This window comes from Bactrocera neohumeralis, chromosome 4 (genome assembly GCF_024586455.1).
Source record: "Bactrocera neohumeralis isolate Rockhampton chromosome 4, APGP_CSIRO_Bneo_wtdbg2-racon-allhic-juicebox.fasta_v2, whole genome shotgun sequence".
Lineage (NCBI taxonomy): Eukaryota > Metazoa > Arthropoda > Insecta > Diptera > Tephritidae > Bactrocera > Bactrocera neohumeralis.
The window spans coordinates 20508824-20567594 of NC_065921.1; the positions used below are offsets into that span (position 1 = coordinate 20508824).

The 58771-nt window shown below is 34.8% G+C and overlaps 2 protein-coding genes across 2 annotated transcripts in view; both read left to right on the forward strand.

Moving 5' to 3' along the window:
- Positions 1-6268: 6268 nt before the first annotated feature.
- Positions 6269-39624, forward strand: LOC126755446 (serine proteinase stubble). Its single transcript, XM_050468023.1, has 9 exons — positions 6269-6433; positions 6479-6713; positions 20218-20375; positions 22779-24327; positions 25100-25603; positions 37023-37200; positions 37277-37429; positions 39096-39367; positions 39461-39624. Exons 1-9 carry the CDS (start codon positions 6269-6271, stop codon positions 39622-39624), a joined length of 3378 nt encoding a protein of 1125 aa, XP_050323980.1.
- A 16815-nt stretch (positions 39625-56439) lies between these two features.
- The window catches only part of LOC126754434 (uncharacterized), a 7374-nt gene continuing 5042 nt past the window's right edge, over positions 56440-58771 (forward strand). The window contains exon 1 of the mRNA XM_050466385.1: positions 56440-56474. Coding sequence (XP_050322342.1) covers positions 56440-56474 — 35 coding nt within the window. The remainder of the gene's footprint in view (positions 56475-58771) is intronic.

The following is a 58771-nucleotide window of genomic DNA, read 5'->3' on the forward strand; positions in this document are numbered from 1 at the left end:
AAACCTTTTGAAAACCCGTATTCGAAATCATCGAATTTCATCAAAATAAGGCCAAAAAACTCATCGACTTAGTGAGTCAAAATATCCAGAAATAATACCAGAAATCGAGTGGATAGCATGCATTGACGTCTGGGGACAATAATTGCAACAAAATGTAGGCCAAAAACCGCTTAAACTATTGTAATTACTTTTGATATGAATTATGCGCATTTCAAGCTTCAGCATTCATTTTTTTTATTTGCGAAAAAAAATGTTTTGATATGCTATATTTAATGTTAAATATACATATTTTGAAATGGTTAGAAAAAAACACAAAATTTATTCATTATTCAACAAATAAACGTGTCGTAATGTAATAGAACTAGGTAGGTGTATGTAAACTTTATGGATTCACTGTATAACTGCTTTCTATTCCAACTAGATTTGGTTATTTAAGTACGTTTGAATTAAGCCAGCTGTTTTTCGATCTGACACTTTTCAAGATTAAGGGATAATTTTAATTTTTTTTTTTTTGCATTTTCTGTTCCCTTATACCCTTAGAATTAATATAGAAACCCACTTTACCATTGGAAGGTTTCGAAAAAAGCCCAAAAATAATAATACCGCTCGACGTTCGGAGCGCTCGTAGTGCACACCTCAAACTTTAAACGCGTTTTTCTCAAACACACACTTTTTTAAACTGGCGGACATGATTCCGGTCGAACTACTCAACCGATTTGCTTAATTTTTTTTTAAATGTTCACAAAACGCCTAGCTATCGTACCAGATTCATAACTTTTTTATAATTTATTGACAATGTTATGACAAAATTTATGTAAAAAAAACATGGAAAAAAAATTAAAAAAAAAAACGTTAATTACTTTTTTTACTTATCAACATTTTTTCATGATTCTGGTAGGGACGATAAATGTACAAATTGATACAGATAATGAAAAAAGCATACTTAGAAGAATGTATCACTTACCAATTTCCATATTCTGCAGCATGGCTCTTAGAATTCGCTCTTTTCCTACACTTTGCACATTGACACTTTTTTAAATATTTTTTTTGCACTTAACACATTCACAATTTCACTTATTTTTCACATTTCTCTATGACACTGCACATACAAATCTGAAAGAGAAAAAATTTGAGAATATATTATGGCAATCGATATGGTCAAACATAGTATAACAACAACATATAAGTCTAATTAATTATGATTTCTTCTGAAGAAATTTCTAAAGAACTCAGAAATTCTTTATATACAAGGTTCAGTAAATAAAATCTACCAATTTTGCATTAAATTGAAGATTTTATTTAGTATAGGTAGAATTATACGATCTAGTTAAAATATGTAATACGAGTATATACAACAAACACCCCACAAGGACTCTGATTTTTGCCTATACGACGAAAATTGGACTTTTATGGATGCCTGCTTATTTCAGACATTCCAATTGTTTCCATCTCGGTCTTCCAGAGCATGTTGCCTCTTTGACATTAATATTAGCGCAGCAACTCAAAGTAGTAGTTAGAAAAGCGAATGATTAGCTGTTACAGTATGAGAACCTTACTGACCTGACAAAAAAACAAAATTAATATTTTCTATCTTCTTTTTCATCATCTTTTAATTGACTTTTAGCCATATTCACCATTTAATTTGTTGTGACCCAAAAATGCGCCTTTGAAAATATTAGCCAAGACCACACTAACACATAAAAAGAACGGTTAACGAACAATTATATAACAATCGGCATTAAAACGCCGCCCAAAAATGTATAAAACCAACAAAAATCGAAATCAACCAAACAAAAATCAATTTCCATTTACACGCTAAAAGCTATGCGGCGCTAAAACCGATCATAAATAACAGACGAAATATTCAAAACAGCACAAAAACTTTCTTTTACACAGCCAAATAGGGTGACACATTTTTGCCAAATGCATAAACAATGGCCCTGTAGCAGCGCATGACACACTTGCATGTGGTATTCCAAAAACAACAAATATTGTATGCTGAATAAACTAAAATGAGAGAAAAAAGAAAACGAGCGATTCGAAAGGTGACGGAAGGTGTGTTGACCAGACTAGGCAAATAGCCAAGCAGGCAGAAGAAAGGTGGTATGTTTGTGCGTATATCTCAGTGTAACTTTGTACCTGTGTGCGTGTGTATGTGTTAGCTGATGACTCAAGTGGTAGCTGCTGCAAGGTGGCGGTCAGCGCGAGTGTTAAAGCACTTTTGATTTTCGATTTTTGAAGTGTGAAATTCCCGATGCGTCAGGGATTGTAATAAGCACAAGCAAACAAGCATATACATTATGCATATTAGCATTAGCATGCCTATATTTACAAAAAAAAAAAACAGGTTGAAGATAATGTAGTCCATTGTGACTAATGGCATTAAATATGCTTATAAACAATTAAATATGTTTGCTGCCAATTTCCCTCTTTAAAAAATCATCAAACTCATAAGCAAACAAATACATACACATATGTATGTATGTAAAACTCGTACACCAATATTTCATTTACTTAGCATTCCTTCCATAAATACCTGCCAAACTGCACTCAAATGGCTGCAAATTCCTTTTTCATGAGCAAACAAATTTACAGAATTTCTATGGCAAACCAAACAACAACGACAACAACAGCGAAAACAATGCAAAAATTTGCCCGGCAATGCTTCCGTGATTTCGCCACAAAACATGCCGCCGATTCGCATTAACGCCAATAACTTTCACCTATTCGCCGCTAACTCTAAGGCAGCAACAGTTGCGTATGTCTGTTGGTGTATGTGTGTTGTTTCTTAAGCACATATTAATGCTATAAATATATTTTTGTGCATGTGTAATATTGCTACGCCTGAATGCGTCAATTTGCGGTGATTTTGCGAAGCTCTGGCAAGAATTTTGCTAAAAAGGAAAAAATGTTCCAAAACCAATAATTGAAATTTCTCTGGTGTCAAGTCGCACAGTGGCTCGGGTGGGCGTTAATTTACAAACTAACAAACATAGCTTGCAAAGCGAAAGTAATGAATGCATTCTTGAGAGATTAGGTACAGTAAGCCAAAAGTGTTGGTCTAACTTTTAAAAACATAGCACAGCATAGCTTCGAGAGTTGCTAACTCTAAATGTTTGTGAATGTCCTTTTATGAGCTAAATTTTAATTTTAGAGAAAGTAAATTTAAATTTTAGCACCGTGGGTTATTTATTACTGGTATAATAGAAGTAGCGTGCGCTTAGTGAATTGCAATTGCAAAAATATTTAAATAATTCTTTAATGAAAGCCGCTAATATAACTAAGTTCTAAGCCACAAACTAGAGTTTAATTACTAATTGGGTGTTTAAGAAAAAAAAAAACGATTTTTCGGCGTTAATTTCGATAATTTCATTAATTAAATAATTATTCTTAAACTCGAGTTTAGCTAAATGTATAGTGTTTAACATTAAACACTGCTTAAAAATAACTTAGAAGCATGCCTTTCGGTGTTTTTTTAGATAAAAAAAATTTTCTTAAACTCGAGTTTAACATTAAACACTAAAACGAGTTTAGCATTAAATACTACTCACAACTTAGGTACAAAATATATAAAAAAAATTATTAAAGTCTATTTTTCGGTGCTTATTTATATAAGTTTATATTTTTCCTTAAACTCGAGTTTAGTTACAACTTTAGGTGTTTAATATTAAACACTACTTAAAATTTAAATTCAAAATTGAAACAAAATTCACTACAAAGCATATTTGAGAGTGTTTGTTTAAATAAATTTATATTGCACCTTAAACTCGAGTTTAATTGTGGTGTTTAACTTTAAACACTACTTAAAATTGAAATTAAAAATTCACAAAAGTTCAAATCATACTTTTGGATGTTTCATTAAAAAAATTATATTGTACCTTAAACTCGAGTTTAATTGAGGTGTTTAACATTAAACACTACTTAAAATGGAAATTCAAACAAAATTCACTTCGGAGCATAATTTTACGTGTTTGATTAAACAAATTTATATTTTATCTTAAAATCGTATTTAATTACAGTTTCGGTAGTTTTTTAAATTTATAATACAAAATCGTAAAAAAATAATTATAATCTCTTTAAACACTACTTTTTGGTATTAATTTAGTTAAGCTCTTATTGTTACTTAAACTAGAGTTTATTTACGATTTCGGTATTTAGCATTAAACACTAATTAAAGCCTTAAAGTAGACAACAGGTGTACTTTCGCCTTGAACTCTACTTTTTTGGCGCTTGTTTTGAAAAGTCCACTAAGTGTCTTAAACACGAGTTTAATTATAATTTTTGAGTTTAATTAAAAACTACTAAACATAAAATTCACAATTAAAAAGAAATGCTTCAAATCGCTTTATTTATATTAAAGTCACACTAACTCTAAACTCGAGTTTAATAGTGATTGGTGTGTTTGTGTAAAACTATGATTCTGGTGACCAGATAACTCGATTTAGAAGGCAGACAACTGAATATCAATTTTGTATTCGTTTTTATTTATAAAATCAATCAATTGGTTTACGGGGCATACTCGTAATCTGCCAAGCAGATCTTATCTTCCCCCATCTACGGCAAGTAAACAAATTATGCCACTGCAGATTACCGGTGCTGCTAGTGTTGTTGTTCTTGTTAACGTGCTGTTGTCGTTCCCACTCTCAGTGCCAGTCAGCGGTGACTGCCATAATGAGGCCAACGCTTGCCGACTGACACCAGCTGTAGTGCGAGCACGACCTATGACGGCAGTCAGCTACAAACAGCGCCAGTCACAGCAAGTCGGCGAGCAAATGTTTTGCATTTATTTCTCATTTATACAAGTTTATTTATATATATTTGATGTATTTATTTTGAGACAATATTAGGTCAGAATGAAAGTTTTTGCATTTCGCGAGTCACTTTGTTGCTTATTAGCATTTTATTGTTGCTTTTTTATTAATTTTTTTTTTCACTCAGTTGAAGTGTGGCTTTTTTAATGTCATTAGCAACTTTCGCTTTTCGCACGGGAACAAAACATCGGCGAACTATTGGCGCGTGTATTTAAGGCGTGTTCCATTCTTGGAGATTTTTGTTTACGGATTCTGCTTTCCATTTCTGTTACTTTCTCTTGTTTTTTAGTTTTTGTTTTTTTGGTTGTGATGTATGAAAGAGGAATTTATTTTTTGGATTATATAAAATAAATTTCAATTTTATGTGGAGTTCTTTTCGAAAGGTTTGGAATGGAAAATCAATTTGAAAATGAAAATTTGAAATTTGTGTAATTTTTTCTCTAGAAATATCGGAAAAAATAATATTAATATTTTAAATGAGAATACACGCAAAACATAATAATGGTGAGTTAATTATGCAATTATGGCTACAATTCCAGTGACACAAACATCTTTAAAAATTACAAAAAAAATTTTTTTTTTTGCAAATTTTAGATGTGACAGTGTAATATTTGACATTGAAATACCTAAAATTCCCAAAATTAATTTTTTGTGTTTTAATTCAAAGATGTTAATTGAAAATTCAAAATAAATTGTTTGGAATTTTTTCTTAGAATTTTTTTAGGCCAATGAAAATATTAAAAAAAAAAGAATATTTTTGGGAATTTTAGGTATGACAATGTGTAAAAAAAATATATTTTTGGAAATCTTATGTATAAGAGTGTTAAATTTTTTTGAAATTTTAGGTATTTTTCTTTAATTTTTTCATTTTCAAAAAAATATGTCCGAAAAAGTTTTTAGAGTTTTTTTATTTCACAAAAATTTCCAAAAAAAAATTTTAACTTTTTCATTTTTTACGAAAGTCTAATATCTAAAATTTCCAAATTTTTTATTTAACTTTTTCATTGGCCTAAAAAAATTTCCAAAAAAGTTTTTAGAATTTTTTTATGGCACAAAAACTTTCAAAAAAAAAAATTTAACTTTTTCATTGGCTTAAAAAATTTCCAAAAATTAGTTTTGTTTAAGTAATATCATTTTCTAAAGAAATATACAAAAACAGCAGAAAAGTGATTGCGGTCAATTTGACCCGGCTTGATGCACAACGGGTTAATTAATTACAACTAATATTATAATCAAACTAAAGGCAATCATTCCGAGCAGTTTTCAACATTTTTTGTAATAGTTTTTTAGTACCCAAACTTCTATGAAACTGAACAGGAACACCTCCAAAAAATTTTAGAAATAAAAAAAATTTTAAATCTTGACCTTTGCAAAGTCTCCTCATTTCTATTTTATTGAATACCTAAAAAATCAACAATCATTTAAATCACACTTCCTCTTCTACACAACTCTTTCAGATGGGCACAATACGTCAAATAAAACCGGCCGCTTTTCCACCGCCTGCCTGTCACACAACTGCGCATGCCACAGCAGCCACCGCTACGTCGAGCGCGACAAACAGGAATTCAACTTCAAGCATGTCAAGTAAATATAGTGCAAATAATGCAAACAAAATAGTATCAGCAGCAAAAACACCATCTTGCGACACAAAAACAACAAGAGAAAAGATGAAAGCAGCAGCGAATTCATCGAGCGACGCAACGCAGCCAAAACAGCAAGCGCAACACCTGCATCCCAACAAAAGCAACAACAACAATACAAACCTATGGCAAACATTAAAAGCTGTTGCCGCAACGCTGCTGCCACTGCTGCCGCTGCTGGCGTTTCTGCTGCTGCTCAGCGACAGCGCAACGCCAGCACAGGCGACGCCCGTCTTCGTCGACAATCCGAGTTTAGCACAGTGTGAGTAGCAGCATAGCACACATAGTTGCATTTATATATGTACATATATATTATTATATAGCTATTGTGATTACATGAAAAAGTTTTACTAAACTGAAAACTGGGTGAACAAACCTTTCGAGTTCCTAAAATGTTTACTTTAGTCCAGATAAGACGCAACAAAATTCAAATGACATACATACATATATACATATACATATATACATACCCAATCACACACATCCATACATATGCATATGTGTACATATTTATACATTCTACTTAAATTATTTAAATTCTGTTAGCTTAGCTTTACTTAGCTTATCTGGGAAAAAGTGGAAAGAGAGTTAGACAAAAAACTCGTTTTCTATGCGTGTAATTAAAAAGCTCTACCATCTAGCGGGTTGCTTGCATCTCTCCAGTGTTTTAGATGCCAATGAACCGCCTCTTCCGTGGCTAAAGGCATACTTAGTTAAATAGATAAGGCAGCTTACCCAACTAAATAAATGCAATAATTATATTTAAGCAATGAAAGTCAGTCAGCCAACCGGCTACAGCTTCACTGCTTTCTTAGTTAGAAAAACAAAACGACGTCTACGTTACTCATGCTGTGACATTTATTGCTCGCAGCGGATTTCCTGCGCTCAAGTAATTAGAACTAGTTTCTAGCAGCGCTTTTATGCATCCATATCTTAGAGAAGAATTCTTAATTGCATGGAACATGGTTATATAAGTGTTCACTTATAGAAAAATAATAATTATGGAAATAAAAATAATTTGAATAGAAGTTATGCATTTGATATAGAAAACTGGTTGCTTTATAAGAATTTTAAATTTTTCGTTTGAATTTAAATAAAAATGCATATTTGATAAATAAAACGCAAAATATTTAATTTGTTGCCTTCAAAGTAATCCCCACCAGATGTAATACACTTAAGCCAAGGGGTTTTCCAGTACTCAAAACACTTTTCATAAGCACTTTTTGAGATGGCCTGCTGCTCCTTCAGCGAATTTTGTTTTATCTCTTCGATCGACTGACACGGGAACGTATTTCATACCCAAAATGTCCACCAAAATCATTCGAACGGACTCGCTGGAGATGCTGTGCTCTCTTGCCATCACTCTAACACTTGCCTGATGATTTTCAAGCACCATATCATTCACTTTTTTAAATATTTGCATCGATTGAATAGGTTGAAGGTCGTCTAGAATGAGCCATGTCTTCAACGATCTTTCCACCATCTTGGAAGGCTTTGTAGACTTGTGCTTTAAAACTGAATCGCCGCAAGCCTTTTTCAACACTCGCAACGATTCCGTACACGAAATTTGGTTAGAAATACAAAATTTGAGACAAATTCTTTGTCTTGATATTTTATCCATTGTAAAAATCGCAACGCATAAACACACTGGTTGACAGATGCCGCTCATATTTGGCATAGTAATTAAGGACAATCCTACTAACTCAAAAAATAATTTTTTTTAAGTATCAGTAAGCAAGTTAATTACAGTTTCAGGTTGCTTTTTTGTCACAATGTAATAAGTAGGATAGTTTGTTAAAAGAGTAGATTTTGTTTTTTTCTTTCCTTATGTAATGAAAGCTATCTGCGATTTCTGATCTTCGTTTTCACAGTAGAACTTTCTGGCAAGCAAGAGAACAAATAAAAAATAGTAACTGGAAATCCATTAACAATTATAACTAAGTAATAATAAATGGGCTTATTCAAAAACCAATACTCCACATGACAGTAAGCTTCGGTTTCTCACCACATTGCTTTTAAAATTTGGCAGAAATCAAACATCGGTTTAAACTTTGCCATTACCTCACAACCGTCGTTCCAAAGGCAATGGATATTCCTTTGAATAATGAAAATGGCGAAAATAATATGATTACTACTTTCCAACGATTCCATTTCAATTTCTATAACATAAAGTCTAGGAACGAAAATTCACTTATTTTTGCTTTAAGTTTAGTGATTTATTTAGCATAGTTAGAATGATTCGACTTGAATGAAATATACAAAATTTTGTTTGATAAATTTATGCATATTGAAACTATTTTGGTAAGTCCGGACTATAAGGACGCATAAGAATGTTCCAGCCAGGCTTCCAGAGCTGCTGTTGAGTCATTATTGCTGTATTATTATTGCCTGGCGGTGTACTGATGACACACAATTCCTATCCTTTCGGCCAATAGTGACCATTTCTGTGCGTTAACTACCCCAACAATTCCTTCCAACACATTACAAAACCCCTCTAAACCGCCAATTATGGCTGGTGTACCATTTGCACAGTCTCAACGTTTGCACCACGCCAATTCTTTGACTGAGAGAAGGTCAAAATTAAAATACTAGTAAGTTTGCTTGTTTTTACATATGATAGGGTGTCTTCGTTTCCTTAAAATATAGTATTGAATGTTAATGAAACGAGACGTGGTTGTGTATTTTCGTTTATTCATTTGCCAGTGATTGCGAGACTCATATTTGACTTCATAGAAGGCTTTTCCGTTTTCTTGTTACTTTTATATTGTCTGATCGGCTGTGTCAGTAGTTGTCTAATTATCCATGTGATTGCTAAGATCATTTTAACTCGCTTTTGCTCGCTCTAAATAGCCTCACAGTTAGCACATCAACCGTTTTGGTATATCGGTAGAAACAATATAAAATTCATTGAGACTGAGCTCTACCAAAATGAAGATTAGCTAATATATGTGAGCTCTAGTTAATCGCATAATAATTCTCCCACTTTTACCTCGGCTATAATCGCATAAACGCAGTTAAGCAAGTAAAGAAGAAAAATTCTCCCAACATTGCATCATTTGTTAACTGTCTCAGTGTCATAAAAGTATCTCAGCGGATGACAAATGTCTTCAAATCATCGAATTTGCTTCATTTGTGTACTGAAGTTCCAAATCCTTCATGACGCTATGCTAAAAGCTGAATAAATCAATAGCAAAGCCATTTTCGGCAATTCGAATAGTTGACAGCTGAGCCCACTAATATATAAATACTATCAAATATAAAAGTTGCTTTTTTTTGCTTTCCGAAGTAGTTAAGGTGTTACATGTAGATTTTAGTTTGGATGTCATAAGCGAGTATGCAAATATTGTAGCCAATTATTTCTATTTTTAATAAAATTAAACACATTTAATAGTCATTAAGAATTGTACAATGAAAATTGCCCCAAAATATTGATTATCGCGGCAAAGCATACTGAGTTTGGAAATTTATAAAATTAAGGGCATAATTCTTAATAAAATTAAAGGTCAAATACATGTGCACAATTCACAGTTATTTATTATTTACCAGATGTCATATATAATATTCAATAGGTTAGGTAAATAGGCGGATATTTTCTGAGGCCATTTTTCAGGGTTCCTACATTACTCAATAGGGAGACGCGAAAATTTGTATGCGGAGTTGATTAAATTGGCAAATATGAATCAATTTTCCAACATTTCGAGTCATTTACTATTTAGCAATTAATTTTAGAATTCAGTTGTCAAATGAAAAGGAAATTTCATTTTGATTTCCTATTAAAATGATACTTTCACTTTGGTTGATTGTTTATGAAGACTTTAGGAATCGTTTTTTACTCTCACCAAACACAAACGTGCGTATTTATAAGCATATATAGCTGTCCATACAAATTCATATCTACAGTCGCATCCGGCTACACCCGCATTTCCCAGAAGCAATTTACACACCAAGAGCTCAGCTGACCAGCAGCTGAAGTAAATTTCTTTGTAATCACGATGTGCCAGAAGAAACGCTTTCATTCCACCGCCACAACACAGTAAAAGTGGGTAAAACAAGTATTTTTGGTTTTTCTTTTTTAAAACAACGGTTTCGACAAATTTTGTAGTTAAAACCCAGACAAAAACCACAACAAAAACAACTTCAAACTCATTAAATGCTTATTTAAGTTCTTTGTTGTTGCTGTCTGCGGATTTTGAAGCTTTTAAATTTGTTATTGTTGTTGGCAAAAGCATTGTCAGCGATTATCTTAATGAGGTAGTTGACATCAGCGTTAGCAAATGAGCTATGTGTGATGAGTGATAAGCATTAAGAGAGGGTGTGTGTGTGGGTTTAGTAATATATAAGCAGCTACTTGTGAGTAAGTAGTAAACTATTTGGAGTGTATGTGACACTACTAAATGCTTATACAGCTGAAGATTTGCTTATTTGTAGTCATAGAATTTGGTTCACTTTCTCTCACGTACAAACTTGGTGAGTCTCTTGTGTAAGCTGGTTGCACGTGTCGGTGATTTGTATGAGAAATGGGCAATAATTTGTTGTAGATAGTGGGCGTAGCTGGAAATTTTGTGAGATAAATTTTGATTATATTTTAAAATTTTTTTAAATTTTTTAAAAATATTTTTCTAAATTTTTTCTGAATTAAAATTGTTTATCTTAGAGTCATTTAGTTTTATATTTTTTTTAGCATAGCTGACTGCTAATAGTGGGCGCAGTTAGAAATTTTGTCATATAAATTTTTATTTTTTTCTTCATTAAAATTATTTATCTTTGAGTCATTTAGTTAAATATTTTTTGTAACAAAAACTGTCTACTGACCCACATTATCGTTTGTTTATTAAATTAATAGTGCTCTTAATAGATATTTTCCCCATAACCACACAAAAAATGCTCCAGAATAAGCGTCATTTGTCAAATGATTGCTGTTGGGTTTTAGCAGACAGCGCTGAAAAGTCTCACACCTATTTGTTGTTGTTGTAGGAAACAATAAAAATTCATGTCGGAAACTGTGACAGGAAACATTTCTTATATACGCCACATTTTCTAAATTGTATGCAAAACTTTCATTTTGTTCTGCGGGCATCAATCAGCAACCGCACAAAAGACTTAAGCGACGAACTCGAACAAGAAAGCAAGTATAGTAAGTTGTTGGAAATGTCGAAAAAGTGTTGGCTAGTCTAAATGAAAGTGATGAAAAGGATGCAGAAATGCTGGTTAGAGACAGACACACGCACAAACATACATACATTTATAAATATATATACATACACATATAAGCGCCCACATACAGCAAACCAAGCTGACAAGTGAAGACACGAATTCGTGCAATGACAGAGCAAATTAATAGCAATTTTTACGAGACTCAGCCAGCGGATGCGTGCGCATAGAATCTACACTGAATATAGGTCAAGAAGCGCATAAAAAAGTGATTAATTTGCATGCAATTAACACTTCCTTCAAGTCGGTTGCCGGTCGCTGGCCGCTGGTCGCTGATTGCCGGTGTGAGTTTTATGCTCATTATAAATTATTTATTTTGATTCATATAATTTGGCGGCACGGCGGTGGCATAAATAAATACAGACTTTAGATGCGTAAAGCGGAAGGCAGTGAAATTGATGAGAGACAGCACACAGCAACGGAATATGCATGAAGCGCTGGATGATAAATTAGAAAGACAGTAGCGAGTGAAAATTAATAAAATACACAAATATATACACACACAAACACAGAAGTGTATGCTTGGCTGAAAATTTCAAGAATCACATAAATCAAAAAGCTAAAGAAAATACACACCAAACAACTTGTGGTGTCCAAGCGCGTTGTTGGTGAAACCCACCAGCCACCACAAGGAGGAAATGGCAAATACTTTCTTATTAGGCGATCAAAAGCAATTGAGGTCAGCAGCAACAGGCAACAAGCAGCATTAGCAACAACAACAACAAATGGAGAGAATGTCGCTATAAAAATGGGCAATATCACAAGCAACTAACAGCCACCAACAACCATAGCGATGCAGGCAACTTGCGCTTGTCCATAAACAACAGCCGTGCAGCAAGCAAACGCACAAGCACAGCGCGCTATGTGTGAGGCCGCGTGTTCTTTTACAGCTTTTCTTCACAACAAAAGCTTGGCGCGCGACCTCGTTGCCAGCCACGGCGGCTAACTCAAATCACGACTGTCCACACACAAGCAATACGGGAAAAGTAAAGGAAATTCAAAATCAAGCAACGCAGAACTGAGGGGAAAAAATACATCAAAAGGAAATCAAGTTGATGAAAAATCTTTCATGAAAGTGATCAGATAATTGCATTCAAGTAATTGACTCGAGCGCCGACAGTCGCGGCAAGTGAGAATATCTCTATAGTATACCCACATATCTATCAATATATTATTTTTTTTTTGTTTTTTGTTTTTTTTTTTTTATTTTGGTGCATAGAAATCGGGCGCGTTGATTTGACCACCGCAACGAGTTCAATTTAAGGTGGTGAATGGTGGTGGCCACCGCATGTACCACTTTTGTGGCAGGAATGAGTAATTGGCTTTCAAGCAACAACAATAACCACGACAACCAAGTGAAAGGGAAATATTTTGTGTCTGATTCTTTTTGGATTTCGTAGCTTAATTGCTTGATAGAGGCCTACATTTTGACCAAAATACGAAAAAGAAAAGCTTATTGCAGGATAGTTACGGTAATACACTGATTAATGCGATGGCAATAAAAATGAATGAATGCTGAATGATTTTTATTGGACTTTTATAGAACAGTTTTGATTAAAGTTTAGAAAATCAGATGGCGGTCTTTTTTTTTTTGATTGAGCAATTTCAATAGTTCTCAATACTTAGAAAACTTCATTCAGCGAGCAATAAAATAACTGTTTTGTTTTTTATTTTTGTAGTTGTTAGTTTGTCAGTTTCTGGAAGTTAATATTTTTTTTTTCAATAGAAGTATACATTGTGACAAAAAAGTTGTAAATAAAATGCAGAGTTTATAATTATTCATAAATATTTATTCTGTCGCCTTCAAAGTAATAAGCACCAGTTGTAATCATGCTATGCAAACAATTTTTGCAGTCCCTGAAACACTTTTCATAAGCACTTTTTGGGATGGGCTTCAGCTTCTTCAACGAATTTTATTTTGTCTCTTCGATTCAATGAAAAAAGATTCTACGGAACGACAATTTCATCTCGGGGCACAAGAAAAAAATCACACGGAGCTAAATCTGGTGGATACAGTGGTTGATCGATGGTATTCATTGCGATTTTGGCTTTGAATTCAGTCACTATCGTACACTTTTTGAAAAAAATTCTGTTTTATCGAGACGAGTCAAGCAAGAACGCGTTTTACACCCAAAAAATATCAATCAAAATTAGTCGTACGGACTCGCGAGAGGTGTCGAGCTCTCTTGTCGCTTTCTCTCCAACATATGCCCTTTAAGTAAAAACACTAAATACAACTCGACCAAATTGTTTTTGTACATAGTACCTTCTAGAAATTCTTCGAATTAAATTTTCATTGAAATATGAAGGGTGTGTTTTGCAAGAATTATATAACGCATATAATTTAATGTTATAACCAAAAATATAACTTATTATTAAAATAAAGACTTGTTATTTTGCTATTTCGAACTAGCTGCTTCTCAAATTTGAGACTGAAACTTTATTTTCTACCACTTTTAACAGCTATTGGGGTCGCATGACGCTCACTAAAGTTTCCTTCAATAAATTTGTTATTTGTTGGCTGCATGGCGTGTTGGAGCTAAAAGGTCGTCTAAGTCAACATCCTCCAATTCAGGAACGAAAAAGTTATTGATCATGCCTATATAGCTCTTCTCTTTGACTGTAACATTATGGCAGGCTTCATTTTTTAAGAAATATGGACCAATGATTCCCTCTGCCCATAAAGCACACGATACGAATACAGTGACTTTATGAGAATATAACGTCTTCTCAACAATGTCTTGTGTATTATCATCACTCCAGAAGCGACATTAACGTACGCATTCAATCAAAAGTGTGCTTCATCGCTGAACAAAAGTTTCTTGTGCTAATTGGCATCGGTGGCCAACTCGTTTTGGAACCATTCAGAAAAATATGACACGCTTTGTGGTCATTCGGATTCAATTCTTGCACGAATTGGATTTATAAGTCCGGAAACCAAGATTCTTCCACAAAAACTTTCATAAACTCGATGGGTACAGCTCTAGAGTAACAATAGCATCTTCGTAACTGTGTGGCAGCCCTAAGAGTGCGCATTATACATTAGAGTAAACGTGGTGCGAAACCGATCCGAGAATGATGGAACTACTGACTCTGCTAGGCGAATAGGTTGCCAGAATATTGGACGCGTTGGTTGTTCCGGACTAAGTTTGTTCATTTGAATTGGCAAACCAAAGTGAATGCAAATCAAGTAACAGCTGTCAAAAATACCAACTCCGAAAACAGTATTGCCACATTGAAAACTACACTTCCAAAAAACAGCCGTTATAAGCTACAAAATACTTAAAAGTATTAGCAGGGTTGCAAATAGGTTAAGTCAACAATTTTTGTGAAAAAATCGCTATTGAAATAAAGTGCAAAAAAATATAAAAAAAAATTAAAAATTCCAAGAACTGTATACGCAGTAAGAGTACCGTAACTTCTGAACATATGATTAATGTAAAATATTGAGTTTTTCCAAATATTTTCTCAAAGGCAAGCAATAAGCGCAGTGATGCGCAGTCGTTGACTTTAAGCTGCTTGTAATCCACAGCTGAGCTGCCAGCAACGCCAGTGACCACGAAACCACGTACGGCTTAACCTACATTTCGTGAAGAGCATTAGAACAAATGCTGTTATGTCATGTTATGGCCTTTTGGTTGCTCTGTTACACAGTGTACGTAACACTATTGTCTGAATTGCTTGTTTCACTAAACAAGAAAAAGCTTTTAAGGAATTAGAAGAAAAGGAAATTGTAGACAGAACTTTTTAAAGCAACTGTTGATAAGCGATTGAGTAATGTAGTAATGATAACATTGTTTAGATTTCTTATATTAATACATATTGAAAGTATTTTTTTTTCATAACTCGACAATGTTATTCTAACCATATCCCAGCTATATTCATATTGAAATTCCTATTAAATCGAAGAAATTTCTTAATAATATTTCCATTTTTACTGTCTGCTTAACCATTTTAAAATAATTTCCCCAAAGTAATCAAAAAAGCATTAGCAAACAATTTCTATTATCTGCGCATTCTCTTCGCATGAATTCTCAATTCTTACTCAGTTTATCAATCATTTTAATTTAGCATCTTGCCACGTTCATTTCCTTATTGGGCAGCAATAAATCTAATTTGCCAACAATTAAGTTTGCGTTGTGGTTTTGGCATTAGCGGAATCTTACTGACCCAATTATCATTCCACGGCCGCATTTTGCTGATGATATGCGCATATGTATGTAAGTGTTTAATTGCATATATCATGCTACATGAGGCAGATCAACATTAATGCGGCGATTGTGCAAAGAAAGCCTTTCAGAATGTGCATATTGCATTTAGCTAAGCGAAACAAATGTGGAAACAAAAATGTTGCAAGACTGAAGATATTCCAACTGCAAATATGCTAAATGCACAGTTGGCTTGGTCACGGTACTAAAATGATATGTTGGAATGGATTTGAGCAATTAAGCCAACTGAAATGTGGAGAAAGAAATTGTGAAGCATTTGTTTGGCAATTATAGTTTAATAGGTCAGTTGAGTCAAATTATAGGAGTTTTAGCATATTTTCTAAGTGAATGCGCAGCGTACATACATACATATGTATGTATGTTTTCCTGTAGTATGAATTGTATAACTGTAAAGTGTGTTTATGTTATTATGTAATTGTAAATATAATTGGGAACAATGTTCGTATGCGCAATTCTGATGAAATTAAGCAGTTCTTTTTGAGTCAATTAAAGACAATTTTGTCTAAAACTTATTTTTGCGACAAGAAGCCGATGAGGCCGGTGAACTTAGCACTTACTTTACTGTTATGTCACTAGTTGTAAATATTTGTTGCTTTGGCATAATATTGTACTTTGTATTTCTTTACCATATTGTAAAAAAATTAGAAATTTTCGCGGAACAATCATATAAAAATTGATAAAATTTGGCTAGGTCTCCACTTCTGTTAATGAGGAAACAACGTAAAAGTTAAACAAACAGAGATTGGAGTTCGTCTTATTGGTATCAGAGAAATAGCAGAGGAACTCAACACATTTTGGTTAACGTTTTAGGTGAGAAGCGTGTCAAATCTAGCCTCATTTATCATCTCCTTTCGGTTAATGTTTTGGGTATTAATTGTGTAATGCCTGTGTAATGGTAACCAAACGACTTAAATCTTTTGCAAAAATGACGTGAAGTAGAGGTGATAAAAGATATGTTTGAAATCAAAGCTGAGAAAGAACATTCTCAGTCCGGGTCAAATTTGATCAGATGGTAAATGTATGGGTTTAAGTAAATAAAAAAAAATTTTAGTTTTAATTTTGAGATTTTATTTACTTAAAATTTCCCAGAAAGGAAAAATTGTTCAAATTATCAGCCGACACAATTAAGGCAGCCGAAATGCGAGATTAATATTAAATTAAAGAGAAGCAAAGGAAGAACTAGAAAACCTGGTAATCTTATTTCTGTCCAAGCCTATCTAAAAATTTATAAAAAACTTCCCCTCCTAGTTAAAAGTGCAGAATTGTTGATATGTATCCAGATTCAAAAAAAAAAAAAAAAATCGAAACAGCGTGGCATCTCCAAAAAAAAATTTACTAAAGATTGTGAAAATGCTTTGTCTTGAGAATCTCTATATCAATAATAAATTTTAATTATTATAAGAAATGGAGGAAAAGTGCAAATCAAGGGCTCATCTCTATAATTTTTTATTTAATTTAATTTTTAATTTTTTTATTTTTCTTTAATTTTTAAGTTGGTCTAAAAATGACAAAAGCTCATTGACATAGCTTCCCTTTCTTTTGCCGACATTTTGTATTAAACTTAATGTTGATAAGTATCATGATTCACAAAAAACAAAAAAAAACCAAACAAGGTGGCATCTCCAAAAAAATTTATTAAAGCTTTTAAAAATGCTTTGCCATGAGGACCTTAATATCCAAAGTAAATTTTAGTTATTTTTATAAAAAATGTAGGTGGCATCTCTATATAATTTTTTACGGATTACTGTTAAAATACTTTGCTTAAGCATAGCTTGTGTTATTTTTGCCTGTTCGTAATTTAGTTTATTTTTTTAAATTAATTTTATGTGGCAACTTTGTATAAAATTTTCAAGTTTTCTTTTCAGAAACCAAAAATTGCCCTATAAATAACAAAAGCGCGTTGACTTGGTTTCACTTTTTTCGCCAACATTTAGTATTTACAGAAATATTGACAAGTATCATGATTAAAAATAAAAATTTAAATAAGGTGGCATCTATGTAAATAAAAAATTATTCTAAATGTTGTAAAAATTCTTTACCTTGAGGATCTCTATTCCCATAGTAAAATTTATTTCTTATTAAAAAAATATAAATCAAGGTGGCATCTCCATAAAATATTTTTCTAGAGATTGTTAAAAACTCTGCTTAAGCATGATTTGTGTTATTTTTTCTGTTCGTAATTTAATTTTATTTTTTTAATTCATTTTATGTGGCAACCTTGTATTAGATTTTTAGGTTTTCTTTTCAGAAATCATAAGTTGCCCTAAAAATTACTAAGTCTCACTATCTTTCGCCGGCATTTAGTATTAATCTGCACATAACTGTTGATAACTACTTAAAGTATATATAAAATCCTGACAAAATTCTTAAGTCAAACACATAACTAATAGAAATTAAATCAAACTTGCGAAATTTTTAAAAACAATAAAAATAATATAAATTCGCACTCAATACCAATTTTTAGTCATTGATTCCACAACTTCATGTTAAAAAATATAGTTTCAAATTTTATATTAAGTGAGTTCATAAATAAAAACTTAAGGAAAGTTAGTCATCTAATTAAAAATTAAAATTTTAGAGCATTAAACTACGAAAGCAAAACTACTTTTCTTGCTACAAATTGTAAAAAAAATATTACGCAACATAAACTATTTTTCCAACTTTACTTTGAAATTATGTGTGTGAAAAGAAGATTATATGCGACATAATGTCTTTCGAATTGCGCTCTCATAACTTAAAAACAGTTTCATAATATTGAGCAGTACTTTCTTCCACATATCAACAATCACAACAAGTTCGTTGCTTAAGTCTTTTCTCTTTGCTGAAAAAATACCCATTTACCTACCAGCATTAATGTACTAGTGTATATGTTGGAACATGAAAGAATTGCTGAAAATTACATCACAAGCACACAATGCGCTTTATTATTATCGATATTTCTTCAAATTACACAGAATTATTACACACATACATACGCAGTTAAATATGTGTGTAACCGCCTCACAAGCGCTTATCGAAAGCCAAGAGGCAGTCAATCAGTTTACCGTTCGAATGCCGACCAAATGAAAAGAAGACGAAAAAAGTTCTTACTCATCGAGTCGCGCTGGAGAACAACTCAATTTATTGCTAATTGCGAGCAACAATAATTGGAAGTCAACGCCAATAAGTTGCATGACGCGCTGACTCTTCCTCTTTTTTGTTCTTCTTGCCGCAGTATGTCACGATATTTTCATGTTTTGCGTGACTATAGCGAATTATGTAAACATGTGTGCTATAAATATGGTATATATGTATTTGTGAGGCACTTGCAACACACACAGACACAGAAGAGTTCTTTTCAAAACAGTTACAACAAATAATTAAAAAGTAGCGAAACGAAAGAAATGAAATACATTTACACCTTAATGTCATAATTATAGCGCTTGAAAGCATAGAAAGACACAGAAAAGCGCCATACACACATACACACACATCTATATATACAGCAGAATTCACGCAAGCGCACGATTTACACACACTTATAAGCAACACCAATAAGAACGCCAATGAATTTATACACACAACAATCAATAAAATATATTTTTGGCAACAACAACAACAATCACACACATTGCTATGTGTTTCTTGTACTGCCCAATATGACATTCGATCGCTGATGGCTTCTTTCGCCAGGCTTTTATGGCCGTCATTGTCGACTTAACTTGCCAACTGTTGATTGTTTGGTGAATCTTTTAGCTGTTTTTGCGTTCCGTCTTTGATCACTTCGTTCATTTTCACTTATGCTAACGGTTAACAGCTTAGACACACAGCTAACGGTTTATGAGCGTCGCTCAAATTGGCGTTGAAATTGAAGGCGTCGGAGCTGTAGCGCGAAGCAACGGAAATTGTGTAGTCGCAAAACAGAAAGCAGCAACAAAAAGTATGGAAAATGTAAATATGAGAATACTACAATTATAACAACAACAACAAGTGTTAGGCTAATGTATGCGTCAATTTGCATGGACTTTTGTATTTGTTTAGAATAAAGTGGGTTATGTTTGGATTTAGACACAAAAAGAAATAACAACAACAACAAAAAATGTAAATCAGCGATCAAAACGTTTCACCGTTAAAAAATGTGTGTTAAAAATTCACTACTGAATATTTCTATTTTTTATTGCTTTTTAATTTTTTCTATTTAAAAGTTTACTATTTTTACTTTTTTGAATTAATTTTTTTTTTTTTAATTTTTATTTAAGCTAATTTTTATTTTAAATAATTTTCTGTCAATGAATTTTTTTAAATAAAAAAATATTTTAATAAATATTTTACTTTGTTCATTTACAGTTCAATCTGGTCGTAATATACGACATTTACCCTGCATTGTGCGAAAGTCTGGTCGCTCGGGTGTTTGTATGTTCGCCATCGATTGTATTAAACAGAATGGCACACATTTAGGCACGTGCATTGATCGTTTCTATTTTGGTTCATGTTGTCAGCTGAAGGTGAGTGTAATAGTATATGCTAAGTATGTGTAAATATCGGTAAAAGCATATTTCTAAGCAAATATTTACAGAAGGATTAATAAAAATTAATATATTGTAATAATGGCCTAATCTTGCGCAGTCCAAGCAATTTTAAAGTCAGACTTAAGAAAATACTTAAGAACTTAACCAAATACTTCAGAACTTAATAAACTTCATTGACAAAAAAACTAAAACTTTTAATAAAATATCTTAATGAAATACTTAAGAACTTAACAAAATACTTTAGAACTTTTAATAAAATAACTTGATGAAAAAACATAAAAACTTAACCAAACACTTAAAACCTTAAGTTTTTAACAAGATAACTCAATTAAATATTTAAGACCTTAGCAAAATACTTTAGTTTAACAAAGAACTTAAGCAAATTTAAAGTCAGACTAAAGAAAATACTTAAAAACTTGACAAAATACTTCAGAACTTAATGAAATTCTTTGACAAACAACTAAAACTTTTAATAAAATATCTTAATGAAATACTTAAAAACTTAACAAAATACTTTAGAACATTAAATAAAATAAATTGATGAAATACTTACATAAAAACTTAACCAAGTACTTAAAACTTAAGTTTTTATTAAAATAACTTAATGAAATACTTAAGAACTTAGCAAAAAACTTTAGAACTTAATAAAATTCTTTAACAAAGAACTTAAACAAATTTAAAGTCAGACTTAAGAAAATATGTACTTAAGTACTTAACAAAATACTTTAGAACTTTTAATAAAATAACTTGATGAAATACTTAAGAACTTAACCAAATACTTAAAAACTTAAGTTTTTAACAAAATAACTTAATGAAATACTTAACGAAATAATTCAAACTTCAATAAACACTTAAATACTTAATTACAGTTTGAGTACAGTTAATTAATTTTTATTTGCAATTAACAAAACAAGAAAAAATGTTAACTTCGGTTACATGGATGCTGCCATATAATACCCTTCTCGAATAAAATAATTTTTCATGCGTTAACTTTATTTTGATCTGATATAGGGGGTTCCGACAAGCAGCCAGTAGCTACTTAAATTGTAATTAAGTAGGGTGTGTGCGAAATTTTCTGTCGATATCTCAAGAACCGAGCGACTATTTCGTGTACATAGAATTTGCAGGGATATCAAATTCAGAAGTGCAGTCGAAGTTGGCTTTAAAAGCGATGAAAGGGTGCTGTGTATCGATCTATTTTTCTAGAATGTTATCGAAGATTTAGCGCAAGGTGAATATCTGGGCTATAGAGGATTTACAAGGCCTAAAACCACAATGACAAGGTCCAATCACTTCCATGACAACGATAATTGGCGCAGACTGGAGGTTCCCGTTTGCACTTGTTATGGCTAGGGCAGAGCACACTTAGATTCCTATCGTAGCGTGTGCTTACGTCCTACCCTATTCTGTAAAAAAGCTGATGCATGCACCTTGCCAATTCTTCGCCACCGTATTTGAATAGCTCGGCCGCTATGACATATGCTCTTCATACTTTTAATGTATTGGAATTTCTATTCCATCATAAGCAGTTGGGGTTTCGGGTCCACCAACTCCGAATTTCGCACTTTTACTGCCATTTAGGAGGTGGAAGAGGTGTTCCCTCCATAAACTTAGTGTGCTTTGAGCTTCGATAACCAGATTACCTTCTTGTTTCTTAAATTAATATGCTGCGGTCTTGAAACCTTCTTTAAGTCCCCACATCTTGTGGTAGAATTTTCCGAGTCCGAGTTGAAATTTGGTCCACTACATTTACGCACGTCTAGTGCACTGTATACATGCCTTCTGTCTATTACAACGTGGTTCCGTCCAAAAAGACCTGTTTAGGGTACTCTTTTTTCAAAAGAATTCAGAGTTATCGGGACGAGTCGAGAAAGAAAGTGTTTCATACTCAAAATATCCACCAAAATATTCAAACGGACTCGCGAGAGATGTCGGGCTCTCTTGCCATCTCTCTAACATTTGCCTGACGATTTCAACCATTTTTTAATATTGTCATCAGTTGAAGAGGTCGAAGGTCGTCCAGAACTAGGCATGTCTTCAATGATCTCTCGACCGTCTTTGATGAAACTGACACAGTAAGCCTTTTCCAACATTCCCAATGATTCCGTACACGAAATTTTATTAAAAATACAAAATTTTAGACAAAATTCTCTGCTCGAAATTTTTAGTCCTTGTAAAAATCGCAAGGCACTACTGAGGTGTACCGACTTAAGAAGCTGCTGTAGACAGTTCGCCCTCATATTTGGCATAGTAATTAAAAGCAGTCCAGCCAACTTAGTCAAATACATTTTTTATAAATATCATTTACCCCGGGAGTTTAATTATAATTTCAATTTAAAATTAATTTATTCCATTTTTCATCTTTCACGTTTCCTCCAGGATGACGCTGCACTTTTCGCGCCCGAAATCAGTGACAATAGCATCGATCAGAATACGATTTCACATTTTCCCCACGAGTCGACCACACTGCCTACCAGCACACTGTTCAAACTCACCACTACCGGACCGCACCACACAGTACAAAGTAGCAGCAACAGTATTAGCGAAACGGTGAGGAATGTAACACAGAGCTATTTACAACAAAACAGTCACCTTTACGGCACTAATGGCAGTAGTGGCAACGACAAAGTTGATACAACACCCATCATAACCACGAACAGTCCAAAACCAATTAAGTTGACCACAACTGCTGCACCGAAACGTCCACCAGTGCAGACCACACAGAAAACGTCACAGTTTGTTGTGCGTACCACAGCGAAGCCAACTGTTGCGCCAACAACAATAAAACCACCAAGACGCAAAACTACAGTTACGCGACCTGTGCTCACCACCACTTCAAACACACAACTGGCTACGCGAGTGGAAGTCACCACACAGCCACCGAAATTCTTCACATTTCAGATTGTAGAGACGACGACGCCATCGGCAGCGGAGGGTAATATCAAATTAGATGAAGTGCCCACCACACAACGGCCAGTACACACCACGAATCGTTATCGACCACGGCCGACAACTACCGAAGTGCCTACACAGTTTGTAACGACCACCCTTAAGCCAACAGATCCGGCTAGATTTACCACGCGACCTAGACCTTTGATTAATCGACGACCGACGACTAGTCGGAAACCGCCACAGACAAAACCACGTCCATCGTCAAGCGCTAAACCCACCAGGCGGCCAGTGGATACCGACGCCAACGAAGCGGTGAAACCAATTTTATTGAATGTCACCACAACCGGCAGTGCTGTGGTGGCAACAACGCATCGTCGTCCAACACCGACACCAGCTACAACTATAAACAATGATGAGTTCCCCACCACGGTGCAAGAAACCAAAGTGCCACAGCCAGCGGAGTCAGTGGCGCAAACGACTCATGCGCCCAGACCACGACCCCAGCCAACAGCAGAAATTGTGAAGGCGCCCAAACCAAGTGCGGGCGCTGGCCCTTCAACGACGACACCGGCACCAACTACTTCTACAACAACAACCGCTGCGCCCACTACAACACGAGCTACAACGAAGCGTCCAAGCAGTACAACAACGCGCACGAAACCAACAACGTCCAGCACTACCACCACCACTACAGCAAGAACAACAACAACAACGCAGAAAGCAACAACGTCAAAGCCAACGACGTCGAAGCCGCATAGAACCACTACAACCACGACAACAACAACCACTACAACAACAAAAGCACCTATCAGCAGCACCACACCAAAATCACCGACCTTGACTACGGAGTCGCCTAAAGACGAGCCACCAATGATTGAGTTAACCACAACAACGCCTGGTTTAATAACTTGGACGAATGTGGACAACGAGCCGACGACCATCAATGCAACTTTCGAGTGGGGTCCGCCACCAACTGCACTCACGCCAGATGTTAGCAATAAAACAGCTGATGCACCGGTCACCACAAATGCCACAGGTAAGTCAGAAAAACTAACAAAGAACGGGTGTATAACGTAATGCCGACAATCAAAATCTCGAAATTTAGAATCCCGACACTCAAAATACCGACAAATCAAAACACCGATAAATCAAAATACCGACGAATTAAGAAAAGGTGGCGTTGTTCGTTCGAGGCCCTGCGGCCTTCGGCCTCCGGCCACGAACACGCTCAGGATCAAATCGGCATATTTTGGTTTGTCGGTGTTTTGAGCAATAATTTGTCGGTATTTTGATTTGGCTGCATATTTAAATTTTGTCGGTTTTTTGATGTTTTCGCTGATGCCCTGTTCGGCCATGACGCGCACCACGTTCAGAAATGCAAATTCTCTTTCTGCTTCACTGCAATAATCAAGCGTTCAAAAAAGCAACACTTCTATCAACTGTCATACATAATTTCTATCAAAAAATTGTTTACTGCATTTAACTACGATGTCTGACGAAAAGTAAGTGCAAAACTGTTTTATTTTAATTTTTGTATTGGAATTTAGTTAAATTATGTTAATAATAATTGTATAAATTATTATTTTTAAATTTTTAGTGAAAATCTCAGTAATGCGGAGACGCAGTTATTTGAAGTTTGTCGTTTATTGTTTTAATAAATGATTTGTTTTTAGGTATTTTTCTTTTTAAAGACAAACATTTGTAAATAGAAAGAAGTATCAAACGTCGCTTTTAACTATTTTTAATCCCACAAAGAACGCTAACTAAATTGCTTACTGCATATTTGAAATAATTGTTTTTGTTGTCAGTTTTCACGACATCATCGCCACCCATCACCAGCACCATGATATCCGTTTCAACCAGTATTAGTGAAATTATGAGTAACATAACCTCAATTATGCCCAAACCAGAACGTCCATCGTCGGTGATGAGCACGCGGCCACCCAAACCGAAGCCAACTAAGACGACGGAGAGTCCAGCGCCGAGCACGACGACTACGCCGAGTAGTACGAGCACATCCACAACCACAACGACAACAACAACGGCGAAACCGAAACCCAAGCCCACAATACCGTCAACAACAAGCACCTCAACAACCACCACCACTACAACAACAACTGAGTCACCCATTGAAGTAGTGGAAGAAACAGCGTCATCAACAGCGAGCGCCGAGCAAAGCACTGAAGGTTTCTCCACCACTGGCAGTGGCATCTTTGGCACCACCGATTATAGCACCGAAGATTTTAATGCCACATTGTCGTCTTCGACATCGGCGCCGGTGAATTCGCTGGAAGGCATGGATTACAGACAAAGTGAGTGATTCTTGTTAACGATTTATTTATTTCTAGTTATACAGTATTATAAAAACAAAACAAATGTTTTGTTGTTGTCAGGAATAACAGGTTATATCTAATTAACAAGGTAACCCTTTTCGCAAAAATAATAATAATAATTTAAATCTCACTTATTTCGGGTTAAATTTTCAACTGACTGATTTAGTTATAGGCATATTTGCTTCAGGAAACACAGTGTTTTCATAAACCTTCTAAATGAGCGGAAATTGTTGATATACGAGCGTTGCCTTTTATATTTCGAAATTAGAGAACAAAAACAAATAATGATCATAGAAAATCCCTTTATTGTTTTTAAGAATCTTCACTAAGATACACTTAGATATCTGCATTGTTGCGTTCGTCTGAGCCAATCGTCGAGGAACTTTTGCCACTCTGATTGAGATTTCTCCAAAACATGCGTTTTGAAGGCGTCTAACGCATTGTCAGGTGTCAGTAAACTTGAATTCTTAATTTATTTTTTACGTACAGGCACAAAAAGAAGTATTTAAGTGCCGATTCAGAACTTTATGGAGGATAACTCAAAAAGCAGATGTTTCAGTCGATGTGTGAGAGCTTGCATTGAAATTTTGAGGAGGGGCATGTCTTCAACGGTTGCTTTTTTCGATTTCTATTTTATTGTTGCGCCATGAAAAGTTTATCGAAAAATAAAACAAAGATAACCATTCTTGGAAATGATTCCCACGCGAAAAACTTTGTTGGATTTGGCTCATCTTGAAACACTCATGAAGTCAACTGATGTTTACTTCCGGGCTCATAGGCGTAAATCTGCGATTCATCACCTGCCACTTTGTCATATACGTATTTCGAAGCATCCTTATTAAATTTCACTAGACAAATCAACACGAGCCGTTCTTTGTGCAGCATCCAACGTTAAACTTTTTTTTTACAGTCAAATCTATGATCTCGATTGGATTCATCATACCAACGATAAACACTGGTCCTTGATGGAGCAATATCGTTAAAAATTTATTTAAGTGCATCATGTCCTGTCCATCACTCCAGTTGTAAAACTAATCGCTAAAGCTATTTGGCCCAGATGAATATGTTAAGCTACTGTAAACAACAAAATAGCGCTTGTATGTCTAAATGTTCTGGGTATGCGTACCATCATAAAGGTCAAACTTTAGGGTAGAGTTGTGAGTTTCGAGATTACAGCAGTAGGATTTTCAAATCCCGAAACATAAAAGGCAATCAAAGTAAATACAAGCATATTTAGGGTACCTGTTACACATCTGGTTCTTGCCCTATCATCCTGGACGTTGCCGCGGAGCGAGCTAGTTCGTCGGTTAGCTCATTGGCGGCTACCCCTTTATGTTACGGCACCCAGATTAAGTGTACCCAGTTACACATTGATAGGCGGTTCAGCCTTTCTATACAGTTCTCCACTAAAAATGATTTAACCACATACGCTGAGATCGCTTTTAGTGCCGCTTAACTATCGCTAAATATAGTGATACACTAGTTGCGATAGTTGCGGTGGAGATTAAGTTCTGCGCACTGACTTATAACAAAGGCTTCTGCTTGAATGATGCTCGGAAAATGTGCCATTGGTATGGATAGAGGACAGTGTTGCCTTAGATTCTCAAGCAACCGCTCCACAAGTGACAATAGACCTTGCGATCATGGTATACAGCCATCCTATGATACCTGGCTTGCAGCCCCACGATCTGACGGCTAGGCGTCTGCATAGCATTAGTTCCTTGGTGGTTCTCAAGGAGCTATCTATTACTAGGCTCCATAGCAGGAGGGATAGAACTCCACCCTGTAGGCAACCCCTAGTAGTGCCAAGACGAATCCTACTCTCCGCCACAGTGGTTTCAGCAAATGGATAGAGTTTACTGCATACTGGATCCGTCACGTTCCTTTTCTACAGTGCCTTAATCACACTTGCGCTGAGAGCATACTCATACGCCAATATTTCTCAACAGATTACTGAAGAAGCCGCTCATTTGTCAGAACCGCCGAAAGCGGAGGACTAGAATATATAGAGGCCATGCAGAGCATACTTATATCGAGCTTGATAACTTTTTTTAAAAAAAACGCATAAAATATTTGTGTGTGTTACTTTTTGAAGATAATTTCATTTAAAGCCCATTCGGAAAGTCCAATTTTACATTTTCGAGCATGTCAATAGAACTTCCCGAAAGCGGAATAGTTAGCTGGCTTATTTCTGTAGACTTTAGACTTGACGTAGCCCCACAAAAAATAGTCTAAAGGCGTTAAATCGCAGATCTTGGCCATCAATACAAACTGAGCTCATCAATATCATGTGTGTTATACAAACATCTTTTTTTATTTTGAAGAGATATCTTCTCGAAATTTGTTATGGATTATCCAAGAAATATAACTTCTGAAAAAAATTATTAAGATCGGACTAATATAGCATACAGCTGACATACAAACTAACCGATCAATATTAATTCACTTATTGTGTGGAATCTCTTGTACGCGTAAAATCTTCCATGTTGCAGGCAATTCAATTTTCGTAGCACTGTACGCATAATAATATACATGCGAAACTTGCATCAAAACTTGGTCGATTATGTAGACCATAAATCGGATATCATAAACAAAGGTTGAACTTCTCAAAAAAAAAATTTTTCGAAACCGAATTCAATACGTCAAGTTATGGTTAAACAAGCTAAACTGACTGCACTTAGTCACGCTTTGGATTCAATAAGGAAATCATTTTGATTTTTTGATTTCGCCTGAAAAGCGGCTTACGAAAGTGAAGTAAACGCAAATTTACCGCAAATGACAGTAAAATTAATTTACTCCGTTTTAAATGCGAATAATTCGAGTTGACATTTGAGTGAGTCAAACAGAGCGACAGGAAATTCGTGCGAGGAGTGCGCCGGCGCGAGTTCACTGAGCACTTGGAATTGATAAACACAAAAAACGGCACCGAACGACATGAAGCCAAGACACTTACAACACTTACAACCGATATGTAAGTAATATGTATTATCACGGTATTTTTAAGCGCTTCAAACCGAAAGGGTCACTGACTCCTTCGTCAGCCTTGATTTTCTGCGCCAAATAGAACGGTTTGAAGGTCCACATCAAGGTCGAGGCGAGCAAACGTGCTGCACTTCACTCTATTTACGAGCGATACTTGCAACAGTCATGTGCCGCACGAACGCCAGCACATGCTGCAAGAACGCATGATGAGTCTACTGCTTACAGAGTCTTTCTTTTTGTGTTTTTTTTTTTTTTTTCTTTTTGCAAAACGTGCCATGTTCTTCTATTTTCGTACATTGTTGTTGGCGCTTCCGCTTGTGGCCTTTCGCGCACGAAACATAGCTGCATGCTTGTACTTTGGTACTTTAGCCGTGCTGCAAGAAGTTGAAGCGCTTGGATATGGCAAGGCTCAAGGTGCAGTCGATAATGTTGCCATTGTTGCTGGCGTTTATTTTTGGCTTTGTTGGTAGCAAATTACAGGTTACATTCGTTTAGGCACTCCTTTATTTGCGCTTCTTTCTTCCGTTGCTTTTGTTCGCTGGCATTTTGTTCGTCGTGCTTTAGCTGCTTGTTGTTGCTTAAGAAGCATTTGGCACTGCAGTAGGAACAAGTTTCATTTGCCGCACGCCAACAGTAGACAAGGCATTTATACAGCATGGCAAATAAAGTGGCTTGATATCGTGTGGCGACTGACTTAATTTTCCCTTGCGCTTAATTGGCGAGGGTAAGAGATTTGTAAAATCCATTGTAGAGGCGCCACGTGTAAGCGTGCGTCACTTAACCCCATTTGCGCTACTGGAAATAGATTTGAAGTGATTTATTTTTGGAAAAGTAATAAGGGCGCTTAGCTATTATTTTCACGTTTTTATTTCACTTTTAATGAAAATGTTGTTCAGCGCACACTAGACAATGGCAACAGACTTATGCTGTTAGTAAGTTATATCTTTTTCGACTTTTCAAAGTATACAAACATCCAGTAAATTTTCCTATTTTATGTTGATCAAGTTGAAAAGTTGTATACTTTATAAGAATCATTCAACCTCTCAGTATAGTGGCATAATATAAATAAAATCATTTGACCATTTGAATACCATGAAATAGTCAAAAAGAAGTGTTGAACCATTACACATTCCGTCATTTATTCTAATTTTTCTGATGTAGCATCCCTCAGCGAAATATTGCTTATAGCTTGCCTATGATCTAAGTTTTGATATCTCCGACACAGAATAGGACAGGAACTATATCCTAACTGTTAGCAGCTCAATTCTGTATTACTGGCATTTTCACCTCTGTCATTATCGTGACAGCTTGTCGTTGGTTGATATTTCATCTCTCATATTTTGTTTGAGATTTTCCAATAAGAGTGATATGATTTCTTTAGAGAAAATCCGCACTCAATGTTAAAGTAATTAAAATCTTTTTATATACTGTGAAGTACAATCGAACAGTTAAGTTCTGTATATAACATAATTCAATTGGCCTCCACGACTTCGTTTGCAGTAACGAAGTAGTCTAATGATGTTAAATCAGAACTCCTTGGAGGCCTTTAATGTCACAATTTCTTTAAATAATCAAATTTCCAAACTTTTCTCGCAATAATTCGTTGTTGCACGTGCTGTGTGGCACGTAGGCCCGTCTTGTTGGTGCCAGATGTTGTCAAGATCAACTTCTTTCAATTGCCCCATAAAAAGTTGGTTATCAAATCGATCTAACCCCTCCTTGACAGCAACGGTGTCACCATTTCATTTAAATAAGTACAGACCGATGATTCCAAACTCCAAAAACTCGCAACAAATTGTCAATTTAGGTGAATGTAATGCTTGTTGATAAATAATTAGTGCGATTTCTTCACACCACAATCGTCAGTTTTTTTTATTTAACACACCACTTACATGAAATTGAGCCTCATCGTAGAAGATGATTTTCTTAAAACAATCTTTAACGTTTTTAAGTTGTTCTAAGAAAAAATTAGCAAATTTACGACGTTTACGGTGGTCCTATGGCCTCAGCTCTTGGGGTGAGAACAATTTTATATGGATGTAAGTTAAAATCCTTTCTCAAAATCCGCCAGGTTGTGTTTTGAGGCAGTCCCAATTCTTGAGAACGTCTTGGAATGGACAAATTCCGGCCTTCTGCAACACTTACCTGAACGGATGCAATATTTTCTTTACTTCAAACAATTATTTATCTTATTGGCAATTGAACATTATGTAAAGAAAATATACGCTCGAAATTTTGAACAATTCGACGAATAGCGAGCACAGGTTGACGATTAGTATGACCATAAAATAGCAAACGCGCACGAAAAGTTGCATCTGGAGAACGATTATTTTAATAATAAAAATGAATAATTTGTAAACGTTGTTCTTGCGTATATCTTTCCATGATGAAATTGTAAACTTTACTGAATACAATGAGAAAAATTGCAGTTGAGGACATATTAAAAATAGCCAAAACGACATTTAGTAGTCATAATCCCTCTTGGAAAACCCGGTATAATAAGAAGTGTGTCATACGTTGGGTGGAAGGGCTCAAAACGAAATGACCACCAATCCAAATTTAAACAAGAAAATTTTGTTCAGCGATGTAGCTCACTTTTAACCGAATGAGTACGTTATTATTATATTATTATTAATATAATTGTCGCATTTGAAGTAATAATAATTCAAAAGTCATTGTTGAAGAGCTGTTCCATGCACAAATGGTCACTTCTTGATGTGATCTACATATGAGCAGAGGGAATCTTTGGTTCATAAATCTTCAAAAATGAAGCCTGCCATAATGATACCGTCAATGGGGAGAGCTATATTGCCATGATTAATGACTTTTCCATGCGTATTCCATTGTAGGATGTTCATGTGGACAACCTTTGGTTCCAATAAGATGACTCTAAATGCCATACAACCAAGAAACAAACAATATTGGGTAGTCGAAAAAGTCTGTCGTATATATCCTATGCTACCAATCACATTGTGGTCAAAGTGGTCGACCAAAATGCTACATATTTGTTTATTTATTTATTAGTATAAATATTAAAAAAAAATGAGTTGAAGTATGATTAGAAATACGAAAAGACTTTTTGACTACCCATTATATTGAAGGATATTCTTGCCGTGCGCATTATCTCGCTGGGCTTGTGTGATCTCCAAGGTAGTGCGAATTAACACCGATTGACGATTTTATGTGAAGTTGCTGTACTATGGAGATAAGCCCGAGACGATTAACGGCTTGGGAGAGCATAATCCCGAATTGCTGACAAATGGTCGAAAAGTGTGCATCTCGGATGGAATTTATTTCAGTTAGCCGCTGCGGTCACTACCTTGAAATTATTTTTAAAACATAATAACAAACCCTTATCTTTAAGAAAATCTATAATTTAAGCCATAACACTAAATTATATGAAATTTATTTCCTCTTGAAAACCACATTTCTTTATCAGAGAATGTATTTTTTTAAACTATGGTATAGAAAACAATTAAAAAAAAATTTCCGCTGCACCCCAGCTATAATATTCTCAACAGCTCTACTTCCTATAGCTTAAAAGATTTTCACCTTGGCTTTGATCGGTCAGTTGATATGACAGCTGTATGCAACAAGGTTAGGTGTCGGCGATTCCGACAAATGAGCAACGTAGAAAAAAAAACGAAAAAAATTCCAGATGGATATCTCAAAAATTGAGTGATTATTTTGCGTATATACAGATAAACGGACATACAGACAGACGCATATGGCTAGATCGCCGCAGAACGTCACGCTGTTCATTTAGAAATATATTTATAGGGTTTCCGACATTTCCTTCTTGGTGTTAAAAATTCCGTTGCAAACTTAATAGCAGGAATAAATATGGGTAATGTTGGACTGTGTGCTCACTTTTGCTTTGATTTTTGTTGCTTTGAGCCTTAGCAAAAATCATTAATAAGCAAACACTAAGTATTGATTGAGTTTTTAACAAAATTTCAAGTAAGTAGTAGTTCAAAGTAGTAACTTTATAAAAGCCAGTAGCGTAGCATACCACACTTATTGAAACAAAATTTGAGTTTTGGTTATAAAATGGTTATCATACACTCATATTGAGACAGAAGTTGAGATTTGGTAATAAAAGGTTATATATTGGCTATTATACCCTCCTATTGAAACTAAATATGAGCTTTGGTTATAAAATGGTTATGATAAACGGTTATAAATTGGTTACATAGTGGTTATATATTGGTTATATCTAATAGCTGAAGCTTAAAATTTGATGTACACATATATTTAATATGATGCAGTGAATCGTAAGCAAAAGAAAAATCCAATTTCGATTTTTGGTGACCATATATAACCGAAAATTGCAAGAGCAGAAGTAGAAAAATGCAAAAATTTAACATTACTTTTGACAAATTTTGAATATCGTCACCCAAGCAAGCATGAAACACAAACAAAAATATTGTACGGCAAATGCTCGGCCCTCCACAAACTCTAAATTTCATTCGTTGAACAGCAATGAACGCCAAAGACCGCTAGTCAAATAAACGTAACAACAAAAGCAAATTGCAAGCAAAAATTTCTGCGAGTTCCACTTACATATGAAGTTGGTCCAATAAACCTTGACTTTGGCCGCTGCAGCCGTGCATATGCTGCTCATGGGCATCGTAAACAACTATTTGCAATATTCTGCACTCAACCTGTTCCAGCAGCGCTGCATACACTGCACACGCGTCGGTTTATCTGTCTGATGGCGCGAATGCAACTTGCTACAGCAATGGTGGCTACGCGCAGGCGCAAACATTAAAGCTGCAATCCAACGAACGAATGTGCTTTTGTATGTATGTATGTACGTATTGATATTTTCACGACGTTTGGCTTTTGTACGATTACACGGCTATCTCACATGCGGGACGTGTGTGTGTTTTTCGCCGCCAATAAACTTCGTGGTCATTCAACACACACAGCTGGCGGTCGTCTTGCATCAAGATAATTGCCTTAAAACACAAATCGGTCAGTCAGACATTCGCTTGGTTCGTTGATTGCCTGACGATGGCCGTTGGTCATTTGAGTCAGCGAAGACGTCGCACAGCCGTTGGTACATTGACTTAAATAGCCGATGGCGAATGCAAAATCATGCACTCTCAGCTGCACGCCACTGTAACATTGCATTGCTTGCAAAGAAAAAAAGTGGCAAAATAAAAATCGCATGAGTTATACGCACATTTGACCCGCGAGTCGCGCCATTTGTGGCACAAAATCTGCTGATGGCACGCACTCACGCATGCGCACACACACACACACACCGAAATGCAGAAAAGCTTTTGCTGCGTGTCTGCAAAAGCCGCTTGCATACGCCTGTGCGCAAATTAAAAAATTTGATTTTTCTTCTTTCTTATTTTTGCCGCATTTATCGGCGCTCCTTCGCGTTAACTGTAAACCAGGCTACGGTGTTCGGTTGCAATCGTTAATGCAGCAGATAAGGTTAATTGATTATGAAAATGCCAACGGTTTACAATCCGCTTGTCTGCATTTCTGTCGACATTTTGGCCTCTGCAACACACATGCATACACTCACATATATGTATATATATATATGGATGTTCATATGACATAAATATGCTTGCTGCATGCCACATGTTGCATGTAAAATGCTAACCAAACTCAGCAAAGAAATTAATATGGCTTGCATAGTATGTATGTATATATTTGTTTGTAATTATCCATGGAGATTTGGTATTTGTGGAAACAGGTCAAATGGAAGTATTGCAAATAACACTTATAAAACCCCTGTAGGGATATCAAGTGGCTTTTCATGTTTTATATCAGCAATATTCTTTTTACTACCCAGTAAAGTCATTTATGGCCTGATGGACTTTAATTTGAATATTGTAGCTATAAACAAAAAAGGTTAAATCGGCTTCATCGAAGCTGGGTATTATAGCTTCATTGGTGCAGTTCTTATAACATGAAAGGGTATTTGTCTTATTTTTGATGGAACAGTTTATATAGTAGCTATATGCTATGGTCCGATTTGAAAGATCTCTTCGGAGTTTTTAGTGATGCCCTGTATAGCACTCTATGGTAAATTTCGATAAGATATATTATCAAATAAAAAATAGTTCCATAAGAGAGAACTCGAGTCTGATAAAAAAAAAGTTCCGCAAAAGGACTGAAAGCTATATGATATAATGGTCCGATCTAATCATTTTGTTCGGAGTTTACAGTATTGTCTTGAGACATAATCCATGAAAAATTTCGTGAAGATACTTTGTCGTAATAAAAATTTTTCCAAAGATCGATCAGTTTATATGACAGCTATATTCTATAATGGTTCGATATTGGCGGCGCTGAGATCGACACCTCAAAAACTGAGAGACTATAATAAGCAGACGGTCAGACATGGCTAAATCGACTCACCTCGTCATCCGATCACGTGCATGTATATATTTTTTAACAGGTATCCGACGTTTCTTTCTGTGTTTCACAAACTTCAAGGCAACTTAATTTATCCTGTTCAAGATATAAAAATTTTCATAACTCCACAGACCGCAGAGTCATTCACTTAGGCCGTCGTTAAGACTAGTATGCTCCCGAGTGGTAACCTATTTAAATCTTATCCAACAACTTAGTGAACTTTATATAAAAAACTGATTTTGTTTTGCAGCATTGCGAGCCGGGAAATACATATATATATCCCGCCTGATCCGACTGAAGGCTTAGCATTCATATAGGTAATATTCCAGCGCATTAACATTTTACCGAATCCATTTTTTCCATTTTTGAAGACGGTATCTTAAGGGCAAGTGCCCTGCGATGACCGCTAGAATTTTACTAAGTTCTTTTCTGCCTAGTTTTTAGTCTGTCTACTGCACTACCCCAAAGTTGTTGTTGCTCGGCCTACATGCTTCCTCCTGGTGAGCCAGTGTCGATTATGGCGTAGTTGAAGTGACGAGTAACATCCACGTAGAATTTCCTGCTCCCCTCATCTTCATCACTGTTAATTTTCTTCTTACGGGTCTCTGAAACTGATGATCCATTACTGTTACGCTCAGTCGTTCCCTTGCAAAAGACCTAATGCTTCGCTCATATTGAGCATTTAGTAACTTCAGGTATTCAGAGTCGTTCACCTGACTCTGGAGGTTTCCTATTTTTTGGGAGGGCACCCTTGTGCTGAGGGTTGGGTCCAGCAGCCAGTATCTGCCGTTTGCACGCTACGGCCCCCAGTCTCCAGTCAGTCGTCAGAACAGAGTTCCCATCTTCTATCGAAAACACAGTTGGTGAACTTTTTCGTTCTCCTGTGAGCTAGATTGGAGACTCCAGAATATGGTCCCTGCCACGGCCAAAGCTGTGGGTGAATTACCACTTGCTTGCCACCTGCGTGGCGTAATCTTATCGTATCATCTATTAATCCTAGTGTTGTCACCGGGGTTCATATGGATTTAGTGCATTTCAGATGGAAGGGTCCTTCAGATGATATTGTTCACTTCTTCCTCCTACTTCCCTGGATGCTTATTCAAGCCAATTGAATTCCTCCCCCCCCACTCCACCTTTCAAATTTTCTTGGGACCGACTAATGTCAATGAAAGATATACTTTTAGCATTTCGCACAGAGTCATCTGTGACAAAAAACTTGGTCATTATCATGGGTCAATTTTTAAGCACTGATTTGCTATAGATGAAAATGTCCACTTTGTAAAAATATGGTTTTCATAAAAACCCTCCGTTCAGCTGGTAAATAAATCTTTTTGAGGAACCAGAACAATATTTGTCCTAAAATTTGGTATAACTTTGTTACCGAAGTTATTAAGACCAACTTAATAGTTATAGCCCCTACTGAGATAAAGCCCATGATCTAGAAGGCTAGGTGACAGACCCACTTCGGCTCAAATAAAGTGATGGTGTCACGCATCATGTAGTCCAGCACAGTCCCCCTAGCAACATTTGCAAGGAAACAACATTGTAAGGAATCAACGATATGCTAATACTATTTATGCTTTTTGTCTGGATATACATATGTACGTAATATTTTTGTCTAGATATTTTAGAACTGACCTTGGGAGTCTCTCATACTCTTTGGAATTCTGTACTCTGTAAGTCTAATCTAAAAATGATTTGTGAGAGCAAATTTGCCGTATAGAATGAGGGTTTTGACGGCTGGTTTGATAGTTATCCATTTAGAACTTATACTACCTAATCTTTAAGAAACTCGCTTTATAAATTGTTTCAGAAATTTCAAAATTTTTAAGAACATGTTTGCAAAAATATATTATTTGTTGATTTTGTTTAGTGAACTTTTTATTAAATTTAGAAAGTATGTGACGTTATGATATCCAAGATTTCTAGCTTTAAGAGATACTTGTATTTTAGAATTTTTAGCTTAGTTTTATATTAATGCAAGCACAAATAAAATATAATGACATTTTCTAATATTCTTTTTTTATATTTCCAGTTTGTGGTCGCCGCATGTTCCCCGAACCGCGCATTGTGGGTGGCTCTAATGCTGCTTTCGGCCGTTGGCCATGGCAAATATCTCTGCGACAGTGGCGCACATCGACTTATCTGCATAAATGTGGTGCAGCGCTGTTGAATGAAAATTGGGCCATCACAGCGGCGCATTGTGTGGAAAAGTAAGATTATAAACAGAATTATTTATTTTAACTAAGCGCAAAGTCTAAATGCATAAAACCACTTCATTTCTTTCAGTGTACCACCATCTGATCTCTTGCTGCGCATGGGTGAATACGATCTGGCGGAGGAAGAGGAGCCTTACGGCTATCAGGAGCGACGTGTGCAGATTGTGGCCTCTCATCCACAGTTTGATGCGAGAACTTTCGAATACGATTTGGCGTTGCTGAGGTGAGTGCAAGGGGGATACTTAAAATTGAGTAAGTTGGGAGTATTAAAATTGATTAAATAAATTTGAATACTTAAACAAGGGAGTATGGAAATAATATGAGAGTTTGTAAGGTATTCGGCGGTGCAGCAGTTTTAAGAATTTTAGAAAAATTTTATCGAGAGTTTAGATAACAATTACATTTCGAAGATATAACAAATCTTAGAATAGAGTTGCCACTTATCGAAAAATTTTAAATAAATGCAAAATTTGCATGTATTTAATAAATTAAAAAAACTTTTCGGTAAGTGCTCGAGATTTTATCAAGCTAGATAATTCTATAGATAGAGTTGCCACCTTTTATAAATGTAAGGATAAATATATGAAAACATTTCGCAACATAATGTACTTAAAATTTTTACGGAAAGTTCTAAGATATTTATTGTAAAAAATGTTTTGATAGTGTTGCCATCTTTCAAAAAGTAAGATTAAAAATAATAAAATTTTGCAACATAATTGTGTTTAAAATCATTTTAGAAAATCGAAGTATTTTTTTTATTTAAAAAAATGTTTTGAACAGAGTTGCCACCTTTCGAAAACTAAGACTAAAAATATTAAAACTTTTGCAACAAAAGTTGTTTAATATCATTTCAGAAAATCGAGGTATTTTTCCTCTAAAAATTTTTTTAAACAGAGTTGCCACATTTGAAAAAATTTAAATTGTGCCAAATATAAGGAAACAAAAATATAGTTTAGAAAGCCGTTCAACAGTTATTCGCAAAGGTTTCGTTAAATGTTCGAGAAGAAAAATATTAATGAATGGCGTTGCCACCTTTCCGAAAGTAAAAGGGACAATATTGAAACGTTTTAAACAGAATGTAGACAAAATCGTTCCAGAAAGTTGAACGATTTTTACTGAAAAAATGTTATAAACAGAGTTGCCACATACGAAAAAATTAAAATTGCGCTAAATATAATGACTATTTGCAAAGGTTTCGTTAAGTAATCGAGAGGTCATTAAGTTGGAAAAAATATTATGAATGGAGTTACCACATTTTAAAAACTAAAGATAAAAATATAAAAACTTTTTCAAACAAAGGTGGTTGAAATCGTTCCGGAAAGTCGATACATTAAAATTTTTGAAACAGATGTATGTATTAGAAAGCCTTTCGAGTTATTGCAAAGGTTTCGGTAAGTGTTCGAGAGGTTTTGAGGTTAAAAGTATTTGTGAATAGAGTTGCCACCTCTGCCAAATATAATCGAACAAAAATATAGTTTTAGAAATTATAATTAAGTTGAAGATATTTACGAACAGAGTTGCCACCTTTCCAAAAGTAAGGATAAAAATATTAAAACTTTTTCAAACAAAATGTGGTTAAAATCGTTCGGAAAAGTCGAGGGATTTTTAATGTAAAACAATTTTGAAACAGAGTTGCCTGATATGAAAAAATTTTAATTGTGTAAAATAAAACTATACAAAAATATGTTTTTAGATATTTTTTCGAAAGTTATTTTCGAAGCTTTAAAATTACAGTAATTAATATATAACTCATATTTTCCAAGTTCTAAACACATTACTTAGCTTAACTCTCCTAACAGAGCACCACTTCAATTATTATTTCGAAAAATCGTCGAAAATTTGATTATACAAATTCCTATTTAATTTTATCATTTTTGCCTTACTTTCAGATTCTATGAGCCAGTCGTCTTCCAACCCAACATCATACCGGTTTGTGTGCCCAACAGTGACATCGATTTCGTTGGTCAAACGGCATTTGTCACCGGCTGGGGGCGACTCTACGAAAACGGCCCACTGCCAAGCGTGTTGCAAGAAGTTGCTGTGCCGGTCATCAACAACACAATCTGTGAGTCCATGTATCGCGTAGCCGGTTTCATCGAACACATACCACACATCTTCATCTGCGCGGGCTGGAAAAAGGGCGGCTACGATTCATGTGAAGGTGAGTAAACGAAAATTTGTATATTTTTTTTATAAAATTTATAAAAAAAAAATAATAATGAATATATATTAAATTTTTTTTTCATGCCAAAAGGTGACTCGGGCGGTCCAATGGTGCTGCAGCGCGAAGACGACAAGCGCTTCCAACTGGGCGGTGTCATCTCTTGGGGCATTGGTTGTGCGGAGGCCAATCAACCGGGCGTTTATACACGCATCTCCGAGTTTAGAGATTGGATAAATCAAATACTGCAATTCTAAGGCACAAACAAACAACAAACACACAACGATTATATACCTAAATACATAATTATGTTTGTATTGTATTTATAGAGTAGCGAAGATTTTAGAATTTAGTATTTAAATATTTTCATTTTATTAGTTTAACCGACTGCACAAATTCAGTTTATTTCCCCTTCGCCCCTACACACACCCACTAACGCCCAGTTAATAGCAATTTTAGAGCCACAAGCAAGAAGGTAACGGTAAATGTGGAATGCGTTTAGTAAATATTTACAATTATCACTTCAACGCCACACACACGCTCTTATGTGTATGTGAGTGTGAATTTTAAGAAAAAGCAAAACTCGTGCTTTGGTTATAGCCAAAACAAACAACGGTGTGCCTCTTCCCCACCCATGCAGCTTAACAGTTATAATCAAAGCAACGACTTGCATGAATTCCCGCTTTCCCTTCCCATTGTTGAATACAACCTTCCAACAATAAACACATGCGTTCAAAAAATTTTTTTTTATAATAAAATTTTAGTTTTAAAAAAATTAAAAAAAAAAAATTTTTTAAATGTGATTTTGCTACAAAATAATCATGAAATCATAATTTTGTGCTGAACATTTTTTAGACAATCATAAAAATACAAACATGCACATTTATAAAAAAAGAAAAAAAAATTTTCAGCCGCATTTTTTAGCATTTGTCGGCTTTTGATTTAAAATAATTTTTAAATAAATTTTAAAAAAGTTAAAAAAATAAAATAAAATACTGTTAGCAAGCATATTGTCTATTTATATACATACATACATATATTTCATTAGTTATATGTAAAATAATAACAGAAAATATTACCGTTAGCATTATTCATATTGTACATACATTGATATTTAAATAGTTGTTAATTAATTAAAAAAAAAAAAACAAAAACAAAAACACGAAAACAAAAAACTCAAAGCTGTATTTATCTAAAATAGTTTAGTTATGACTTGATATTAAAATAATATATATTTGTAATAATTTTATTAACTTAGTTCTTAATATACAAATATTATTTGCAATAATGTACTTTGTACTTAGGAATTTAATTTAATCTGAATTGCATTTTTTTGAAAAATGTTTTCTAAAAACATATTTCAGTCATAATTCACATGCGTGTTATTTATTAATTAAAATATATTATAAATCCAACAGAAAACAACAACAAAAACACTAAAAACGTTTAAATATTAAGTTGCAAGGCTAAGTTTAGTTGCATTTACTCATCATTGAATATTATTTAAATTATTGCAAATAAAGCGGAAAATAAATAAAAAAATTTAATTATACGAAATTGTTCTTTATGTGCTATTCTTGAACGAAAAATTTGAATTTTGGTCCTCTTAGAAAATATTATCTAAAACGTCACTAACCTAGTGCCTGAGAAGGAAACAATTTTTTGGCATAAATTATGATATCCTTTCGTACCTTAAGAAATTTTTTTAAAATATAAATCACTGAAGTTGACAACCGAAATTAAATTGTTGTATTGACAGAGTGTCTTAAAAACTATATGCACTTGAAAAATCGTACTAAAAATATTCGAGTATTAAGGGGTCAGTAGGGTAATCTTTTATCCAAAAACAAACTTTTTTTGCACTTTCTGTTCCCTTATACCTTTAGAATTAATGTAGAAACCCACTTCACCATTGGAAGGTTTCGAAAAAGGCCCAAAAATAATAATTAGGGGTATGTAAATTTTTCAACGTTTATGTTCATCTTTGTATGGTTTTTCAGTACCTCAAACTTTAAACGCGTTTTTCTCAAAACACACTTTTTAAAACTGGCGGACATGATTCCGCTCGAACTACTCAACAGATTTGCTTAATTATTTTTTTAAATGTTCACAAAACGCCTGGCTATCGTCCCTACTAGATTATTAATTTTTTTATAATTTATTGACAATATTATGACAAAATGTAAAAAAACAAAAAATTAAAAAAAAAAACGTTTATAACTTTTTTATTTATCAACATTTTTTCATGATTCTAGTAGGGACGATAACCATTCACGTACTTTTTAAGAATAAATTGGGTTTTTGTGTTTCAGATGATCCAAACATGAGAAATCGTGTCCGCCAGTGAAAAATCGCATCTCATTCACCCAGCCACTTCTCCGACAGATGTCATAAAAAAATTCCGAAAAAATGTGTTTATACACTCCACGATATAGCTCATGATATGTGAAAACAGTTCTGTTGTAGAATAAAAATTTCTATGAAAAAAATGATAAAAAACAGGCCCTATTAACCTACTAACCCTTTAAGAGGTTACATGGGTTTCCTAGGGTAAAAAAGCCTTATTTCAAGATTTTTTTTTGATATAAAAAATTAAATACTTTATTAGATTTTTTTTTGTTACAAACATACATTGTTAACAAAGAAATTCTGAAACTTTTCGAAAAAATATTTTAAACTTGGACAAATGATCCGCCCGCTTTGGCAGGATAAGTCCTTACAGGATCATCTAAAGTGAAAAATACGTGTTTTAGTTAAAACCTTAACTTAGAACTAGGAAGGCAGAAAAAAAATACTGAAAATTGGATTTTTAGCAGAGACTTATACAAAAAAAAAAAAAGAAAATTTCCGGAATTTATTTTTTTTAAATAGTTGTAACCGAAAAAAAAAATTCGTTCAAATCTTGAAGAATTGTAACTCAAAGACCTGTAAAATTTCATGATGATCGGTTGAATAGTTTTCGAGAAATCTTGCCAACCCACTTCAAAAACACAGTTTCTAGGAAAAACGTTTTTAAAAACTTCACACTTAGCCTAGCTAGCCTCGAGCGCACAAGTTCTCAAAGCTGTATCTCCGAAACTATAATAACTTGAAAAGTTAGGACAATATTCTTGAGGCGTTGTAGAATTTAATAAGACAATAAAAAAATTCGATTTTTAGAAACCCGTAAACCCCTGTAACCCCATAGAATAAAAAAAATCATTTTGCCAACTAACTAGCTAGTTTTCTTCGCCGGTTGGTATGATATAAGTCAGTGGTCTGATCTAAACAATTTATTCACAAAATGTAGCATTGGCTTTGACAATAATCTCTATCAAACTTCTTGAAGATATTTTATCAAATACAAAAGTTTTCCAAGCACTGGCTTTTGATAGTTCAGCAGCTTCTCAGGGAAGAACCATTCTAACGAAAGTCGGATCTAAGTAACCGGAACGGACCCGGGTTTTATACATTCAAGGGCTATTACTTACCTTAAAAATTTCGGTTAGGTTATGTTAATCTGGTAGAACAATAAACACCACTCTTGGCAATATCGTCCTCTATTTCATTGCCCTCGATGCGTTTGTGACCTCTCACCCAGTAGAAGTGAAGTTGATTTCTTCTGGCAATACTTTCCACTGATTCCCAAGACATATCTGGCCGATATGCGATACGAGATTACTGCCTTGATGTCTGCTTGGCTGCCTACGCAGATGTTGAGTCTGGAATTGCCTGCAGGTGGAGCTGGCAGCTCACCAACTTCTTGGTCGATTTAATTTTAAGTCTTATTCAAATAACTTAAAAATATGAAGTAAAAGGAATTTTATTTTCGTACAAAATATATTTATTGTTTAGTCTGCCGCTTTCTATAATACATATTTATGCTAGCGCTTCTTCAAGTCATGGAAACACTTCTCAAAATCGATTTTTAAAATAGCCTTTAGCTATTTCTGTAATTTTTGTCGCTTCAAGATTCTCTTTATTTGTGGAAATAGAAAAAAGTCACACGGAGTCATGTCTGGTAAATATGGAGGCTGGAGCAACTGTATTGTTATTAATCAGGAATGCATGTCAACATAAAAAAACAATTGGACTCAATACGAAAAAAAGGTCTATCATCGTTAGTAAAAAAAAAATCACAGTCACACCACTGCACCTACTCCGTTGTTTATGCCGTCTTAAGCCGTGTTAGGGTCAAATGCAGCACGCTTTGTACGCTTTTTGTTGTTGTAATCAACAAAAAAAAAATTCCTTAATAATTTAAGAAATGTTGCAGAAAGGACAGTCCTTAGCCAGATTATAATCCAGCTGCATTTCGATTATGTGAACTTGACTATCCTTGTTCGTCGCAAATCTTGAAGAAGGCATACATGGTCTTTATGAGTATACAAACAAGGGCCAAAGAAGCACCTACAATGGCAATGGAAGGTCAAAATTTCTTTTTTAATTTAACCAGAAACATTGCCAAGCAAAATATTAGTTGAAACTTTTTCTGTGAAAAGGTACAATAATTAAATTAAAAATTCAAATCTTGCAAATATTCAATATTTCAAATTGAAATATTCAAATTTACCAACACAGGGTGTCACATATTTCAAATTTCTGTGAAGTTAAGATCACTGCCTATAAATAGACGAACATTTAATTTTGAATAAAAGGGGAATAATAATAATAATAATTTCCCTTTTTGTGCTATTGCTATTTCACATCGCCTAAAAGCATGCTTTGGCTTTTTTTGAACTGAGCTTGAGCTGAGTTAAACTGATTAGTTAAGCTACTGACATTAACAACCATGTACTAGATTGAGATTATAAAGTAAGTTGAAATGAATTTATTGTAAAATTAAAAACAAATTTAAAAAACTAATAAAAGTTAAAAAAAATATTCAAAATTAAGAAAAAAAACTTTCAAAATAAAAAATAATAGAAATTAAATAATAATAAAATATTAAAAAAAAAAAAATTAAAAAAAAAAAATTAAAAAAAAATAAATATTAAAAAATATAAAAAAAATATTCAAAATAAATAAATAATAAAACTTAAAAAAATAATATAAATTAAAAAATATATAAAACAAAATATGAAAAAAAGTTTATATATAAAAATACAATGATTGTACGGATACTTTTCAGAAAAAAGTAAAACATGATCAAATTAAAAGTGAAAATGTCCAACAAAGAATTAAAAACAAAACACACAAAATAAACCCAAACATAAATCATTTGCCGCTGCTGAAATGACCAAGTTAACAAAATTGAAATTCCTTGCATGTTTCACAGTGGCGCATGCGTATACCCAAAGCGTTTGGCCAATTGGCAGCCGCCAAAACAAAATGTTGCTCAGGGAGCACATGGCAATTGTAGAAACTGCGTGCTGATGGCGCTTAGACGCAGTTCGTTTGGTTGAGGCTTTCTACTGCAAAAGCGCATAAAAAACTAGATAAATAAATACAAAAGAAAAATGTATAGATTAGAAGTGAAGTTTGCTGGGGCATTTCCCCAAAGCATTCATGCATCCATACATATGTACATATAATATTTGATGGACGTGTGCAATACGTTTTGTGAATTTTAAGCATTTTATTAACTTCACCGTGGATATCTGATATTTTCTCTTTCAGTCGGTTTACAAAATTTATCGGTTAGTCCTTGCCAGAAACACACAAATTTAAAAAGAGCAACAAGAAAACAAAATCAGCTTTTCCACTTAAATAAGTACCTACCGCAGCCAAATCTGCCTACACACCTACTTGTATGTATGTTTGTGCATATCTACTACATCCCACACACAACTCCATTATGCCGTTGCTAACCGCAATCATTGAAGTTAAGCCATAATTTCAACAAATCTTTTGCCGTTATTATCGACAAGCGAACGGCGCAACAAAAAATAAAGCATAAAATACTTCAAAGCCACAATTTTTTCAGCTTAACTACTTTGATTTTTCAAATGACCACTTGGACAGCGAAACTGCGAACAAAACTACCATGATTGACTAGAAACACACACAAAACAAAAACAAAACTAAACAAAAAAAGGCAACCACAACAACAGCAAACTTGAGTGTGAAAAATACTTTCGCTTTTCATGTCAGCAAGTGAGCGCATCATTTTCTTTGACCGCAGCGATAAGCGATTGCTGGCCGCAGAGTACCACAAAGTGCATATATATTTATGTATGTATGTATGAATAAATGTGGGTAAAAATATTACAACTGACAATGTAATATCTGCGATTAATTCTGTATATTTTATGGTGTTTTTTTGTTTATTAGAATTATTTATTTAGTCACTTAGTGTAGAAACTTTGATAAAACGAGACGAGGAAGGCCCAGAAACTCATAGTTAGAGAACTTTGAAAAACATGAAATGTTAATGCATCTTTAGACCTACATTTGTAAATACGAAATATTCAATATAATACCAAAACCAAAGGCGAAGTGATTCTGATGAAAATTTCTTAATATTTTTATTATAACACATAACCTCAACATAAGCTTCATTAATTTCCTATCAAAGAAATATCTTTGGCAGAAGCGACTACTAATAAGATAGTGGTAGATATATTTAGGGTTACCATATCGGTATGTGTGTTTATTATTTAAATTTGCCAACTGATCGATCAATTTGTTGTCGTCAATATGAACATTTTTCGAGTCTAAAAACTGAATCCAGGAAATCAGTGCATTTTTCACGAAATTCAGGGTATCAGTGCCGAAGCTAAAAATCAGGAAATTCCTTGACAAATCAGGGAATATGGTAACCCTAGATATACTGCTCTGAAATGCAGCCTCTTTAGTAGAGATAAGCTCTTTTGTCGGAGCAGGAGCAGTAATACTAGCGCTGAGTTAGCTACCAGCGTATAAAACCAAATTAAGTAGAGAGAAAAGAGAACATTGGTTTTGGTTCTTACCTTCGCAGATCCAAGAGATATAGCCGAAACTGATATTAGCCGTCTCAACAAATCTTTAACAAAGTCAAAGCATTTTGTCGATCTGCAAGGGTTTTATGATCCAGCTTTAGGGAGTATCACAACGGACCAGCGTTCTAAGCTGTCCAAGTGAGATCCGTTTTGGATCGACCTTTACTAACTTAATCTAACCTAACTTTAAGTAAGGTTGTATTCACAAATCCATTAAATGAAAATTCATTTTGAAAGTCTAAATTTGCGACACCTTTTTACAATATTGAATGTGTAAAGTATTTGGGCCTATGTTTCTTTTGCTAACCACTATGGTGATTTCCTCCAAAAATTAATATTTACATTATGTAAAACGTCGGAGATCTTCGAAATAATGGATTTTTTAAGAAGGCTTTCTAAATGAAACAAAAGCGGTTTGGGTTATCAATGAAATTATATACTCTTGTGAAAGTACATTCGATGGCATTAGGTATGGAACTCCATCACGGGAACGCTTGCAGAAGTCCACACGCTGAAGCCAATTTTCGACAGTTTCGAGCATAAATCGGCCGAAGCTTCTGCAACTTCACGTTCGATATTCGTATGAAGTTCATTAATCGTTGCTGGCTTGTAGCCCCACGGGTAATAGTCTTAAATAGTCGTCAAATCGCACGACCGAGGCGGCCAATTGACTGGTCCATTTTGTGAGATAACACGTTCACGTTCGCTGTGTGGCTTATGGCGCCGTCCTGTTGGAACCACATTTTGTCCAAGTCCATATCTTCTAATTCGGGCCAAAAATATTCGGTTATCGCTGAGCGGTAGCAATTCCCATTCACAGTAACGTCCTGACCTTGATCATCACGGAAGAAGTACGGCCCAATGACGCCACCGGCTCATAAACCACACCAAACCGTGATTTTTTCGGGATACAATGGTTACTCACGGATTGGTGCCTGACCTATGACGCATATTTTGCTTATTGGCGAAGCCGTTCCGCCAAAAATGAGCCTCCTCGCTGAAGATGATTTTGCGATGAAACTTTTTTCAAGGTGTTGCTCAGCCCAATTCGCAAACATATGACGATTCTGGTGATGAAGCGGCTTCGGTTCTTGCGTTGATTTGATCTTGTAATGATGTAGGCCAAGATTTTTTTGCAAAATTCACCACAACGACGTCACAGAGATGCTCAGCGCTTGAGAACGACGTGTGAGAGACTGATTTGGGTCTTCCTCAATTGATGCGCTAGCGGCAGAAATATTCTCGACACTACGGGCACTTCTGTGACTCACTGGTACGGGAACCTTTTGTACCATGGCTGTGGATTCAAATTTTTCCACTAGACGCTCAAATGTTGATCAGACAGGACGATTATGGACGACCATAAATTGGATGTAGCGCTTTTAAAGTTGAGGCCACTGACTTCACATTTCGTTGGTAAGTTTTTTTTTCTGTACGTTGGTAGTACTGTTAGTGACATCTATGAGGGCTGTCTGATAAATAACCGACCTCAACGTGAAGCTAGCGGCACATCTGAAGAAAAAGTTTATACTTCAAATTGTGTATATTATAATAGCTACTCGCCAATTTTCAGAAATTTATCTTGCGCAATTATCTGTTGACAGTCGTTTTTGTGAGTCTATTTCGGTGATTTCCCCAAAATGGAAAAAATTGAATATCGAGCTGTAATTAAACTTTTATTTTTGAAAGGCAATACGCCTTCACAAATCAAAGATGAGTTGGACTCTGTGTATGGTGACTCTGCACCATCGCTTACCACCGTAAAATTTTGAGAAGCTGAATTTAGTCGTGGTCGCAGGTCGCTAAAGTTCATCAATTGGTACTAGACGGCCGCCGGATTAAAGTTAGGGAAATAGCTGAGATTATGAAGATGTCAAAAAAACGTGTTTGTCACATATTAAACCAAGATTTAAGCATGAGAAAGCTGTCCGCGCGTTGGGTGCCGTGTTTGCTTACGCTAGACCACAAACGTGCGCGCATGAACATTTCCAGCGCTCTGTTGGCTCAGTTTAGAGGCAATAAGATCGAGTTTTGGAGAAGTGTGTGGAGTTACTATGTAGAAAAATAAAAAAAAATTTTTGAAAAAGTCGCGTGCATCATGGTTAGGTCGGTTATTTATCAGACAGCCCTCGTATGCTAAATTTCACTTCAAAATATTTATTAGTATTTGAGATACGCGTCGTTTTGTGAGGTTATGAGAGTGAATTCTTTGATTTTTACTATTTATTGAGGATATAAAAGCTGAATCGAAGAAGGCTTTGATTGCCATCACGAAGAAGAATTTTTCCAAGTGCTATGATGACTGGACGTTGGCATAAGTGTATTGCAGCGGAGGAGATTACTTTGAAGGAGATGAAATGGACAAAATTCACCTTTCAATTTGATCACAGTAATGTGATGATGAAGTGGCAAACCTTATTGAGGAGAAATGTCAAAAGAGCGGTCTACTTTTGTAGCGTCGTTTTGAAAAAAACGTTTAGCAAACGCTTAGCGTGATGAGCTGATGTAGTCATCTCGGAGTGTCAGTATATACTCGAACTAGTCCCTCAGTTTTTGAGAAATTAAGATAAAGATTTTGTATACCCTTCTAATCTAAGAGAAATACGACTGTGAAGAGTATTATAGCTGCGGTGAAGCCAAATATAAATCCAATACACCACACATACAGTTTCACATTTCAATTGCTTTCAACACGAATAACATGCATACAAATAGCTTTTTTAAATATTTGCCATAGACATCATAAAAATACGGCAACATTGCCAAACTATGCTTGTTATCAATTCAATCAATTCGATCAATTATTTAGCCAAAATATTCTCCCCATATGAAACACACGTAAATTATCCTACTGTCAAATAAGCGAAGAAATCTCAAGTTGCATAAGCAGTGAGCTAAGTTGGGAAATCAAAAATTTGAAAATCAAAAAATCGCTCGTTACGACCTGATTACTGCCGAGCTTACCAACATTATTAACACGGCTTTTTATCTTAAATACGTGCCAACTTATTGGAAAATTGCTGAAATTATCATGATTCCAAAGCCAGGGAAACCAGGATATGATGTATCTTCTTACAGACCCATATCACTTCTACCGATAATATCGAAGCTTTTGGTGAAAATAAAACGTATCAATAAAATCATTGAACGAAAAACCATCATTCCAGCGCATCAGTTTGGGTTTCGAGCCAACCATTCTACGATTGATCAAATCCACAGGATTACACACATTATTGAAAAGCCTTCTGTTCTGCCATGTTTTTGGAACGTTGCAAAAGCGTTCGATAAAGTTTGTCACAAAGGACTGCTTTCGAAACTGAAACTGAACCGAATCAGATTATCAGATCGCTACAAACAAGGAGACAAATATTCTATTCTTAGGGAAATAAAAGCAGGAGTTCCACAAGGTAGTGTGTTGGGCCCTCTTCTTTATATACTATTCACGCACGACCTGCCAATAGACTGCAATTATACAACAGCCACATTTGCAGATGATACCGCGTTGCTTGCTGTTGGTAGAAGTGAACACGAGTCCACTACTAATCTCCAAAAAGCTGCAAATAAAGTCGTACAATGGGCGAATAAATGGCAGATAAAACTGAATGAAGCTAAGTCTGTACACATTGTTTTCAAATACAACAAGATACAGCACTTTAATTCCGCTAAATACTTAGGAATGACGCTTGACACTAAGCTACGGTGGAAAGTTCACGTAAAACAAACGTAAGGAGCTGGACATGCGACTCAAAAATTACAATTGGTTAATCGGTAACAAATCAGTGTTATCCATCGAAAATAAGTTACTTATCTATAAGCAAATACTCCGACCGATATGGAGCTATGGTGCACAACTCTGCGGATGTACTAACGCAAACAATAAGAAAGTCATCCAACAATTTCAAAACAAAGTACTAAGACTAATTGTCAAAGCGCCTTGGTATTGTAGATGTGCTGATATAGAGCGTGATCTAGGCGTAAACTCGGTTAACGCAGAAATATTAAAAAATGCAACAGCACATACTGTAAGATTGCTACAACTTCTAGTGATGGACCACCAAGACGACTCAAACGCCTCAAACTCAGCGATCTTTCAAATTAGCCAATACTCTCATAGTAGTTTTGTGATTTTGTAATTATATTTTTAAGTCCTATTCAGGTTGCTTGTTAGTGCTTTCTTTTATTTGAACTAGTTGCAATGTGTAAACAAAATAAAAAAAAAAATCAATCAATTGAAATAAAACAATAAACAGCGGAAACAAAAGACCAAAAATTAGTAACTAATAAAAATATAAAAAATTAAAAAAAAATAAAAAAAAAAAAAAAAAAAAAATTAAAAAAAAAATTAAAAAACCAAAAACCAAAATACTCAAAAATCGAAAATTATTCGTTAATGTTCACACAAAATACAAATTGCTGCCGCACGTAACGCAGTGAGACACGGGAAAATTCACACGTACATGTGGCGACTTATCGACGCATCATGAGAAAGTGTACACGCTGCGCCGCACACTCACCGACCGCAAGCACCACATTTGTATGCATGTGTGTGTGTGAGCGTGCAATAAGTGATGGCTCGGCTCAAGTGCCGGAATTGAGATGCCAAAATTGCATTTCGACGGCATTCGATTTCTGAGCCGTGTCCAATCCATCGACGCGTTTCGCTTTTCATTTGGTCGCACTTTGACCGCGCCGATTCATCATGGTGACGCCGTTGCTGATTAAGTTGATGATGATGATTATTCACACATAATCGTGCTGTAAAGTTTTTCATTTTCAAGTGCCGCCGCCGCTTACCACTTATTTATTATGTTATGACTTATGGCATTTCGCTTGAAGTGTGGGTTTGTGTGTGTGTGTGTCTGTGTTGTGACTTCCTTTGTTACTTTGTTGCATTTTGTGGTTGGCGTATTATTATTGTTAAGTTGTTGTAGTTGGAAATGTTTTATTTTTGGCAAGTTGCACCGTTGTTTTTGTTGTTTTCTACAGTATTTTGAAAATGACTAAAGCTAAAGCTTAAGTGATGCATCGGCAACAAAACCGGAAAAATATTGAAAAAATTAATTCGCTGATGGCTGAGGTTATTGGGTTGAAATATAGTAGACTGGAAAGGATATTTTGAAAGTTGAACTCATTTGAAAGAATATATTTAAATTCGGGATCAATATGACCAGAAAACCTAATTTCGGTGTCGAAGTGGCATTTTGAGGAGATATTGAACTGAAATTTGAAACTTTCCTTACGGAGATGTTGTCACAGGACTAAATCAGGCTAGATTGGTAATGCCACAAGGAAAAAAGATCTAGGAAGAGATAAAGTTAACTCATTATTTTCCCAGCAGAAAAGAATTGACAAAATGTGCAGTTATCGCAAGATAGAGAAAAGAGGCGGAACTCTGGATTTTTCGTTCATAAGAATCATAATATTGCACCAACACGAAATCTGTCGCGTCCGAAAACGCTGTCCTCTTTAGTTTGCTGTTTGAAGAAATAGATTTGAGAGGAGCTCCTTATGTCTAGAACACCACAAATACAGGAGATACAACAAGATCACTTTGGTTAGTGTGGCTTCTATTTTTGGGAGTGAGAAAATTGTGTACTATGCTAGGATACATCGGACACTCTTCTCTAAGATTTCATCTATACAAAGTTGATAATGTAGAAACACCAGATGACATGATATGATTGATGATGTGAAGCTGTAAAACTTTATCTCTACAAATACCGAACATTTTACCAGATGAGATGAAAGGATTTTTAACGGTTCCCAAGATTCTAAACTAAAAAGTTTGGGGTGCTAAACATCCCACAAGCTACACTGTGGAACATTTTTGGGATTATTGTCTGGGGGTGAGAAATTCCAAGTCAGGGTGATGGTACTAGGTCAGTATAGTAAAATCCTTAAAGGGTTTGGCGTTCGTATGTGTCAGTTTTTTTAGGACCTTTTAAATTTTTTCCTTATCTCCTTTTATTTCGATATGTACTATGTTATTGATTTGACCCCAACCTCTATTGCACCTCAGCTATTTCGATATATAAACTTTTTCTCCAGATCAGAGCGGACCGGCTTTTCTATCCATTGTTTTGTGGATACCAGTCGATACCTTTCGTTGTGATTATGCCTGAATCACGTCTCAGAACATAATCGAGCCAACGCTATTTTCTTTAGAGAAAATCGGAATTTCATAAGTCCATGACAGAGACAGTTACGGGCCAGATAATGTTGCAAAGGCATCGGTTTGTGAAAATGTGAATTCTTTTGGATGTCAGAAGCACCGAAATTCCATGTTTCGCAGACGTATAAAAGTATCGACTTAACATTGGAGTTGCATAATTTTATAATTGTACACAGCGTAATAATCGAAGAGCTGCATATCGCATTGAGAGCGCCGAACTTTTGCTGCGCTTCTATATACGATTAGTGAAATCTATCTTTGTTTGCAAATACAATACTGTCCCAGTAACGAGGACTCACTTAGAAACACTTAATTGTAATAACACATGGCCCAATCTGATATCGATTTTCATCTACTCTCTTGAAAGTGGAGAACCATCGACAGCGACTAAATAGAACAAATAGATGACAATTTTGTACATTGGACTTATTATTGGTTCTGAGTGTATCATATTCTTTAGAACTTGCACCCATATACTATTTCCTGTTCCCACATTTCAATATCACGTTCGCTGGAGAGAAGTTCAGCGACACTGTAGAGACAATCGCTAAAACGATTCTGTATTTTAAAGCTAAAGAAAAACAGTACTCCAAATGTGTCAAAACTTTGAATGATCACTATAATTGGTCGATCGCCCTGTATGGTAACGGTATTGAATAAAAATACTAACTATTGTTAAAAAAAGGAATATTTTTTTCTTTGAAATGTTACGAGCTTCTCAGTCTATTTATTATACAATGGGTGAGCTAAGTAGAGGTACTTTTTTCAACAGCCTTTTTTTGACAGATCGAGCGCGTGTGGTGTTAAGCTGTCATGTTATTTTTGTTCAGTATTGTGTGGTATTTCATCATGGAAAGATTTACGCCAGAACAATGTTTACAAATCGTTCAACTGTATTACGATCTTTTGGTCAACATAATCGGCCCAATGAGCATACTATTCGCAAATTCATCACCCATCTTGAGACCCGGCATTCATTATTGGATAATATTCGACCGAATAGACAACGTCCAGCACGCAGTGAAAACACTATAGCAGCCGTCACTGAGAGTGTACACGAAGAACGTAGAGTGTCGATTCGGTGACGTTCGCAGCAACTCGGACGGACGTATGGAACGACTTGGCGCATTTTACGTCGAGATCATAAATTGGAAGCGTACCAAATACAGCTTATGCAAGAATTGAAGCCGCAAGACCTTCCTAAGCGCCATCGCTTTGCTCTATGGGATTTTAAAAAGTTCCAAGAAGATCCGACGTTTTCGAGCCAAATTTTGTTCAGCGACAACAAACACAATTGCCGCATTTGGGAGGAAGACCATCCTAAAGCGATTCAACAGCTGCCATTTCACCCAGAAAAAACAACGATTTGATGTGTTTTTTGGGCCGGTGAAATCATAGCTCCATATTTCTTCAAAATTGATGCCGGTGAGAACGTAACCGTTAGCGGCGACCGTTACTGCGCCATGATAACCGACTATCTGATACCTGAAATTGAAGCTCGTGATCTCGGCGACATTTGGTTTCGACAAGACGGCGCCACTTCCCACACATCGCAACAATCAATGGATTTATTGAGACAACACTTCGGTGAGCAACTATCTGGTCATGTGTTGGGGCGGTCGAAAGGTCACCAAGATCGTGTTTTTTCTTTAAAAAAAAAGTAGGAAACCTCGAAATAGTCACACTCTATTTCTTTAATGAAGTTCTTACCCAGATAGTAATAAGAAATTTTTTTTTTATTTCATAAGCTGTTTTAATTGAGTATATTAATATAGAATTTACCTTTCAAAACCATATTTTTAGCCACTTACGCTGATGATACAGCTATAATTGCATCCAAAACTACTGCGGTGGAAGTAACTGAAGTTATTCAAAATGAAATAATAGAAATTGAGCGATGGCTTAAGAAATGGAAAATAAAGGTTAATGCTGAGAAATCGAAACACGTCACATTTGCTCTGAGAAGAGAAGTGTCCGCCTGTATTTTTGAATAATACACAAATTCGACATAGTGATTCCGCAAATTATCTCGGACTCGATATAAATCGAAGAGTAACTTGGGAAAGCCACATTAAAAGCTTGAGAAAGAAGCTCAATATTAAAACAAAAAAAAAAATGAATTGGCTTCTTGGGCGAAAATCACAGCTTAGTTTGGAGAACAAAGTTCGACTTTATAAGGCTATCTTGAAGCCTATGTGGACCTATGGTATCCAGTTATGGGGTACTGCAAGCCAATCAAATATTGAAATCCTTCAACGATATCAGTCCATCACTCTTAGACTTATTGTTGACGCCCCTTGGTTTGTGGCTAATGATCAAATACACAAAGATTTAAATATTAAATATGTTAAAGAAGAAATAAAAGTATGAGTAAAATGTTCATGAAAATGTTCTGGCAATAACTCTACTGGATAATAGCGATTCAACTCGAAGGCTTAAAAGGAATCACGTTTTAGATTTACCTTTTAGAGATTAAGCTTTGTAAATATTGTAAATAAATTTTTAATTTCAAGTTCAACTATTTATGTTATAATATTATTTTTGAACTAATTTACTTATTGTCTTATTGATAGATTGTAAATAAATAAATGCAAACAAAACAAAAAAAATATTTTTAGTAAAATTAAAAAAAAAAAAATTTACACAAAATATTTAAAAAAAAAACTGCATGTCCGAAAGCCACTTAGTAACCATTTAGACTATAATGGCACAAAATACAGGTCATAAAAAGAATTAGCGAACTCTAAAATCCATAATCATTAAATCTAAGCCAATTCACCACTTTGTGCACATATTCACCGTTAAGGCATAAAAGTGAAATTTGCACAGCGATTTGCATAGACATCTGCAACTTAACGTATGGTCAATAATGCCAAAAATTACTACCGATTTGATGATTAAGTCCAAACAAAGAGAAGCAAATAAGCAGAGCTCAAGGATGCCGGCAAAAGAGAATAAGCGAATATTTGCTCTTTCAATGCGTTGATTGGTTGTTGGTAGCTGCTATTATTGGAAGCTTACTTCATAATTTGCAAGACAAACAGAAAATCGTTTTGCTATCTGAACATGCCATTTAATTGCGTGGCTTTTGTGTTTTGTTTTGTCTATTTTTTTTGCTTACAAATTATCATTTGTGTTTGCCAAATTATCATTTGCAAAGCTAGAGATTTTTGCGTAGCCACTTATCTGCATGTGTGTGAGTGTGTTGGTTTATTTGTATGTGCTGGCGAATGCACATTGTTTTGGCAAAACCACAGGCTCGTGAAAGCGAAAGCCGAAAACTCGTAAACTTTGATTGAATGCAGTCGATGGCCCGGTAATGTTTAGCTCCCTTAAGTATGTGGCTACTTACAAAGAAAAACAGTTAGTTTGAGGCCGCCACAATGGCCGCTGTCGTAACTACAGTTCAATAACACTTGACCTTTGTGTTATTTAGACGTCGTTTAAAACATGTCTAATACGAGGGTTGCCTTTTATGTTTCGGCATTAGAGAGCAAAAAGAAATATTAATCATCGAAAATCGTTTATTGTTTTTCAAAATATTTTCTAATAAAATCTGTATATTTTGCACATATTTGAACTAATTTACGAAGCACTTTTGATACGGTGATTGAGATATCACCGAAACATGAATTTTGAACGCATCTGCCGCCCCTTCAAGTGTCGAAAAAATTTATCCTCTTAGTTAATTTTTTTTTTTTGTTTATGTAGGGGGAATAAAAAGAAGTCATAAGTTGCCAAGTCAGGACCACACAGTGGATACTCAGGAAATCGATGTTTTGAGTGCTCAAAAATTCAGTTGTTTCAGTCGTTCACGAAAGGTCGTATTCCTGGTCGTGAAGAGATTGATGTCCGCCTTTTTCGGTTAGTTTTCTTGATTTCGTGGCAAACGAACAGAATTTGCGGCTTTGCATTGTTCTAGTGACATGATTGCGACTTGTCCAGTTTAAAAAAAAAAAAAACAAACCGACCAACTTTTGTTGGATTCGGCTCATCTGGAAATGGGTGGCTGCTGTTTACTTTTGGACTCATACGCGTAAGTCTTCGATTCATCACCTGTCACAATGTACTATATATTGTAGATTCCACTTAAATCCTTTTACAATTAAATGTTCATAAAATATGGAATGTTTGCTAGTCCTACTAATGGCTAAAGTTGTCTCAGCCTCCCGAAAGGTCACATGACATTCGACATTCACGAAATTAGTCTTGGAGTGATTGAATTCATCATAAAATCGGTAAACGCTGGTTTTTGATGGAGCTTTATCATACAAATTTGAATAAAGTTCGTCGATGCATCGTTCCTGAGTTAATCAATGTCAAAATTTTTAAAAAATATTCACGATTTAATTCCATTTTTGGTAGAGATGAATATTTTAAGTTACTGTTAACAACACAAATAGCGCTCGTATGTCAAAATGTTCTGAGTATGCATGGCATCAAAAATGTTAAACTCTACGATCAAGTTTTGAGTTGCAAGATTGTATAACTAGAATTGCCAAAACCCGAAATATAAAAGGCAACCAACATATTCAAAGCAAATGGCAGAGCATTGTGAATAAGTAAAAAATACAATTATATATAAAATATAATTTAAATATGCGAATAAACGTTTTTTGATCTCACCCATAGTAAAACCCAATATTCTCTTATTCCAGGCAACCCCGTAACCTTTTTTCCCACTTTATTGTACTATTATAAGTAAGAGAGTAAAAAGGCATCGGTGGACATATACAAGTATTGCTGTAAAGAACTTGTCGTGAAAAGAAAGCGATTCTTACAAAAAAATGGTGTTGGCTCTACGAAACCCAGTGAAGCCCATAATATGCTAAGGTTTTTTCGAGACTCTCACTAGCATCTCCAGTGCACTGCGGACAACACCAACTATATCACTTATTTCTATTTTACACATGGCATCCATGGACATTGTCGGCAGGTGCATTGCTGCGAAGTGCGCTCTAAAGGTCAGGGAAGCTGGGTATATGGAGAGGTCCGAATAAGGTCACCCTGAATTTCCCCCTTCCTTTAACTGTGTCACTGAAAACTTATATCACACTAGCAGGAATGGTTGGAGGGGGAGTTTTCTGTATGGATCTCTCCATCAACTTCTACTTTAGACAACAGGACCACTGTAATATTTTTCACGCAGAAGTGGCTGTTATTAAGATAGTAGTAGACGCACTGCAGTCTCAGGGTGGTGAGCACTTACTCGACAACAGCGACCGCTAACTGTGCGATCAAAGCTAGTCAAGTAGTATCTATCCGCACTAGAAAAAGCAAGCTACTCCATGATCAGACTTGGGTGCCTCGTCATAGCGGAATCGCCAATAACTAAAGAAATAAGTTCTAATGGGGGAATTTTCAAAAATGTTTGGAATTTTTTTAAGTTCAAAAAAAAATTTTTTAATATTTTTTTTTTTTGTTATTTGTTTTTAGAAGAAATCAAAAAAAAAAAAAAAAATTTTTAAATTTAAAATTTTGGAAATTTTTTTTTAACTCGGGAGAAAAAAAAAAAATTTAATTTCCAAATAAAAATTTTTAAAAAAAGTGGAAATTTTTTTAAAATGCAAAAACCTGAAAAAAGTTTTTTGGATCCTTTTTTTGACTATTCGAATTTTTTTTAAAAAAAAAAAAAAAAAAGGGAAAGGGGTTCCAACCATAACAACCTATAAAACTCTTAAAAAATTTTAAAAATTTGGTCTGAAACCTAGAAAGTGGTATCGTTTCCCAAAAAAATCGTTTTAGAAAAAACGGTTTAAATTTGGAAAGTCTTTTGTTGATTAGTTGCCGAACCCGTTTGGATTGGGCAAAAATGCCTATATCCCGAAAAAACTTTTTTTAAAAAACTTTGCCCTTTCTTGAATTTAAAAATTTGAAAATATAAAAAAATTTTTTTTTAATTTCTAGAAGAATACCCCAAAAAAATTTTCAGGAAAATTTTACTTTTTATTTTTTAATCCATAAAAAAAGTTGCTATTAAGTTCATAAATTCAATCTGTTTTTATAATTTAAAAATTTTGCTAAAAACCCTAACAGGGTTTTTGACGACTTTTAAAAAACCCTTTAATCACAAATCTGCGTCCCCACCAAAAAGATTAAAAACTACGCAACAATCACCAAATGGGGATGTTTTGGGCATTCTCCAGTGTCTTCAATTCCCAGCAATTTCTCCGAAGGCCCTTTCACAATAGTTGTTATTTTTTTTTCCTTTGTGCTTTATTCTGAAAAAAAAAAAACATATTAAAACACACCTAAAAATTTTGTTTATTTCTAATTTGGTTGGGGGTTGTTGTTGTCATGTCAATTTTTTGACGGGGGAAAAAAAAACTCCCG

Coding starts and splice junctions, on each gene's coding strand:
- LOC126755446 (XM_050468023.1), top strand. CDS start 6,269: ATGGGCACAATACGTCAAATAAAACCGGCCGCTTTTCCACCGCCTGCC. Junction 24,328..25,099: donor GGTCACCACAAATGCCACAG/GTAAGTCAGAAA, acceptor TTTTGTTGTCAG/TTTTCACGACATCATCGCCA. Junction 25,604..37,022: donor AGGCATGGATTACAGACAAA/GTGAGTGATTCT, acceptor TTATATTTCCAG/TTTGTGGTCGCCGCATGTTC.